At 40.6% G+C, this 72,089-nt stretch overlaps 5 protein-coding genes across 6 annotated transcripts in view; 1 reads left to right on the top strand and 4 right to left on the bottom strand.

Moving 5' to 3' along the window:
* The window catches only part of ube2nb (ubiquitin-conjugating enzyme E2Nb), a 3,213-nt gene extending 246 nt beyond the window's left edge, over positions 1 to 2,967 (bottom strand). The window contains exons 1-2 of the mRNA XM_034074875.2: positions 2,871 to 2,967; positions 625 to 871 (exon numbers count right to left, since the gene is read on the bottom strand). Coding sequence (XP_033930766.1) covers positions 625 to 871; positions 2,871 to 2,900 — 277 coding nt within the window. The 5' untranslated portion in view covers positions 2,901 to 2,967. The remainder of the gene's footprint in view (positions 1 to 624; positions 872 to 2,870) is intronic.
* A 14,805-nt stretch (positions 2,968 to 17,772) lies between these two features.
* mrpl42 (mitochondrial ribosomal protein L42) lies at positions 17,773 to 26,636 on the bottom strand. The gene is made up of 5 exons (XM_034074990.2): positions 26,514 to 26,636; positions 25,629 to 25,683; positions 25,293 to 25,377; positions 23,045 to 23,208; positions 17,773 to 17,896 (listed from the first exon to the last, which is right to left on the bottom strand). Exons 1-5 carry the CDS (start codon positions 26,590 to 26,592, stop codon positions 17,851 to 17,853), a joined length of 429 nt encoding a protein of 142 aa, XP_033930881.1. The 5' UTR covers positions 26,593 to 26,636; the 3' UTR covers positions 17,773 to 17,850.
* A 4,379-nt stretch (positions 26,637 to 31,015) lies between these two features.
* Positions 31,016 to 44,196, bottom strand: pwp1 (PWP1 homolog, endonuclein). Its single transcript, XM_034075199.2, has 15 exons — positions 44,008 to 44,196; positions 43,026 to 43,084; positions 42,739 to 42,914; positions 42,581 to 42,666; positions 41,699 to 41,795; positions 41,218 to 41,328; positions 38,889 to 39,019; positions 38,195 to 38,271; positions 37,729 to 37,825; positions 37,572 to 37,633; positions 36,889 to 37,000; positions 36,333 to 36,423; positions 34,842 to 34,963; positions 33,125 to 33,230; positions 31,016 to 31,636 (listed from the first exon to the last, which is right to left on the bottom strand). Exons 1-15 carry the CDS (start codon positions 44,071 to 44,073, stop codon positions 31,539 to 31,541), a joined length of 1,491 nt encoding a protein of 496 aa, XP_033931090.1. The 5' UTR covers positions 44,074 to 44,196; the 3' UTR covers positions 31,016 to 31,538.
* A 1,640-nt stretch (positions 44,197 to 45,836) lies between these two features.
* ano6 (anoctamin 6) lies at positions 45,837 to 70,064 on the bottom strand. Its single transcript, XM_034112564.1, has 20 exons — positions 69,771 to 70,064; positions 64,011 to 64,081; positions 62,759 to 62,887; positions 59,835 to 59,900; positions 57,363 to 57,650; positions 56,775 to 56,888; positions 56,129 to 56,244; positions 55,862 to 55,996; positions 55,677 to 55,782; positions 55,068 to 55,128; positions 54,696 to 54,841; positions 54,346 to 54,423; positions 53,917 to 54,145; positions 53,246 to 53,415; positions 53,071 to 53,168; positions 51,698 to 51,828; positions 50,406 to 50,611; positions 48,984 to 49,183; positions 47,911 to 48,016; positions 45,837 to 47,678 (listed from the first exon to the last, which is right to left on the bottom strand). The coding sequence occupies exons 1-20, from the start codon at positions 69,862 to 69,864 to the stop codon at positions 47,454 to 47,456; spliced, it is 2,769 nt and encodes a 922-aa protein (XP_033968455.1). The 5' UTR covers positions 69,865 to 70,064; the 3' UTR covers positions 45,837 to 47,453.
* Positions 70,065 to 70,872: 808 nt separating this feature from the next.
* The window catches only part of ints13 (integrator complex subunit 13), a 14,918-nt gene continuing 13,701 nt past the window's right edge, over positions 70,873 to 72,089 (top strand). For both annotated transcript variants that reach the window (XM_034075227.1, XM_034075225.1), the window contains exons 1-2: positions 70,873 to 71,213; positions 71,786 to 72,036. In XM_034075227.1, the coding sequence (XP_033931118.1) occupies positions 71,812 to 72,036 (225 nt within the window). In that variant the 5' untranslated portion in view covers positions 70,873 to 71,213; positions 71,786 to 71,811. The remainder of the gene's footprint in view (positions 71,214 to 71,785; positions 72,037 to 72,089) is intronic.

Below are 72,089 nucleotides of genomic sequence, written 5' to 3'. Positions count from 1 at the left end.
TGGCGCAAGTGGCAAAGGGAATTGGAGAGGAGACGCAATAAAGGAAAGCCAGGCGGGCTCTTGTAGAAGCAGTCAAATCAAATATAAAGATGGGCTAGGGACAAACATTAAAAGCAGATCGGTTTGTCTGCGAATCAGATCGTGCCATTATATTCTTTAATAACTTAAAGGCAAGTTTAGCGACGCTGTTCTGCTCTAGTCAGGTTAACATGACCGTGACGTTGTTTACCTCAACTTGATTTAGCGGTTGAAATCACTTCTGTTTCCTCAGGCTTTATTCGTCACGGATACAGTGTGAAGAACAGCTGCTCCTTAGCCCTCCCATATCATGAGGGAAATTACATTTATTCTGATTGTGGCGATAAAAACGGTATCTTCGATTACACGTCAGGTTTGATGTCAATGGAACAGGACTGCAAATCGGTTACACATTTGATATTACATGTGTTACATTGAAATACTACAAAGGACATTGAGTCTCTTTGCAGCTCCATAATCAACAGACAGCTAAAAATAACTGTTTATTAAGAACTCACAATTTATTTTACAACCCTTCTGTGTATAAGGTTTTCACATTAAAGCAAAGGAAAGATAACATTAGTTTCCCTATGATAAGTTTCTTACCTTTCAAAATGTCTAAACATATTCTTCCCAGTTTGTCAACATTGGGGTGGTAGATTTTGGTCATGAATCGCACTTTGGGAGCTGCCATGGGATACTCTTCTGGAAGAAATAGTTCAAGTTTAAATGTGCCTCCTTCAAAAGGAGAGTCTTGAGGCCCAGCGATGATCACATGGAAGTAGCGTGCGTTCCCTTCATCTGGCGTGGCCGTGATCCCGGGAACCGGCTCTGCCATCAACCGCTGCGTCTCCTGAGCAGAACGGAAATAACACAATACGTTTGTTGACATTTACGAGTATAAAAACATTGCTGTGGGTGTGGGTTGTCCAGGTGATAACGAACGGCGGGACACACTTTCACCTTGCTTAGCCACACACACTTGTACAAGCCTTGCCCACATTCAGACAAAGCCACATACCATAAACTGCTGTTGAACACGGAAACTCAGAAGATGTTTGACAGTACGATGACAAAACCCATTAATTAGGGATTATAGTAACATGGTTTTTATTGTAGATTAATCTGCTTTTTTCTTGCTTTACAAAATGCCAGAAAATATTTAAAAAATGTAATTCCTCAGAACTACAAGTAAGGTCTTTATACTGCTTGTTTTGTCTGCCTACTATCCAAAACATATGGTGTTACCTAACACTACACAAAGCTTACTAAACCAGCAGGAATTTACAGTTGTACCATTGGATTTGTTTGTAACACTTAACTGACAGCCAATTCATTATTTCGATAGGCTTCGTTTAATTTTCTAAATAATAGACGTGTTATTTCAGCCCCCAGTTATTTTAGGATGTAACAAATGATACACGTTTGTATGGTGGCGTAATTCTGAGTTTTACTGCAATACAGTAGGCCAACGACACTATGGGGACAAAAAAGGAAGTGAAGCATTTTTTACATTTCTGCATTAAAAAAAAAGCAGGTGCCCCAAACCAATATCTGCAGTCAACAGGAAGTAGACTGGTTAAATCTCGTCTCAAATAGCGTACATGCCTTCGTTGGGATTTGAAAAACAATAAATAGATGCTGGAAGTCAGAGGTGGGAGAAGTACTCAGATCTTGTACTTGAGTAAAAGTACCAGCGTGTAGGAATACTCTGTTACAAGTAAAAGTACAAAAGTATTAGCATCAAAATATACTTAAAGTAGCCATTATGCAGATTGGTCCATTTCAGAATAATATATATGATATGTTTTATAATGATTGATCATTAAAGTGTTATCAAAGCTGGTAAAGGTGCAGCTAGTTTGAATGGCTTTGTAGACTGCAGGGTAGCTTGTGAATTTACTCCAGTTGGAACTAAAGTCTGATTTAACACTTGATTATATTTCACATCATTCATCTGTAAAGTAACTAAAGGTATTAAAAATATAGTGGAGTAAATGTGAACCTCTCAATTGTAGTGGAGTAGAAGTACAAAGTAGGAAAAACATTGAAATACTCAAGTAAAGTACAAGTACTTAAATATAGTACTTGAGTAAATGTACTTAGTTACTTTACACCACTGAGTACAATGGTACATCGGGTCGTTAATAGCGTATATTCCTTCACTAGGATTCGAAAACAAACTCTCCATAATGGAAGCTTGTGTTGTGTTTTCACTTCGCTGAAGGTTGTTGTAAAGGCTGTGAATAACCTGCTGAAGCCGATAAATATGATGTTGGACGAAGTGGCGGAACAGGCTGCTTGAGGCCTGATGGATGAAACCGCAACGCAAAGGGCCCTTACATTTCTCCCTATTTTTTCATTTCATTGCATACAAAATAAACAAAATTAACATTGTTGCTTTGAGTCAAGCATTTTCATGTTCTGAAACCACAATGGCAACGTTTTCACATCCAGACATGTGTACCAATCACCCAACAGCTACAACTGCTAGCATGGCTAACATTAGCGAATCCATTCATATGGCGACTAGGATAAAATGTCATAATTTGTTGATTCATACCATACATTAGCAACCCTGTGTTGTACAAACTACACGTAAAGCACGACAATAAATGTAGTGGAGAACATAAAACACAGCTAGAGAAGAAGGGAGTGAACGGAAGTGGAAAAGCAAAACAGAAAAAATACCGAGTTAGCTTGATATGAGCTAACTATGCTAGTAATGCTAACGCCAGAATTACACGTTATTTGGTAGTAAATGTAATTTCATACTCTCACAAAATACACTTATCAATACCCCACGACCGAGTGTGTTAGTGTATAAATACAATGTGTGGTGTAAAGTGTACCTTTATAATCCTACGAGGCAAACCGGCCATCTTGTGTTAGCTATTATATTTTTAGCCGTGGACTCGCGCTTCTCTTCAGGTCGGATTGACTTAACTGCGGGGCGGGGGGCGGGGCTAATAACTCAGACTTCCGGTGGCTTCAGATGACGTCATTAAATATTATGTTCAAGATTGTTTTGCACATTTTTTAGTGGTTTAATACAAAATGTTACCCGCAGTATATGCTGTAAAATAGACAATAGACAGATTTTAAACTGATATTGACTATTCTTGACATTTCTGTAATTTTCCCCATTTTATTTTTGGGGAAAATGTCCCTTTCACCAGAAGACATGGAAATTACATTAGATTTAAACCCAATTTTGCACATTTTTACTTTTAATTTAATTGAATAACAACAATATGGAACCACTTTTAAAAAGAGTAAATATAATAAAGCCATTCAAAACCAAATGTGTCTATAATAAATAGTATACTTTGTAATATTAACATAATAACACTTGTCAAAGAGGAAAACAATTGCAATAAATTGCCCCCCAAAAGTATACAATTGCAGCTTTCCGTTAAATAGCATTAATCTTTATTTATTTATATATTTGCATGCTGTGTGGAAAACCATTTATTCAAACATGCAAGTTTTTTTAACGAAAGCATGTTTTTCTCTCCTTCAAACAAAACATATTTGGTTGACTCAATAAATACATACAAAATAAAGTATTTAGTTAAATGATATTATCTTCCTTCATATTATAGCAATCGTTTTTGTTATGCCCTTTTTATCTTTATTAGATTTGATCCATAACTTTACCTTCGGAGCATGAGGCCATTAATAGCTTATAATCAGGAATAGACCATTCTGTTTTATTGGAGCTACACCATCGTAGACAGTATTCAATATTAAGAACATTCAAAGAAATAAACTAAATAAATATATGAATGAAACACACAAATTGGAATCGGAGGATGAAACCCTCGTTATTATGTCACACGTGCACAGCACACACATCTCTGCATTTAACCCAAACTGGTACTAGGGGCAGCTATTGGAGCAAATGGGGGGACACATTAAACGACCATGTGAGAAATAATAGAATAAAATAATTCCAACTTAATAACATATTTGAGATATAGTTTATAATTCATAAGGACATTTTTGTTTTGAAAACAGCAAGCTATTAAGTACATGACCATGACAAAAAAAGAGATAGCATTAAAGTGCACCTATCATGCTATTTGAAGGCATATATTATTTTCAGATATATAAAAACATGTCTATGATGTGTTTTGCTCAAAATACAAACAGATCATGCATTTTAGAAATCCCTCATACCCCTCTATTCCAGCCCTGTTAGAGAAACGCGGATTTTGGGTTCTTAGCTTGAAAAAAAGAAAAAGAGGAGGCGGAGCTAATGCCTGATCAGAATTCTACCGGAGATAAAGTTAGGGTGTGTTCACACCTAATAGTCTGCTCTTGGTGCGCACCAGACCACAGTTTGTTACATTGTTTCATTTTTCAGAAGGTTCGGTTTGCGTTCACACGGGCAAAACTCAAACGGACTATAAACTTTAAACACAAGTCATGTGCTCGGAAATGCTGTTCAACCATTGGTCAGACATTAAGGGGGTACAAACGCAAATCCCGGCAATTTCTAGCGGAGCCTCCGCCATGGAGCATCGGCACTTTCGGCAGGTTATTCTCATGCTGCTGTTAGTCTGGAGATCAACAGACATATGATTATATAATCAGACAACGTCCGTTAAAAAACATTATTACATGGCTTTGTTGACTGTATACAGTTTGGCTGAAACTAACTGACAAGACAAGAGCGACAAGAAAACAGCTGTGCAGTAACGGGCAGAACCCTCCTTTTTACGCAGCGGTCCAGACATAGACATCAGACGGCGAGACATATTCAGTTGCCAGTTACTTTGGCATTAGGGCAGGGATATCTAGATACTTCCCAAGGTTTGACATAATGAATTGTGCTACTTTTAAAGCAAGCAACGATTTTTTGAAATCTGTAATCATGAAGCTCCTCAAAAACGCTATCGAAGCAGTTCCTGCCGTTGCTACGTTAGTTCAAACAGTAACAACGGACTATTTTTCTTAGCGGATGCATGTAAATACATACAACTATTTTTTAAATCAATAAAATCATTTTCTAAATCCACAAAAGCATTTCAATTAATATTGGGAGTCATGTCGTTACTTTGTTGAGAATGTGACCATGTAATAAGCGGGATAATGTGCAGTAGCGCGGTCATTATGAGGAAAAGAACACCTTCATGCCGATCTAGATCCCTCCGCTTCGCGTCGGGCTCCTGATCAGCCTGTCGGTGTTCTTTTCTGCTTATCCATGAGAGACGTTCTGCAGAGGAGGGAGTTTCACCGACGACAGGTGTTCTTACTTTTATGTAGCTGACGGAGAATTTTTACTTTACACGTCACTGTTCAACACTTCATTCTGCTTTACTCTTTAACTAAACAACCGCGGATGTCTTGAAAGACTCTTTCGCTAAAGATTTTTGAAGATCTGCGTTCTTGTGACACGTAAATACTGCGCTTCCTATGTTTTGGTGCGGACTGCGTTCATACCAGCGATGAACCGCTCCAGAGTTCGCAAGCAAGCGCTCCGAGACCACCTATTTTAGCGGACCAGAGTCCGGTTGTTTAGTTCACTTCAGAAGTCTCGGACTGCGTTCACACCGACCCAAATGAACCGCACCAAGCGGCTAAACGCACCAGGGTTCGATTCAACCGGACTATACAAGGCAGGTGTGAACGCACCCTTAAATCCTGCTGTGATAAAACGCCATCCTGTTCTAACCCACATCAAGGATTATTTCTGAAATAGTATGGAGCTCAAATGCTTTTTCTCTTGCGGGTTTATCACAAGGTGAGTTCTTTTTTTATTTCCTGCTTTTTAAACACATGTAGCTACAGGTTAGCTCTGAGTGTTAGCGAGGCTTGCTAATGTAAACACCGACCATATTACGTCCAAAACACGTCACCTTTAAATCATTATATTTAGAAAGATGGAAAAACATTTTTCCCTGGAAGATGTTAGTTATATAATTTTAGGGAATAGCTTCAAGTTTTCATCCCCATTAGGGTGACAGCATAAGAAGGATACATTTAGTTATTTTCTATTAAATAATTTGAAGATATTCTGGAGTCAACTTGGTCTGATCCCAAAACATATTACATGAATGACCATAGCCTATATGACGGAGTAAAGCATCAATCCTCAGATTTTGAAAGCCTAATTTTGCATCCCTGAACATGGGAATAAGAAGCATATGTACAATTGTTTTTTATATAACTTATTTAACGATATTCCGAGACATAACAATGAGAGAATACAAATGTTTTAAGATTAAATGTGGTATCATTTCTTACAGGCAAAGCCGATGATGAACAAAAACAATCAAGAACTACAAGGAAAAGCATCAAATCAAAAATAATTGTAAATAATTCATTAATCATCTCGTTGTTGCGGCTGTATTCTTTTGCATGAGGACATTTCGGAAAGAAATACACTTTTCTCTGATGCAAGCCGACAAAGCAATTCAGCTTTAAAGCTCATCCCTCTTCTCCTCCTGCTTATGGAAGACTTGTCCATCCGCCTGCTTCTTCCAGCTCAGTTGGATGTTGTCATCCAAGCCCTTGTCCCTCATTTCCTTCTTCATCTGAAACATTCATAGAGAAATTGCATCATTATGATATACATTTCCTGCTTCATTTGGTGGCAGGTAGCTAACGGCCCGTCCACACACAGGTATGAAAAAAATCTTTCAAAGCTTCGCCCATTCACTTGAATGGGGTGACGTAGAAGATTTTTAATCTTCGCCAAACTGCATTGTGGGGAGCGGAGCATGGCTTTGCAAGCATCGTGAGCATCAAAAGTTGAGCAATGTTCAACTTTTGATGCTCCCGATGCTTTCGAAGCTGGCATCAGCCAATCAAATCCCGTTTATGCAAATCCCGCCAGTACAAGCGCTAGCCAATCGAACCGCGTGCTAGCTGGGAGAGCCAGACCGCAGTTCATTTCTTCATATTGCAAACGAGAAATTACGGTAGCAAATCACCCGGTTCTTTACGACCAGACTATTTACCGGGATACAAACCGGAGGAACCAGGCATGGAGGGAGGTGGCAGAGACAGTGGGTGAAACTGGTAGGTTTTCGCTTGTTTGGGGATTTTATATCCAGTTTACTTCGTTTTAACATTGCTATTGCTTTGTATGTCGGGGGCGGGAGATTCATGTGATTGGTTGTTGGACGCCTTGGGCGCGTGAAATCGGCAAGCTTCAGACACGGCCAGCATCAAGATTTTTTTCATGCCTGTGTGTAGACGGGCTGTAAGTCTGCTATGAGAATCAATCGGCTTGTTTTATGTCTAGGCATAAAAGTGGAAAACATGACCTTCCTTACCTTCACCAACAACTCATCCAGAAAAGCGCGGTCGTTCAGATCCACATTGGACCTCACTTCTGGAAACACAAACACTATTCATCGGTCACAACATCTACGGTTTGTTCTTTGTCAGCAGACTCTTATCACTTGCTGTATTGAAGCTTTGAATTCGACTCACGTCTGTAGCAAATGAATTGTAGCTTCCACCCACAGCTCCCGTCCGCCCATTTTCCAGACTTGCGGAAATTTGCAGCCGCACAAGTCTTCATCGTGGTGTCAGGTTCATTATCTGCCCAGTTCCTAAAGGAGGAGTCACTTCTATCGGCCCACTTCCAGGATTCTCTGGAAAGGCCAATTCAATAATTGGTCCCTTCCTGATCCCTGATCTGCTGGTTCTCTGCCTCGTTTCTCACGCTGGCCAGGTCTTTGTGGTTTGCTCTGCAGTACCTCTGGGCCTCAGTCCATGTCAATGCCTGGGTGTATATATGTCACATTCAAACCTGAAACTGGACCACAGAGAAGTGCTGAGAGGCATCACAACATGAACATACAGCCTGCCATCAATGCCATTATATAAAATATGACATTGAAATCCCCCATTATATTTCACAAGCTTTTGATTTGATTTTAAAGGCATACAATAATCTCAAGTTAATATTCTTACCACTAACATCGAAGCAGACTGCCCTAAAGCGGTTGTTACAATCAGTATCATCCTAATTTCATTCTGTGGTGCTCCAGACCCCCACCGTCTGAACTCCGTCTCCCCCGGTTTGTAGAAGCTTGTGTCCGACAGTGACCAGCTCCAGCTGTCCATGTCATCGTACAGCCCTATCCAGGCCAGCTGAAAGCAATATTCACAGTGTTATAAATAATGTGATGTAGCTTTTAAAGCTGCTCAAGGAAATGTATGTTTAATTAAAGGTACATTTGTTTTGCCTTTATGAGTTCAGCCTTGATAAGTTGATTTATATAGCACTTTTCAACACACAGCATTTCAAAGGGCTTTACAAAATGAAAAACATTAAGAGCATTAAGAAATAGTGCAACGGAAACACATAATAAAATGATATTTAAAAACAGTCCTTAAGAAGCAAAGAGAATAAAACAAACATAACACAAGCTAATATAGAATAACACAGGTGCATTTTTATTTTGCCTGTCATTTATTTTCTTCTATGTATTTTTTGTAGTGTTGTCCAGCCACCTTAAAAGAGTGCTCCCTGCGCAGCGCGGGTAAACATATAAAGTGGAAGTGGGGGGTTGGAGCGGATGTATAGCTGTGGAGTCACACGGTTGCTTTACCGCTTAGTGCCGTTATAGTTTACAGAAACCTGTGAATTGTACCTTTGTTGAAACATGGATTAAAAAAAGTGGATTTTATTTTTCTCAACAAAACGGACTTCAGTTTATTTGTAATCTGCAAACGGCACCGGACACACGCGTAGGCCATGACACAACAACTAAACAAACTGTAGGTGCCATAACACTACTTAGCTCATGTTCATTATTAGGGCCTGAGCACGTAGTGCAAAGACCTATTGAAATCGTCAGTATTATTATTCTTCTGTTACCGGTTCTGCACTTTCGACCTGTTTTTGAGGGGGTTATGACACTATTCATGTAGCGACATTTGGCAACGCCGCCAGGGACCGGTGAAAATGTTAACATTCTGGATTCGATGGGAGAAACATTTTCAACTTGCTCTCTAGCGCCACCTGTGTAAATTCAGTGTTTCGAAAAATTTACAAAGTCGCAGCGTAAGTCTGACGGACCTGAAATTTTGCACACTTATCCGGGTGGAGCAGCTCTACATATTATCCTCTCATATCCCGAAGCTCCGCCTACTTTGATTTTTTTAAATTAGCATAATGTGAAAAAACATTGAAATATTAACTTAAATTCCAATTTCTTGATTTTCCAAACCAAACTTAGTGCACAGCATCAATGGAGGGGCAGACACATTACCGTACAAAATGAGCACGAGGTGTGGAGAAATGTGGCCGACATCAATCAAAACGTATTAGCAAAAGGGTGTGGCCTACACATAAATGCTCACAATTCATCCAAAATGTATCCAAATATCACAGATTTCGGTGGATAGGTTCAGTGTGTCTTGGGGAATAGGCACAACAAATAATGTTCATTTCGAACAATAGGGGGCGCCAAAAACACAACTAATTTATATCTCAAGAACCGATGGACTAAAAAAAAATATATTGTCATAGACATACTGGCAGGGTGAGTATAAACTGAGATTTAAAGGGTCGCAACCAATGAAAAATGTGGGCGTGTCCTATTCAGTTTTTTCTCGAAATCGAAGGGTTAAAAAATGTACCGAGCCATAAGTAGGGGAGAAAATGAGTTACGGCCTTTAAATTCGGAACGCATGTCACAGCCCACAACCTTTTCCAGACTGTAGAAAAAAATCAGACGTTTTAGCAAATATGTCTCAGTAGCGCCCCCTATTGTGCGGTAGTCAAATATAGTTTCTTCGAACTACCCGAAACTTGGCACAGAGATTCCTCATGGAAATAAGGACATATTTCAAAATGGCTTCCATTATCTCCGCCCCACATGAAGTCAGCCATTTTGAAATATGTCCATTTTAAGCGCATTTTCGCATACTTGTCCTAGGAAAATGATCGGAAAAATGTAAAACCAGGACAAGATCAGCCCATATCCAATGTGATGCTAAATTGCGAATGAATAGTCGACTGCTCAAACGGGGAGCTCGTAAGCTAACGGAACATGTACCAATTTTGACGATTTAAATGCCACAAAATCGCTAAAATGATTTTCGGACGCAAAACTTGGAACACACGTCACAACCCACGTCTTTTTCCAGACTGTACAAAAAAAATGTACATTTTTGTACACCAGCTCAGTCGCGCCCCCTATTGTGCGATAGTCACATATAGTTTCTCCAAACTACCCCAATATTGCCACAGACATTACTGATGGAATTGCGGACATATTTCAAAATAGCTTCCATTAGCCCCGCCCCCCAGAAAGTCGGCCATTTTGAAAAATCTGTGTTATTCATGCATTTTAAGCGCTTTTTCGCAAACACCTCCTCGGGAAAAGATCGGAAAATTCCAGTCCAGGACAAGTTAAGCCCATATCCAATATGATGTTAAATTGCGAATAAAATAGTTGCTAGCTCAATCGGGGCGAACGTAAGCTAACAGAGAATGTACCATTTTTGACGATTTACATGTCTCAAATGACTCCAAACTACTCGCATATAGTTTTCCAGATATTCACGAAACGCTGTATACACATTACTATTATGATGGCACACAAATTTACCAGCAACAGCTCTGCTTATTAATTTCCCACATTAACCATAAACACCCAATACATATAAAACTCCTAAACAATGTATGGTGAAATGTTTTCCATCTTTGTTTTTCTATCTACGACTACAAACAGTATTTCCACTACAAGCACAACAGTAACACATCTTTCTATGCAATACAATAGAACAGTATGTGTTCACAGCCAATCCATAATTTAATGAGTATTTCCTTTGTGCCAAGAGCTGATTTAGTATATTGCATCAACGACCTTTTCAATTAAATTGACAATTCTTTTGTGTAATTAATAGTGTGTGAAACCAGGCAGAGTGAGTGACATGGTGTTCATTTCCACTATGCCAAAGCAGTTTACAGTTGCTGACGGTGTAAGGTAATATATATTGTCCTAAGTAATTGTATGTAGCTGTGTTCAAAGGAGTACACGTTACAAGGCCGTGCGGGGGGAGCTGCCAGACCCAGATGTCCTCAAAGTCAGCGAGGTATACAAGGACCTCTCAGCAGACATCTCACCACGAAAAAAAAACGAGTGGCTCACTACTCAACTCAATCTTGTGCACAGAGCCTATAGAACACATAATTTAAACCAGCAGGATGTAAACAGAGGAGAACAGCCGGTCTGATTTAGTGCCATGTGATTATCCTGTAATGAGTAACATACACAGTGTTGATCGACTATATAAACAGTTCATTTATTGTCTCGATACATGTGTTGTGTAAGACATTTTAATCAATTTGATACGTCAATATGAAATGTACCTTTATTTTTAAAAACTTTACTGTGAATGACAAACCGGATGTCACATTTCCGGTATTTCCGGTTTAGGGAGAGACTTAATTCAGGTAGCTTGCCTTGGCTGTCTGTGTGCGCGGAGGTTTTGTCGTCAACAGACTCATTAAACTACCCACTTCTCGGTACATAGAAACCCTGCTCCACGGTCAAACGTGAGTAATATCGCAATTGGTGTGTTATACTGAAATGTGTTGACCTATACTTTATACTTTATTTATATATATGTATGCTTTTCATTGGAACACGCGGTGGGTGTGTGCAGTGCTAATGCTAATACCTAGCGCCACTTGTTTTGATGTACGTTTTTGTTGGTAACCTCGCTAGTTTGTATCTTTTAGTGTTGAGGTGGGCACCGTTAGATTCTGTGTCTCCTTGCGGTCATAAACAATGTGTTTGATGTGGAGCTAGGATAAGTAATAAGGGAGCTAGGAGTGATTTTCGGTGCAGTAATAGGTTATCATTTTTCGCTCGGGGCTAATTCAGAGGCTCACTGTTAGCATTGTGTGTTTTTTGTGAAAAAATAAATGAAAAAGATCAGTTAAATTAGTTTTTTTCCCGTTCTATGAATATAAAATATTCATAGTTTATTAAATATTAAGCTTCCTTAGACGTTGTTTCCTGAAAATGACGCGATTACGGGTCCGTGGGGCCTAAGACGATAACAGAGTATTATCAGAGTTTTATTTTTATTTTATTTATTTTTTCACAACAGTTGTATTTGGATGGAATGAATACCTATAGTGATAATACAAAGTAATAAAATGATTTTTACAGTGAAAACGTTCAAATGGAACTGATGGTTCCCAAATTACCCAGAGGTGAGGTGGACTTTATTTTTCTAAACCTCTCTTAAAAAGGTCAAATTTCACTTGTTTTGCATCAATCTTGATACAGGGTACTTATTATATGTTATAGTTTGGATTCCTAAAGCTTTTAGTCTACTAAACTCATCATTCAAGGGTGGTTTTCACTATAAGTAATGTTTTTTTTTTAGGCGGACATTAGAATTTACATGTTTTTACTATGTTCCATCTCAATTTACTTTAAAATAAAAACATCTCTATCGTACGGTGGCCCTGAAGTGCAAGAAACCACAGCATTTCACAAAACACAACAGAATTTCACAAAACACAACAGCATTTCACAAAACGCCACAGCATTTCACAAATCGCCACAGCATTTCAGAAAACACAACAGCATTTCACAAAACGCCGCAGCATTTCACAAAACACCACAGCATTTCACAAAACGCCACAGCATTTCACAAAACACCGCAGCATTTCACATTGGACGGAAAGGGTATTCCTTAGTGAGAACACTTATTGTTTGTGATATTGTTTGTGGACAGAGCCAGCCAGAGAAGCACTGCTGTGATTGGTTGTTTTTGCTGCCAATCAAGAAATGACTTCGTGATTGGACCAACACATCAGCCGTTAGCTGTTAGCACACACTCAGAGCTCACAGCTCCTCATATCTGTTCAGAAACTGGACAAAAGTTAAAGATATGCAAAACACAGACTGTCTATGTCACGGTGAATACAGTCGCTGCTTTATTTATGTCTGTATGATGTTGTTGTGAGTGTGGACGGAGCAGCTACAGGTTAGTTTAGCCTGATCGATCCGATTCCGATAGGATTTACATGGAGATCCGGCCCGCCCCCTCTCCAGCGTCTTTTTTGAATCACAGGAGTAAACACAGAATTAATGCTTTATTAATTCATGGTTTTTAAGGGGCTTATCTCCATGTAAATACTATGGTAGACTACCCAGTTACTAAATCAGCCTACTATCACCTAAAGAACATATCTAGGATTAAAAGACTAATGTCACAGCAGGATTTGGAAAAACTTGTCCATGCCGTTATCTTCAGTAGACTCGACTACTGCAATGGTGTCTTCACAGGTCTCACTAAAAAATCTATTAGAAAGCTGCAGCTGATTCAGAACGCCGCTGCTCGAGTCCTCACTAACACTAAGAAAGTGGATCACATCACTCCTGTTCTGAAGTCTTTACACTGGCTTCCTGTGTGTCAAAGAATAGATTTCAAAATACTGCTGCTGGTTTATAAAGCACTGAATGGTTTAGGCCCAAAATACATTACTGACCTCCTGCTAAACTATGAACCATCCAGATCTCTCAGGTCTTCAGGGACTGGTCAGCTTTCTGTCCCCAGAGTCAGAACTAAACATGGAGAAGCAGCGTTCAGTTATTATGCTCCAAATATCTGGAACAAACTCCCAGAAACCTGCAGGTCCGCTGCAACTCTGACTACTTTTAAATCCAGGCTGAAGACTTTTCTTTTTGTCGCTGCTTTTAATTGAACTATTCATATCTTAAACTGCACTGTAACTTTTATCCATGTACTTTTTCTTGTAATGTTTAATTGAACTATTTATATTTTAGACTGCACTGTAACTTTTATCCATGTATTTTTCCTTAATGTTTATTTGATTAGCTTTTCTTTTTTAATGCTTAATGTCTTTCATTTTTTTTTTTTTTGTAAAGCACTTTGAATTGCCTTGAGTTGAAAAGTGCTCTATAAATAAACTTGCCTTGCCTTGCCTTACCCAATATTCGCATCGCTCTAATCGCTTGAGTTTCACCGCGGCTGTCAGCTGTGTTTGCTCCTGTCATTCAAACAAGACGCGCTGGAGAGGGGGCGGGAAGTATCTCCATGTAAATCCTATAGGAGATACCAACTACAACAAAATGAACATATTTGACAGTGATTTAATTGTAATACACGTTTCAACAACGTCATACAGACATAAATAAAGCAGCGACTGTATTCGCCATCTGTGGTTTGTACATATTTAACTTTTGTCCAGTTTCTGAACAGATATGAGGAGCTGTGAGCTCTGAGTGTGTGCTAACGGCTGATGTGTTGGGAGGGACCGGTTGGGACATATTGCGCTGTCGGACGTTGACCAATCACGAAGCGTCATTTCTTCACTGGCAGCAAAAACAACCAATCACAGCAGTGCTGTCTGGCTGGCTCTGTCCAATCATAAACAAGAAGTGTTCTCCCTACGGAATACCCTTTCCGTCCAATGTGAAATGCTGTGGTGTTTTCTGAAATGCTGCGGCGTTTTGGGAAATGCTGTAGCGTTTTGTGAAATGCTGTTGTGTTTTCATTTTAAGTCATACGCTAATATTAACCAATACACAGCTTCAATTATTACTTTACTTACCTTGACCACATAACAGCTGTATTGAATGTTTGCTTTTTGATCAATAAACACAACAAAAAGCAAACTCCACTGGTATGTAACATACATGGCCTAATATCAAGAGGAGATGCGTTTATTGAGTAAACAAACAGTCAAGGGCAGAACGTCTGCACAACCCACTGCACCGCCCGCCACGGTTAACCTGTTAAGCCGGCGGGGACCCTGTTTTTTTTTTCCACGACACTGTGTCTCAGAGCATCTTAATATTTAAAAATCTATTAATGTGTTATACCAGATTAAAGAGAAGAATCTCAGCTAACTGACGATAAGAACTATTTTTACCGAAACAAAACAAAAGTCTCACAAGAAGCGTTAGCATTAGCCCTTAGCTAAAACGGGCAGATGCTACTTCCGGTGCTAACTAGCAAAAACGACCTTTAAAACTTAATGTTTTCTGCACAAACTACATATCATCTGAAAGCTGATACTCCACAGATTATTTTTGTTATAAGTATCATCACTGTAGGACACAAACTCACTGAGCTAGCAGCCAGAACAGAGAAGAAAAAAAACAGCAGTTTTCAAAACCATAACAATAATTATGTCTTACCGTTGCTGTTTTGTGATCAAAGCTCTTGTTCAAGGGAATAAAAACGCTGCTTAAGGTTAATCCAATGTCTCTTAGTCACTTTAGAATTGTTCCTGATAATCTATCATTACATTCATGGCAGCAGAGTAGGTATAAAGTTTTGCAGTCCCGAGCTAATGCTGTCTCACGTGCTGTTTACGCAAACCTCTCTCTACTTGACGTAAGTGTTTAGCGGGACTTACTAACTGTCACTCGATTCTATTGGCTCTAACGGTTCAGAAAAGGTGTCAATCACCCAAATCGACCAATGGGTTCCAAAGATATGATCCTGCGTAGTATAAACTACGCCCGCTCCATTACGCAGCCAGAAGGGAGAGCTTCACCACCGAGGCGAGCAGGTGCTAGAGATGCTAGCTGACGATAGCGGGGCTTTGATCATACCAAATGACTCTTCGTCGGATGATGAAGATCTCCTCCAGCCAGACCTGGATCCGGGCAGTAGTGACTCGGATGTTGAACTTCCACCACGGGAAAGGTATGTAATCTCTCTGTTTTTATATATTACTTATGTGTTTGGTGGAACTGCGTCACAGTGCTAGCTTAGCCAAGAAGCTACAGGAATGATTAGGCAAAATGCTAAATAGTTTTACTTGTCTTTTTGGAGTTACATTTTCTAAATGAATGGCCAGTGAACTTATTTATTTGGTGTAATATTTCATTTATAGTCCAATATTATCCTATAAGTATAAGCCAGTGAATTAATCTAATCTCTTTGTTTTTCCACATTTGTTAGATGCAGCAGGACAAAGCCACACTCCCAGAAGACTGTCAGGGAGCAGCTTGCTGCAGAATTGTTGGAGTTTGCTGAAGGCCCTGCATCTCCACCACCCCCTCCTCCACCACTCACATGCATGCCCGAGTATTATGGGGAAGATGCAGTCTGGGACACGAACGTTTGAGAAATTACGAACGGCTCATTTCGGAGGACACGCGCGCATCTGCTTGACGCCGGGACGACCAGCGACCCTCCCCTACAGGCGCTCGGACGCGAAGGCCCGCCCACAACTGCGTGAACGTCTGTGACCGCAGTTTTAATTTGTATTATTAACGTCACCTTTGTTTGCTTGTTGAGCACTTCCGGTAATTGTCACATGGGTGTGGTTTCATTCATAAGCCATCTGTTTGATGTCGAGTGCACATGACAGAGGGTGGGTGAGCTTGTGCTGTCATTTTTCTGTTGACCGTTTTGTCCATAGTTACCATGTTTTGATTTACTTAAATATCCTTAAAACTATATTGCTTCAACATGGACTTTCTTTTCCAAAACACGTCACAGTTTAAAGCCAAGTTTAGCCTCTCTGCGACTCAAATGTAACTGGGGATTGAGCCGCCACACAAACATTTTGGCATCTACAAACGGTATAAAGAAAGGTCTTCATGCCTTGTAAGGCATTTAGCAGTGATGAAGGATCCTCACTAGTCCTTGTTCTGTGTAAAAGTATACAATAATTTATTTAAAGGACATATGAGGCTCCAGCTGTCTGTGGATATTTCCAGGCTTACTGTCTTTCTAATACGAAATTCCCTCCTTTTGTAACAGTCCTTCCACTGCAGCTCAAATGTTCAAGCTTCAAGGCTTGTAGGCCTATTTGTCATACGTACATAGCTACAACGTAGTTATGTCGATGATTTTTTTTACAATCTTGTTCAGAAATACAAATATTGGACAAAAGATCAAAATGGTTGCAGTTCATTTACCGGTGACTACGAATGTGTGCATCAAGTTTCAAATCCAATAGTTTGTCACGATATTTCAATAATGAACTCATCATGGAGGCGCTAGAGGAAAAGTCAGACGATCAGTAAAAACATGTTTAAATGCATCCTCTAGGGACCTCTTAAATGTCAAGACAATTGCTTTCATCGTTCAAGATAAGTCAGTCCGAACCACCAATGTAAACCCAATGGTGGCACTGCAGTAAAAGTCAGAGGTTTACCAAAGTCGGTAGGGTTCATCCTCCTGGGATCACGAATGTCTGTACCAAATTTCCATCCAATGCGTCCAACAGTTGTTGAGATATTTCAGTCCGGACCATCTATAGAGCCATGTCTTTGGCGTGTTTTAATATTCAAGATTGAGAAATAGAAATTCTAAGACAAAAGTAAAAGTTGCTTTATATTTGTTTTAATAGTATAGTTTTATAAATGATGGCATGTGGCTGTCACGCATATACAAAAACTCAAAATCTTGCCATGTGTATTTGTATAATTATATCTTGTAAAATAATTATGTGTTTGCATAAAAGCAGCACAACAATAGAACAAGCCCGAGGTGAAACCTGGCACAACACATCTGTTGTCTTTCGATGAGATAAACACAGGGTTTGGAGGTTACCGAGGGTGATGGGGATTAGGATCAAATAGGGGCAGTTTCGAGTCACCTAAAACTTTAAAATCGACCCAAAACTCAGCCGAGTATAAATATGGCCACTTTCTGGTTAAAACTGCAATTTTTTAGCTATTGTCTGAATATGCTTATTAATGCAATGTATTGTGCAAATAGCCCAACATATGCAAGTAAGCATCCGGCACTGACTCCAAAACACGACAACACGTGTAATATTTAACAGTTTATTATACATCATTGTGACAACACAAACAACATTATTTGCAATTCTGAAACTCTGGCCTTCAACTATCTGTCCTTTGGGAGATCCTTCTTCCTGCGTCTCTGGTGGTACCTGTGAACAATGACAGAAGGAAATTAATGAAAATCTATGATATATTTTCTTTCAGCTCTTACATTTTGCATCACAATAAAAAAAAAAGAACAAGAAGCCAATTCACACTAAGGCAGGACATGGTCTGTTTGCCAGCTCATAGAGTTAACCTGAAAATGTCAAGTGCCCCAAAGCCTTATTTTAGAAATGTATAGTTCGGGTCCCAAGCACATGGAAACTGCCGGATGCTAACTTGGGCAATTTGCAAATGTACTGTAATTAGAATAAGCAGACAATAGCTGGAAAATGGTTTGGTCGATCTGGACAATTTTGGAGTGTTTTTTTTTGGGTGTTATTGAATCAATTTCTGACATTTTGAGGACCAAAAATTACAGTATTAAACAGAAGTAAGATAAGATAAGATAAGATGGACTTTTATTAATCCCCCGTGGGGAAATTGTTTCTCTGCATTTGACCCATCCTAGTGTTAGGAGCAGTGTGCTACCATTTTGAACGGCGCCCGTTCAAAGTGTGGGGAACGGTGCCTTGCTCAGGGACACCTCGGTAGCACTTGGTCGCGACTTCGCCACCACCGCCCCTGGCCATATCTGTGAGCTGATTTTGGGTTTTCCCTGGAAGTGTTTCCTTGTACGATGTGAGGGTCTAAAGGCCCTGACACACCAAGCAGTCACCAGAGGACTAGCTGACGCTGAAGTCGGCTGTTGCCATGTGTCGCACGGGAACACACCGCACCGACTTCAGTGCGTGAGTGGCAATAACTCTCCTTACCAGCAGGCGGCGGTAGTGTGTATTCGTCATTCAAAAGAGGCAACAACCGGAAGACAGAGAAGAAGAAGAAGAGTATCTTTTCTCCGTAATATCATACAGAGCTGGCCTCTCCTGGATCAAGGTGATGAGCAGGTCTTCGTTTGCATCATTCCAGATCGCCATGATGAGATGAAAATGAATAGCAGTCTGTGTGTGCCTTCTTAAATCGTTTGTTTACGTCCCTCACTTCCGCTTCGCTTCTCATGCACTGATTTGCTAGCTGAACAGCCAATCAGAGTGATTATTTGGTCCGACTGCCAGACCCGATGCATGGCCGATTCAACATGTTGAATCGGCCATGCATCGGGTCTGGCAGTCCAAATAAGGCGTGTCACGGTCGACGGTGCGGGACACACCAACCTGACTACGGCGCCGCGAATGCCCGACAGCCTCTGACGGCCTCTGACTCCCAAAATCGGGTTGGTGTGTCAGGGCCTTAAGGACAGAGGGTCTAAGGACAGAGGGTGTCGTATTGTCATACTGATATTCTGTACACACTGAAGTCCACTGAGACAAATGTAACATTTGTGATATTGGGCTATATAAATAAACATTGATTGATGCATTTTGGGTCGATTTTTAAGTTTTAGGGGACTCAAAACGGCCTTTTTAAAAAATCCTAATCCTCATCATCCTCAGTAACCTCCAAAACTGTGTTGTTGGTTGATCTCATCCAAAGAGAACAGATGTGTTGTGCCAGGTTTCGCCTCAGGCTTGTTCTATTGTGGAGCTGCTTTATGCAAACAATGCTTTGACTAGATCAGTGTCCGCGGACCACTGGACCGCGAGTACATTGGTAACATTTCACATTTGAAATAAATAAAAACATTTAAACGTTACGCACTCTCGCTGGAATATCTCCGCAATGGAGCGAGCTTAACTTTCACATTGATGTAGCGCAACACCTTCGTCACACACGTTGCCACTTGTTTGTACCATTTCCAGGCGATTTGTAATCTGTTCTAAAAAACTGTTTTTTATTTTATTTCAAGAAGCATATAGAACAAACAATGGATGTCTTTTATGAACATTTATCCATGCTGAAAGTAGCTTTGAGAGATAGAGATTATAATATATGCGTCCAATGAAGCTTTGCATGCAGTCTGTTGATGATCAGAGGCTGCAGAAACGTAGGCAGACCACGCAGGCCAGCCCGACGGTCACCAAGGTTCATGTTTTAATAGCATTTTTACAAAAAAAGCCCCGACGAGCCTAACGTGAAAAATGGCTTAGACCTCAGAGAGTTAGACTTGGGCCTGCGACCACAGATTTACTGTATTTTTATATTTTGAAAATCCACAGCGGAGGTTTGTGTCGTAATACATGCGGTGTATTTTGCATTTCTCTCAGTACGCCAACGATCTGTTGGACGTAAACACCGTTATAAATGTAGTCTACATTTCATAAGAGGTGTAAAACCTGTGAGCATTTGAAATCGCATTTGAACGAAAGGCTTATATAATCTGTAGTTGTCTTGTTGATTTAATGTGTGAACGAGGCGATGTAGAGAGGTCACGTTAAGCTGTTGTTATTATTAGGCTATACTTTGTTATGTACTGTTGGAGTGGTCATGTCAGTAGTAGGTGCTGAGCTTGATCCACTACAATTTGCATATCAGGCAGGGAGAGGCGTAGAGGATTCAAAGCTTTTTATACTGCACACCCTCCACAAACGCCTTGAAAAGCCACAAGCCCACGCTAGGCTTTTGTTTGCTGACTTTTCATCAGCATTTAAAGGTCCCATGTCATGCTTTTCCAGTTATCACCCGTCCCCTTGTGTGTTATGAAGGTTTTTCTGCATGTAAACGGTGTGCAGAGTCAAAACCCTCAAAGTACACCCTGTAGCGAGTAAAACACAGAAAATAAACAGAAAATACCTCCCCAAAACGCCTCGTTGATACGTCACTGTCCATTTGATTCTTCCGGGGACATCATGATGTCATGTCGTCCCTGGAACGAAATGGACCAATCCGTGGAGCCGTTACGTTACGTCCGCGGAGCCGTTACGTTAAGCCCCCGCTGATTGGTCCAAATTGACCAATCCACGGACTTCCTCACACACTCAGTGCAGGCAGCTCTGCTGATCTCTCCTCCCGGGCTGCAGGCTGATAACAGACAGTTGGGATCGCGGCGAAATTCTCTCTGCAGACCCATTCTCACAGCGTTTATCAACCTTTTTCTTACTCGATATCAAGCCACACTTATTGTTGTTACTTCGGCTGTGACTTTGTGTGTGCTCAGGGTGAGTTTGGCTGTGTATCGCTAAACAAGGAAATCACACCTCCACGGAGCTTAGCGCGATTCACAACGTCCCGACTGGTCTCGACCAATCGGAGCACACTGGCCTCACAGGGAGGGGGGGGGCAAGAGCTGCAACGAGCCGTTTAGTGGAGAGAGTGAATACTGCTGAATACACGGTGGTGGCGAAGTCCATAGGGACTTGGACTTGGCAACTGGAAGGTCACCAGTTCAAGTCCCGGCAAGACAAAGTGCTACCGAGGTGAGGTGTCCCTGAGCAAGGCACCGTTCCCTACACTGCTCCCCGGGCGCCGTTCAAAATGGCAGCACACTGCTCCTAACACAAGGATGGGTCAAAAGCAGAGAAACCATTTCCCCACGAGGGATTAATATAAAAATCCATCTCTTAATCTTAATCTACACATACTTTACAGAGATGCGAAACCAATGTGAGTTTGGAAAATTGCACAATATAAATCTATTCTAGTAGACCTCAACAATGGAATTCAGTGGAAATGGCCATGACATGGGACCTTTCACACAATGCAGCCACATCTCCTGGCGGAGAGCCTCTCATGTCTTTTTAAACTGCCCGATCAACTTGTTTTATGGATTTTAAACTTTCTAACTAATGGAGAGCAGAAGGTGTCAATGGACACCTCTCTGACTCCGTCATCACTTCCACGGGCTCGCCCCAAGGATGCGTTCTTTCGCCCCTACTTTTTATAATGTACCGTACTTTTCGGACTATAAGCCGCGACTTTTTCCCCCATTTTGTTGTACAGCTAACGGCCACTAGGGAACCTCCCAAATCTATGGATTTTACAGGTACAATTAACCAGCTTTAACACTACGGGCTCTATGACCGGTCCACGCCCGCCACCTTTAAGCGGCGGGCTCCAGCAGGAAAAGCTGGAGGCCGGAAAAGAGTGAGACAGGTCGCGCGCCAAATTGAAAGTGGAACCGAGAGACAGAACGAGAGCAAGACAGACGGACAGTTTAGCTGCTGCGGCTTATACGCAGGTGCGCTTTATAGTCCGAAAAGTACGGTACACTGATAACTGCAGGAGCATGCAAGCCAACAGCGACCTGGTTAAACTCTCTGACGACCCCGCCCTCTTGTCCCTCCTTAGCGGCTCAGAATCAGGAGTGTGCTCTTGCTGGTTTTATTTCCTGGTGTGACGACAGTTTCTTTCTGGATTTAAATGTCTCTAAAACCCAGGAATTGATAATTGATTTTAGACGTCACAAGGACGTTCCTAAGGAGTGCAATTTCGATGACCACCTCAAATTTGATGTGAATACTGAGTGTGTTGTGAAGCGGGGTCAACAGAGAAGGCACCTTCTTCGCAAACTGAACTCTTTCTCTGTCAGGCCTTTCATTCTTTGTCGTTTCATTGAGAGCCTTATTTGTTTTTCTTTTATCTGCTGGCTCCATAGCCTCACACTGAAACAGAGGGACTTAAACTCCTTCTGTACCAACAAATTCTGGAAAGCAGAGCATTCTGGCCTCTCCAGGTCGTGTTCTTGCACCGGAACTTCGTCTGTTGCCATCAGGGCGTAGACGTGCTCTACCTGCTCTAAAGACTAATCGCTTTGCAAAATCATTCATCCCTTCTGCACTCAAACTTTTAAATTCTTGAAAGGCTTTTAACTTGATTATTTATTTATTATTGTGATGCTTTGAACTATTTATCGTGTGAATTGGAATGAACCACATCTGTGCTCCCGGGTGTTTTTTTCCTGTATGTTCCTGCCTGTGTTCATGACATAACCAATTGCCCCTTGCAGGATTAATAAAGTTGTTGACTGATTAGATATATTTGATAAATACACGTGGCAAGATTTTGAATCTTTGTAACTGTCAGAATTCAACATTGTCAATAACCCCCCAAAAAACCACTAAATAATTGCCATTCTTTTGGTATTGTCTCCTAGTTAATGAAACTAAGCCAATTGTGCAAGTTAGCATCCAGCAGTTTCGATGTGCTGGGGATCCGTACTAAACCTTTCTAACACATTCATTTGGGGTACCCAACACTGCTGGCAAGTAGACTATAAGTAAAGATGAAAAGCACAATGTGTGTGTAATGTATGTACTTACTGTCCAACTGGGTACCACCGGTGTTTGGTGGTGAAAAACATCTTGCTCAGCTCCTCTATGGTCGGGCCCTTTTTGTCCCTCAGCACCTCCTTGCTGAGGTGGGCCTTTAACATCTGGTCATGTGACTCAATCGGGTTGTTCAGGGGGTCCGTTCGCTCGATAGGCTGCGGGGAAAAAGTAATTATCAACAAAGTTCCCTCTAACTAATTTAGTCGGTGTCACGTGACTTGAATTTTGAATTGAGCCGTCCCTTATAGATACCGTCACTTTATTAGTGATGGGAATTACGGTTCTTTTTAGTGAGCCGAATCATTTGAGCCGGCTCTTTTTCGGCTCCTAAACTCTTCATGTTACCACAGTTTACCACGGAGCCTCTGTTTCGCCACTGCGAGGCTCCGGCGCTAGCAGCTTACGCGCGTGCTCCACTAGCACCCCCACGCCAAGGCTCGCCGGCAGTACACTTCCCGTCACAGGAACACGCTTTGCTGGCGGCGAAAAGAATCCCACCAGACTCCTTTGCCCCTCCAACAGAGAGATGTCCTGGTCCTTTTTCCTTTTCCTCATTTCAAGCGATAAAAACTCTCGATCTTCTCACAAATTATTATTTTTAAAAGTAGGGGTTATATCGGCGATACTCCGTATTTGACTGATTATCGGTATCGGCCTTTTTTTTTATCAAATTGCCGATAAAACTTTGGCTCTGATGCGGCCGTTTCTCTGGCTGCAGTCACCACTCTGTGCACACGAGCAATGTCCCGCCCACAGCGCTATCTGATAGGCTATTACTGAAGATTTCCAGGCGGGACCTTCTCAGATTACAGGCAGGTGCGAAAGAACGCAGACACCGACTGAACGCAGACACCGACTGAAGCAAGAGCCATGTGTTAAACCGAAGTTCAATAAACATCCCTATCCCCTATGCTGAAGTTTCAAAAACACCGCAATTCTATCAGTTTCCCAGTTACACAGGGACGCGGGAAGTCAGTCAGCGTGCAGCGTCTCGCAGCGGAGTAACTGTGGTGCGGGGGGGGCTGCGAGTGGAGCCTCACAGTTTTTCAGGTTGATATGTGAAGCTCGTTAGCTAGCCAACATGTATCGAGCAAATGTTTAGCAAAAATATTAGAAGTGAGGCTACTAGACTAACGTTAGGTCTACTGCAATAGCCTCACTTTTAATAGTTTGCAAAACACTGTTGCACCCACTCTGGGAATGCCCAGCGGTAAAAAAACTTTGGTCAGAAGTAATATCCCTAATGTCTGAATCTTTAAAAGTTAATTTCCCTACATGTCCCATTGCATGCCTACTGGGTCTCAAGCCAGACGGCAATGTTGCAAGGACTGCCGATCGGCTCTGGACATCGGGCTGTTTAGCCACAAAAAGACTCGTCCTACTAAACTGGAAGGAACGCAAGCCTGCTTTACCAGGGACTCGTGGCCGAGGGAGCATCTGGACCTGCTGAACACGGAGCGTGCAGCTTCTCTGCTGGGGATTTTGAGGGGAGACGGGAGGATTGCGGTTCACTATCCGCAGCTCTTCTATCTGACCCTGTCAATATGGCATCTCCGGTGTAATGTATAAGGTATTGTGTATGTCACAATCAGCTGTCTTAGGAAGTCATCCTTGCACCCCCCCCCCCCCCTCCCCCGTTACGTTTTGTTTAGTTGTTACATGTTTTGTTGCATGTTCTGTTATCTGGAGCAATGTCTGTTTATTTTATAACTGAAAAATAAAAATATATAAAAAAATTAAATAAAATAGTTTGCAAAACCTTAGCTAGCACTAGTAGCACTTATTGGGATTGTATGCTAGATAGACAGGCATTGTTTTGATATAATAAATTAAGCATTATTGTTAGTTAAGCATGTCAGCCTGCTGCCCCACTTCTTGTCTCTCTCTAACTCATAGCAGATGGCTGCACTAAAGAAAAGGGCACAGAGAGGAAACCAGTTGAAAGATGTTTAAAAGTTCATTAAACATAATATATGCTTAAATGCATTTCAAAGAAGTTGAGTTGGAGTTAGTGTTATTCTACATTTTGACAAAAAGATCTTCAGATTTTACTGCAAATGTATATCGGTTCCAAATATCGGTATCGGCCTTGAAAAAGCCATATCGGTCGATCCCTAATAAAAAGCCTTTGAATCTACAACCACTTTTTCTCCAAGTGTCTTCTCGGACAGCACATGAGCAGCAAGGGGGCAAAACATGAGACAGTTTGACACATTGAGGCTCTGGATCCCTCTCTTACCTGGGTGAGCTCATAGGGAACGTCAACATTGGGATGGTAGCACACGATGGTTTTCCCATCTGAGGTCACACCAATATCCACATTGCTAAATCAAAGAAAATTAGAGGTTATTATCCTGATCACAAGTACATTTATTTATTAAGTATCTTTATTCCAGAACATTTTAATGCGCTTTCTTCCTTTCTTTGGTTTAACTGAATACTTTGCCGATGATAAAACCAACAGACGAAGTATACATCCTTCACAGTTCATACATTACAGTACGAGACAAGCAGCGTATCTAAAGGTGCACTTTTAACACATATTTTTTAAATAAGTAATTCAATAAGTTCTTACTGGTTATCATCAAGTGAGGGACCACTGGACTTCTGTCGCATTGGCACCAAACATGCTGCAACAGAAAACAAAAAACAGGTGAGACACACATATAGTGGTTTAAAGTAACTAAGTACATTTACTCGTTACCGTACTTAAGTACAATTTTGAGGTACTTGTACTTCACAGACTTTACCAGCTTTGAGAACACTTTAATGATCAATCATTAAAAAACATCATATATATTATTCTGAAATGGACCAATCTGCACAACGACTACTTTTACTGTCGCTACTTTCACTATATTTTGATGAGAATACTTTTCTACTTTTACTTGAGGAACATTTTGAATGAAGGACTTTTACTGAAACAGAAGTATTCCTACATTCTGGTACTTCTACTTTTACTCAAGTACAAGATCTGAGTACTTCATCCCTCTCTGCTAATATATAAAACGCTTTCATCCCTGCACTATGCACACTATAGTCTTTGATGTCAGGGTTTGATGTCCTTATAGGACACAAAACGTCGCAAGTATGACACATATCAAGATAAGATATACTTTATTGAACCGCAAGTGTGTTAAAACAAGGCATTGCACAGTTCTGAAAAATAAAGAGTAGAGAATAAACAAACATAACATATAAACATCTCACATTCATGCCAGAGCAAGCATGCATTAAGGAATACTATTATTCACAGTTATTCGGTATATTTTATACATGTTTACAGGTAAAACACAGTTAGCCAAATGTTAGTGTTTACCTTCTGAACACAGTCTCAAGGTTAGCCTATGTTAGCATTGCTAGCTACACCATTGAGCTAACGGTTATAAACGGTTACAAAAACACCACCTTTAACTTCAGTACTTTCATACATTTTTAAATGGATAAAAAAAGAACTTACTTTGTGCATGTCTTAATGTGGTGCCGTTAGAAAGTCGAGTTAAGAGACTGTGTAGTTTGCATAAATAACCCGACGCCATGCTCAGTTATCAACGGCTGTGCATCACTGAAATAGTTCCGGCTTAGACTCAGTCACTTTGGTTCCACTTGTCAAACGAAGTGAGGAAGCAGTCATTAAAAATCCATTACAATTGTATACTGTATATACGTGCACATTAAATGTACTACAAGGACATGTTATTGATATTAATTGTAGTATAAATGTACTTGTATAATTGTACATCTGAATTTTCATTTGAATATGCTCTAAAAATAAAACAGTTGAAATAACAAATAAACAGCAATGTTCAGATCAATTACTTATTTATTGTTTAAATAAAGGTGAATGTATTATTGTGTTAAGAACACTCTATAAGCATAACACGTTACATCTGTTAATAATGGCTGACTTTTCAAACTGAAATGGTCTCGACGTCCTCTACAGTGGACATACTGTAACATTTAAAAATTAAATAACATAAACAAATATATAAAATCCTAGTTTTATCTTATGTTGCAGGGTCTTCAGGATTCATTTTAGGCAGATGTGGTTTCTGATTTGTAAAATATTATAATTCCCTCTCCAAAGGCCCATCTTATATATTTGAAATAGTATGCTTTTCCATAACATCTTCCATTTTCACAGTGAGATTAAAAAGATTCCAAAAATTGTTGTTTTTGAAATTGACTCAATTTCATGTTACTGTCAGGGAATAATTTGCCCTACATGTTTACCGTTCGCCCTCTGACGCTGCGGACCAACATTGAGCAGCCTTTATCTCCCTTAAGGAGGGGCTGAGGGAATAATTTCGCCCTACATGTTTACCGTTCGCCCTCTGACGCTGCGGACCAACATTGAGCAGCCTTTATCTCCCTTAAGGAGGGGCTGAGGGAATAATTTCGCCCTACATGTTTACCTTTCGCCCTCTGACGCTGCGGACCAACATTGAGCAGCCTTTATCTCCCTTAAGGAGGGGCTGAGGGAATAATTTCGCCCTACATGTTTACCTTTCGCCCTCTGACGCTGCGGACCAACATTGAGCAGCCTTCATCTCCCTTAAAGGGGACCTATCATGCAAAATGCACCTTTGTACGTCTTTTATACATGAATATGTGTCCCCGGTGTTCCAGGGAACTCACCAAGTGTCAGAAAACACAACCCTCTCTATTTTCCTCCTTCGCCAAATCTCTAAAAAAGGGGCTGCAACGGATCTGAAAAAAACGGATCCACATTCCAATACTTTTCTACGTCACAAAGAAGTGCTCCGCTTATTGGTCAACTCTCCACCTATCAGGGGAATGAGCCACGGCCACGTGCATTGCCAAACCTCTCATTCGCATCGGCAGGCTAAATAATCAACACCCCAGTCACATCTGTGTTTTTGCCTGCTCTTGCCAGGATGTCTAAGCCAGTTAAACGTTGTGCTGTTGTTGGCTGCAAGACTCGGGACAGGGGACTGCATGCAATGCCATCAGTGGAAAAAGAAATGAATCTGTGGCTAGACTTCATTTACAAGGGACATGTGCCAGAAGACCACGGAAGATTTCTGTTTGTGTGTTCCAAACATTTTACCACGGACATGTTTATTAACTTCTCTCAAGTCCAACAGGGATATGCCTCCAAACTAATGCTAAACCCGGGATCAATACCAACCATCCGGGACCAGGCCAGTGAGGACACATCCAATTTTGAAGCTGTACGTTTTTATTTAGCGGTGTTTTTCCTGATAAAGCTATCTCTAGCTTGTAGCATGTAGCTTCGCCGCATCAATGTCGCCTCAAACCCAAATAGTAATCGGTTAGGTGTTTATATATTTTTGTAGCATTTTATTTTGTACGCTCCGCAGTCTTTGCTTTGTCATTTGAATTATCAGGCATTTGCTAACATGTTCAGACATACTGCCGTAATGGCGATCTGTGTGAAGGCTGTACAGCCACGCCCTAGGCGATAACACAAGTATTTATTCTCCTATTTATTAGTATTTTGTATTCTCTACAATCATATTGAGTAAGTTATAATAACAAACGTAATCTTCTGTAGGCAAGTGCCGTTTTTTCCAGCGTTATATGTAAACGCTTTTGTGATTGTAGTCTGTAAGAACGATCAGATATCATCGATCTGTAAACTAAGCTACGCTACGCTAATGAGACATGCCGTGTTTTGCAGCGTTATATGTAAAAGCTTTTGTGTGTTTACTTGTTTGCGCACATGAATATAAATGGGGGTGTGTTAGGATACAACACTGTGTATGTATGCGAGGGGGGGGACACACCACGAGTAAAACTGAGCTAAAGCCCCGTCGGTCTGTTGTTGTTGACAAGGCCTTACCTCTAGCAACAGGCTAATTAGTGGCTAGCACTCATTACAGTCAGTCTACTGAGCTCAGCCCCTCTCCAACACATCACCTGCATTGAGTCAGAAACACAGCATGCACGTTACGGTTCAAAACTAACTCAGATTGGAAAAGGCTAAGCAAAGAGCTTTGCTAAATAGAGAGCTTTGCTAAGAAGTTTCAGTTTTTTACATGCATATACTAATCTAAACCACATTTTTTGTTGTGCTTTTTTTACCATTGCACAGCCCTACGTGGCCAACTTGATGGACCTCATCTTCGAGCAAGTCTTTGTGGACCCTGCACCATTATGAGCGACCTGACAGGGAGGAGGTCATCGCCGGGTATGCTACACGGTTCAATTTGGCTGCTGTCTGAACCCAACATCGACATTTCACGGATCAGGAAACTCCCTGCGTATCCTGAGGACAACGCAGGCCGGAATCACCACTCTGATCCTGCGTCCAAGGAAGCCCCATCACCAGCTCACAAAGCTTCTGTAAAAATATTTAGTGTCATTTATACAAAATACAAGTAGGCTACATTTAGTTTTTTTGTATGGGTTTTTTTAACCGTTGATTTTAACAATAAAGTTCCAAGTTGATATCAAAATGTGTCGTGATTATTCATGTTTGGATGGGTAAAGAATATTCTGATTTCAAAAGCATAAGGTTGTGTGTGTGGACCTTTTTGTCGTACACATGGGTGTGTTATGCCATTGCTGTGTAGTATATAATAGTACAATGACGTCGTGGCGCAATTTGCACAAAGAAGTCAATAACTGAGCTTTTAAAAACACATGAAACTACACACATTGCTGACAACTGAGGTGTTGTTGGAGTTATACTTTTTATCATCCTAAGTTATTCAACTTTCCAACGGTTGTTGCAGGATGTTGGAAGAAAAGGACTGTAAACTATTAAACGCAATGAGGCCATTGTATATATGCTGAAAATATGAATGTCTCCCTTTATAAATATATATATATATCGCTGTTTTTGCGTTACAAACTGTACACATTGCATTCTTGCTAATTAGCCAAAATATGAACGGAATAAGGAGCAAGCATCGTAACAGAGTAAAATAAATAGGGACAACAGCTTGTCAGCTAACCATTCAGAAACGTCCTGCTGCAACCGAGATTTTTGCACCTCCACCTAAACCTCCGCTGCTTCAGGGTCAGTTTCTGGATCAAATTGATAGTATGCTTGAACACATGAATTGCTCTGAGATGACATGTTTATTCGACACTGGTAATCACAGCAAGCACGGTAACGTGACTCTCGCCGGCTCATGCCTGCTCTTCTGCAGGGGGGCGTGGTCAGCTGCTGCTCAGAATTTTCAAAGACTGGCTTGGAATAAAGCGAAAATGAGCGAAACGAGGCATGTCTAAAAAATGATCTGTTTGGTATTTTGAAAAATAAAATGTATAAATATACCTTATATAGGTATGGTCATACACTATATCATTTAAATATAGCATGATAGGTCTCCTTTAAGGAGGGGCTGAGGGAATAATGTCACCCTACATGTTTACCTTTCGCCCTCTGACGCTGCGGACCAACATTGAGCATCCGTTATCCCCCTTAAGGAGGGGCTGCCCTAGCATTTTGTTGTTGTTGCCAGTTTATGACCGGGCAACTCTCGGTCAGAGATAGTTATTGTTGTGGAACACATCCTTCTCGGGGTGTAGATGACCCCGAGGCATAAGCGACAACAAATGTGATTCAGTGTCCTCAGCTGTTTAGTCTATTGAAGAATGTTGATTATAATTTATTACACTCTGAACTAGTTAAAACCTGGAGCTACAGGAGGGCTCTTCAGAATTGATTGTGGCATTTCAACCGTGTGGTCAACTCGTGGCCCGTGACATGTCGTGTGAATTCTCCGGCCGAAGCTCCAAATAAACCGTCAGTTTGCCATCAAAGCTCCAGCTCTCCATCGTGTCTCTCCTCACTCCAATTGCTTCAGAAGTTTCCCCCACAGTTACCACTTAGAAAAGCTCTCTCCACTTAATTAATTTGATCGATATATCAATGTATTATGCATTTAAGACGTAATTAACATAAAGCCTGTTCATCATCTGTAACTCTGCAAGGAAGGGTTACATACAACAAAAAAACGGTTTACACATTTTAAACTGTATTTATTTATTGAATATACAGCATGTTAATAAGTCCACTATGTTTCAACACTGGTGCCAGATGCTATTAAACATTTTATTTGACTATTGAACATTACCAGAAAACCCAGGTCTGCACGTGTGAAAATAGTTTTTGTAGCATAGAACAACAAAAGGAAAACTGAAATAGACCTCAAAGGAATATAAACAATTCAAATATCTGAATCACTGCGTCCACATTAAACATCTTAGATATATTCACTCGTGAATATAACGCTTTTTTTATTAACACATCTATGAGTGTGCAAAGCAGCTGTTGTTATGTGTGTAGCGAGACAAGCTGAACACGTTTCTTCAGGTGTTTTCCGTCTAGTTCACATTCTCTCCACCTTCCAAATTCTTCAGGAATGCAGCTTCGTTTGTTCCGATCCTTTCCCCCTCTGTCTGCACCCTGAGGACACAGCGACAGCAGGGCAGCCGGGTGTGCTCTCAGCTCTATTCATGTGTTCAGGTTGCCGACTCATCCGGAGCGTCACTCGGAGACTTCCATCTCTCCCGAGGCTGCAGCGCTGGAAGCCTGGGACCCCGTGTTCGCCACCATGCGCTCTCGACCGCCAAACACCTCGGTCACTAAGGACAAACAATCACAATAACACACAGGCATTAGTGATTTGACAACTCGACGAATAAGCAGTGATCGTAAACGGTATATTATAAAATGGACAAGTCAAATCAAGCAATCTGATTGGTTCATAGCCGTGATATACTGAGCGTATACCACGGGTAGAATTGTAAGTTACTTTTCACAACAAGTCAGTATCCCTCCGCGTCTGAGGAAAACAGTATACCGTTGGGCTGAAAAGCAAACTGCTTCGCGTCGGGCCGAACCACGCCCCTTAGCTGTGATATAATGAGCGTATACCGCGGCCTGTCGTGAGCTATTGCTTAGATCTACAGTAAATACACATATATTTAACTCTATGCATTACATTAATGCACAACAATATGTTGTATTACTGCCGATTTCTATTCCATATTTTATTCCATTGCAATGTAAATACTGTTATATTTTTCTAGTTCTCGACCTGTGTTTTTAATTCTTGTTTTTATGCACCACAACATCAAGTCAAATTTCTCGTGGTGTAAACCTACCTGGTAATAAACCTGTTTCTGATTTGGCAAAAACAAGTACAAAGAAACAGTAACAGATATGAAGCTCAGCGCAAGTTCAACCAGGAAGACCTTCTTTACTCATTCATTTACTATGCTACGTTTCTACTCTCTCTCCTCTCGATAAGTGATCGGGGGCGTCACTCCCCAGCTTAACCAATCACTTCGCTCTATTCCCAAGAGCCTATCATAGCGCTCCACTAACCCTTTTAAATCTGCTCTCCCCCCTCTGTCAGCTGTCATTTCAGGAGACTCAACGCAACCCTCCTCCAGCCCTTTTCACCGTCCTGTCCCTCCGGATCCAGGTCAAGCTAAGCCCCTCCCCTTCCGACCGAACCCAGCTATCCATTCACCACCACCAGTGTCTAGACCCCGGGGGGTTTCATCAGATCGGTTGTCCCCTCCCGAATGATACTTCCTGCACAACGGGGCCTAATCGCCAAAACTCCATTACATTCATTTGTGTATTCCTGGCAATACATATGTATTCTTACATCAAAACCGTCTGATTGAAAAACGATTGTCCAACGTTGAGGGATATTTTTGACTTTTTGAAGTGGGTTGTATATCTATAGTCAATGTATTGCAGTTAAGTGTACGCAGAATGTCAAATATTTTCACTGCTTTACCTTGCAGTTTTTCAATTATGAAACTTAAAGGGGGTTTCATACTTGAATTTTGTGCCCTTACTTTGACATTTTGGCCTTTGCAGACCATTTACATGCACACAAACCTACACTACAGGAGAGAGAAAAGTTATCTATGCTGTGTTCAAAGCAGCCAGACAAAAACAGTAATATTAACTCCCACATGGTAACGGTTCATATTCACTGTTCGGAACATGGTTGTGGTGATAGATGATGACACCCTCCCTATGGTGTTATGAACTGTCGTATACTTCCTGAAAGGGTGTGATGTAAAAAATTATAAAAAACAAAGAAACTATACCTGCTGCAACATCGCTGATATCCCAAACCCTCAAGCCTTCCTTCTGCCCTCCGAAGGCGTAGACGAAGGGGTGATCAGGGCAACACGACGAACAGAACAGCACACCCTGTTGGGAAGGAAGTCATTATAATTTATTTTAAAACCTCAACATTCTCCACGGCAGGATATAGTCTCTGTTGGGCTACAAGGGATGCGAGAAGCAAGTTTATCCAGTATAAAAGTGTGCATAGATATTATGTTACACCCCTGAAATGGTTTTTAACTCAGGAGAATAAATGTTGGAAATGTAATAGAGAAGTGGGCACATTTCGTCATGCTCGATGGGATTGCCCAAGGGTGCTGCGTTTTCGGAAGGTGGTGTTGAAAAACCTTGAAGGGTGGCTCAGAAAACCTCTACCAGAATTGCCACAGCTCTGTTTGCTAGGGGACACGTCTCTTGTGCCACCAGGCAGGCCGTTTCTTCCTACAGGCGGACTATGCAGATGCGCCGCCGCCTAGTGGCCGCGGGGGGCCCCCCCAAGTGGCCGCGGGGGGCCCCCAAGCTGAACATTCAGGTTCAGCCTCAATATATTTGGGGAGAATTTAAATTAGCCGTCTTTATGTGTAGACAGCCAAGCCCCCGCCTGTGTTCGGCGAAGGCAAGGCAAGTTTATTTATATAGCACCTTTCAACACAAGGCAATTCAAAGTGATTTACAAAAAAGCATTATATGCATACATATCTAATGTAGGATATACCGACTGGAAGAGCCCACATACGGGTGCATTGTCCTAGGGAGGGTACAGGGTACAGGAAGTATATCTGTATATGTGTAGATCAGCGGTTCTCAAACTGTGGTCCATTGCAGGTGGTCCGTAAAAAAACGTTTGCACTTTTATATATGTCATATATAAAAGTAGTGTTCCAAAGCAGATATTTGTTATTGTTAATTATTAACACTTAAATTACACCACTAGTTACCCATGGTTACGTGTGCAACACCACAAACATGGATCGGTGGCTAGCATCAGGTTCTCTGAAGAGAAAAGAGGTTAATGAAGACAATGAGTGAGTCGGAGGCATCTCCAAGATGGAGTCCGCAGAATGAAACAAAGAAAGGGAAGACTAAGAGAAAGTGCAATGGGAACTACTTAAGTGGGATTTACCCACACGGGCACTGAAGATGAGCCTTTGCCAGCATGCGCTCTGTGCCAACAATTAATTAACCTCTTGTCTCTTCAGAGAACCTGATGCGAGCCACCGATCCATGTTTGTGGTGTTGCACGCGCACACGTAACCATGGGTAACCAGTGGTGAAATGAATTGTTGTCCATAATTAACAATAACAAATATCTTTAGTTTTAACACTACGTTTATATTATGTACTTATTTTTACGGTTTGCATGTGAGGTGGTCCGCGGAAATCCTTGATAACAAAAAGTCTGAGAACCCCTGGTGGAGATGTATATATACGTGGATATGATATTTGTTGTAAATGTGTATCGACATGCTTCACGTTGATGTATGAGTGTGTGCGCATATGTATATAGGCGTGTGTGTGTGTGTGTGTGTGTGTGTGTAAGAAGAATTGGGGTGCCGTAGGTTTTGTTAATGTCTGTTCTGCATTTATGTATAAAATGGGAAAATGTAACACAAATCTTAATGACAAATGAAACCCTCAAAGTTCACATAAGCCTGTGGGAGAAACATCGTGAGGTCTGAATAGGAGAGCTCTTACCATTTTCATATCCCTCGAGTGCACCAGGTTGGGTTTGTTGCCCAAAATGTCCCAAATCTTAACGTGTTTGTCGGCTGACGAGGTGACCAGGCACCCTTTGATCTGGCTGCTGAGGTCCAGACCTGCACACACGTTACATGATCATTGTACAGTCAGTCAACGTGCCTTTAGAACACGGGCCTTTGACCTGAAGAAAACCTATGTATTAAACATCTTACTGACAATCTCTCTAGACTTACAAATCACCCAAATCCCCCTGTGTGTGTCCTCCTGAGTCCTACATGTTATGGTATTTCATTTTTACTGTATTTTTATTTCACGTTGTATCAAATAGTCGCAACCGAGTGTGAAGCGGCTGGGATGAGGATCAGCACCTCCAAATCTGAGGCCATGGTTCTCAGCAGGAAACCGATGGACTGTCCACTCCAAGTAGGGAATGAGTCCTTACCCCAAGTGAAGGGGTTCAAGTATCTCGGGGTCTTGTTCTCGAGTGAGGGAACAATGGAGCGTGAGATGGTCCGGAGAATCGGAGCAGCGGGAGCGGTACTGCAGTCGCTTTACCGCACCGTTGTGACGAAAAGGGAGCTGAGCCAGAAGGCAAAGCTCTCTGTCTACCGGGTCATGTCCGTTCCTACCCTCACCTATGGTCATGAAGGATGGGTCATGACCGAAAGAACGAGATCGCGCGGATACAAGCGGCCGAGATGGGTTTCCTCCGCCGGGTGGCTGGTGTCTCCCTTAGGGATAAGGTGAGAAGTTCGGTCATCAGGGAGGGACTCGGAGTTGAGCCGCTCCTCCTTCGCGTCGAAAGGAGCCAGTTGAGGTGGTTCGGGTACCTAGTAAGGATGCCACCTGGGCGCCTCCCTAGGGAGGTGTTCCAGGCACGTCCAGCTGGGAGGAGACCGAGGGGTAGACCTAGGACCAGGTGGAGGGATTATATCTCTTCGCTGGCCTGGGAGCGCCTTGGGACCCCCCAGTCAGAGCTGGTTGATGAGGGGAAAGAAAGTTTGGGGCTCTCTGCTGGAACTGATACCCCGCGACCCGACCACGGATAAGCGGGAGAAGATGGATGGATGGATGTATCAAATAGCCTTTTATCATTTTCTTGTCATTTTAACTATCTTCTACAGTGTGATCTATGCTTCTAACTGTAAAGCCCACTGAGACAAACCTTTGCTGTGATATTGGGCTGTCTAAATAAACTCGGATTTGATGTGAAGATAAGCCTGCAGGCTACAATGGGTTTCACTCGGTGTGTTCGTCAAAATGTTTGCATGTTGTAAAAATAAAGTAACCCCATGTTTCTCTGGTGTCTTCCAACAATGCCAACACATCATTTCACCCTTCCTTAGCGACTCACCGCCGACAGTCTCGCCGCACAGTGCAGAACAACACATAGTGTGTACTGATTTAACTATGTTTAACTGCACGGACACAACACGTGTAGAAACAAAGCTACGTTTTTTCTATTGAAGGTGAACTTCTACCTACCCGACACTTCTGCATCGTGAGCCTTCAGTGTGAACAGGGGTTTGTCCGAGCGTGCGTCCAGACAGTAGATAAACCCATCCTCCGTGCTGGCCTGAACACAAACACACACGTAAACACCAGGTGTGTTACAGCACACCACGACTATTTAAGGTTACGGTTAGCTCGTTTATATATAGCACATCTCAGACACAAAGGCAATTCAAAGGGGCTTCACATGGGCGCCAACACATAATCATTTAGAACTAAATAAATGGAGAAAGTAGTTAAAAATAGACATTGTAAATGCACATAATGCTGCAAGAAGTGCCGTTAAAACAGTTAAATGATCTGGAGAAGCAGCATTAAAGGTTTACAGAGCAGAATCTCTGACATGTATTGGGGTCGCAGTCCATTTAGAGCTTTATACGTTAAAAGTTGAAGTCTAAGCTTTGAGTAGCGAGTGCAGAGCTCTGAGAACTGGGCCGTTGTGTTCGTTTCTTCTCAAAACCCTTCCTGGTAGAGTTGTATAAGCAGGAACACGGATGGGGTATTCCCAGTGCAGATTTCGAGCACCTACCAGGAAGTTGTACGGGGAGAAGTGGTTCCAGGCCAGCCGCTCCACCTGCCCGCTGAACCTCCAGGTCCGGTTGCTGTTGTCTGGACTCCGGCAGTCGTACAGAACAGCCGTCCTGAACAGAGAACATCTTTGTAACTCCTCGTGAAGGTGAATCTGTTCATCTCCTATCTCCTCATTCTACAAACGAATGATAATATGTCGCATTTCCACTGCAGGGTTTTAGCGCAGCTCGGATCGCTATATCTTGCTTCTCCACTAGGGGCAGTAGCGGCTCACTGGTACTTTTTTTAGAACCACCTCAGTCGAGGTTCCAAGCGAGCTGAAAATATGCTTCGCTAGTGACGACCGCTGACTGGTCAGAGAGAAGCGTCACAATTCTTGCGCGAGTATTTCAAAGTATTTCAAATTTCAACAAGGTATTTTGAATATCAACAAGGTACGAGGTACAGACTTTCCAGCAGTGTAGAGAAAAACAAAAAAAACGGAAGAGTGCTTATCGAGCCGCCAAGGACCACAACGGCCGGAGTGGTCCCAGTAGGAAAACATGCCTACACTGCGTGGTTACTATAGTTACTACCCTCGTTACTAACGGTAATGGAAACGCAGCTTAAAGTGAGCCGAACCGAGCCATGGCGAGCGGCGCTGAAACCTGTAGTGGAAACGCGGCTGTCGATCACACTCACTTATCATAAGAGCCTGATATCAGAGTCTGGGCCTCGAACGGGTGGAATGATAACGTCTGAACCTGAAGGACGGAGAAGAGAGTGGAAATTATTGTGATGTAATGACAGATAATCACTCCGAGTTATATTCGGTATAAGTATTTCCCATCTTGAATACCTTATCCGTGTGCCTGCGCAGAGTCGTGGCCGGTTTGCCTTGAGTGAGATCCCACAGCACCACGGTGTCGTCAGCCGACCCACTGGCCAGCACAGTTCTACCGGAGAGAAGGGTTGTTTCACAGGTGAGTTTACATATACACTGTCCCGTATATTAAACCGTGTATAAAGACTCTAATTACGTGTATATTTAATAAGCATAAGGTGCCATTTTTGTTATTAGGTTGTTCGAGTCATCTTCACTGTACATTTATATATTCAGTCTAATATTTAATATTCCATTCACAGGAAGTGAAATAGAGGGATATGACTAGAATGGCTGATCCGTTTGGTATTTTGAGCAAAACACTTCATGTTTTTTATATATTTGTATATATCTGAGTCCTATGCTATTGCCTAAAAATAGCATGATAGGTGAGCTTTAAGGACACGGACTAAAACACAAATACTATATTCACAATACTGACCTGAGCAGTTTGTTCCAGGACAAATCCAGCACTGCGTCTGTGTGGCCCTCCAAGGGCTCGGCTGCTGCGGCCCCCCCCTGGCAGCAAGGAGAACAATGTGTTACTGACATCCAGCCAAGCAGGGAGAACAATGTCTACTACTAATGGGGTCAAACATTTAAGAAATAAATAGTCAAAAAAATCCTAAAAAAATATAAAAATAATTCAATTTTGAAACTATTTTCATTGTAAAAAACAACATTTTTTAAATAAACATGCCTGTAAATATAAAACTGTTGTGCAATACCTCTTCACATGTGCAATATACACTTACGTTTAATTAATAATAATAATAATAATAATAAAAAGCAGAGAATAATGCGAGAGCGGGGAGAAAGACGTCCACGACTGATGGGGTAATAAATAGTCTACATATCCTAAAAAAACAAATCATTCAATTTCTAATAGTTTTCATTATAAAAAACAAAATGTCTGCAGTACCTCTCTACGTGTGCACTATACACTTATGGGAAATTAATGCTGTAACGGCATAGATGTCCCCGCTGCGGGACAAATAAAGGATTTCTGAACAAACCGCCCTTTTCTAATAATTCCAGTCAAAAGGATGAGGCCGTTATTCAAGGTCTCACAGTTTTGACCGACGGCTCCCACTTCCACCGTACTAGCTAGTAAGGACAGGGTAACATGTAAACACCTTCTTGCCCTTCTTTTTCTTCTTGGCCGCCTTCTTGGTCCCCAGGGAGAAGGCGGGCTCCAAGCAGTCGACAACATCCAGGTCCCACACATCGATCTGGGGGGTCATGTTCCCCACAGCGGCGTAGTTACCTGACACCCAGAGCACAGCGAGGCAAGGTCACAAACACAGCGGGACGTGCACTTATTATACAAAATCCACTTCTTCATGTCTCTCCTACATCAACATGTGTCCCCTCTTCTCCATGTCTCGTCTACATCAACATGTGTCCCCTCTTCTTCATGTCTCTTCTACATCAACATGTGTCCCCTCTTCTTCATGTCTCTTCTACTTCAACATGTGTCCCCTCTTCTTCATGTCTCTTCTACTTCAACATGTGTCCCCTCTTCTTCATGTCTCTTCTACATCAACATATGTCCCCTCTTCTCCATGTCTCTTCTACATCAACACGTGTCCCCTCTTCTTCATGTCTCTTCTACATCAACATGTGTCCCCTCTTCTTCATGTCTCTTCTACATCAACATATGTCCCCTCTTCTCCATGTCTCTTCTACATCAACACGTGTCCCCTCTTCTTCATGTCTCTTCTACATCAACATGTGTCCCCTCTTCTTCATGTCTCTTCTACATCAACATGTGTCCCCTCTTCTTCATGTCTCTTCTACATCAACATTAGGGGTGCAACAACTAATCGACATAATCGATTAAAATCGATTACCAAATTAGTTGCCAACTAATTCAGTCGTCGATTCGTTGGTGACGTCATCACGTGCGTTTTACGCGCCGTTAAGCTACAACGTTATCGGTACTGGAGACATTTAAAAAATATATGTCATGTATTATTGATACAAAAACATTATATCGCAGTCTTAGTGTGGCCAGCTCGTTTATAATATGTAAAAAGACAAACAAATGCGTCTATGATGTATTTTCGATCAGACGAGATCTCTCTCCCTGGTCTGTGTGGGAGGGGGCGGGGCAGTTTACACACACGCGGCTGCTATATGCAGCAACACACTGCGGAGACGACGGAGAGAACGCCGCTCCGAGGTGTGGTTAAACTTTACCCTTTTCGATGCTCGTTGCCAAAAGTGCAATAAGAGTTTAGATGTAAGGGCGGCAACACGAGCAATTTGTCTAAACATTTATCAAAAGTGCTCCACATCCATGCACCGGGTTCGACTGTCTTTCTAGCAGCTCTGTAGCCCCGTCCACGAGCAACGTTTCCACGTCAGGTGTTATGTTTGCTAGCAGAAACACACGGAGTTAACTACATTATATAAACATGGGGTAATGATTAGAGGTAACTGAATTAGTTAGTTTGTTAAAGTTTCAGCTATTCTGTTTACAGTTCTGTCATCACATTATTTATTATTTGCAAAAACACTGTTGTTTCTTTTGATGTGAAATATTATTTATTTAATTTAAATGAAAAGCAATGTTCATTTTGTAAACAATTTGTTTAGTTAATTTAATAATATGTATTTTTTAATCAAGTATTCATCTTTATTGTCTTCATTGTTAGTTTCCACATGCCTAAAACAACCTCAAGCTAAATCTAAAAGTTGATGGCTAAATAAGAGCGTTTTAGAAATTGTGCAAGGCATAATAGTCCGAATAGTCGATTAATCGTTTCATTAATCGACTATCAAATTAGTCGTTTGTTGCAGCCCTAATCAACATGTGTCCCCTCTTCTTCATATCTCTTCTACATCAACATGTGTCCCCTCTTCTCCATGTCTCTTCTACATCAACATGTGTCCCCTCTTCTTCATGTCTCCTCTACATCAACATGTGTCCCCTCTTCCTCATGTCTCTTCTACATCAACATGTGTCCCCTCTTCTTCATGTCTCTTCTTCATCAACATGTGTCCCCTCTTCTTCCTGTCTCTTCTACATCAACATGTGCCCCCTCTTCTTCATGTCTCTTCTACATCAACATGTGTCCCCTCTTCCTCATGTCTCTTCTACATCAACATGTGTCCCCTCTTCTTCAGTGTGTTGGCTTGTGTAACCATTAGCCAATCAGCAACCAAGGTAACCCCCCCCCCCTGAATCTCCTCCTAGAGCACCTTTGAGGGGCTCCTTATTTTCATCTAAAGTAACAGACAGAGAATCAGCACTTTGGCAACAGGGCTGAAACAGAGGGGATTATGGGTAATGCTGCAATGATCTGTTTGGTGTTTCAGCCAATCAGAGACAGGCTCTGTATATATCTGACACCTGTGATATATTGATGAAAAACAGTATAATAGCTTTAAATAGATCAAATGATATACTTTATTCTGGCTGTTGTATTCACATGGAATAAAACTGAATCTAGTTCTTACCGGCACCTTCTCCGGGGCTGGGGTCAAAGTTGAGCCACTCGATGCACAGAGGGTACGCTGGCAGCAGAATATCGTGATGGACATACAGAGAGTCCTCATCCGAGTTATAAACTGTAAAGAAATCACTTGTTAAATATATATTTCAGAAGTCTACAATATAAAACGCTTCAGACAAATGCCTATACTTATTCTAAAATGAACATTAGCATATGATATGAGAATCAGAACCAGGTGTATTGCCAAGTAGGTTCACACATACGAGGAACTGCCTTGGGATATACGGTGCAGACGTAAACACGAGAGAGGTAGCTTGAATACAAATGTGGAAAATATTCAGAGGGTTCTGCAGAGCTGGCAATACTTCATGTCAGGATCAGATATGTGGCTCGTGTTCTTAGCGAGAGCAACGGTTTCTACAAAATAAAGTATCTTCCTGTGTCTTCAGAATATTCCATGTCATGTCACATATGAAGACTTTCACCATGGATCTCTAAATTGCAGACGTCCTTCTCCGCCCGGCCGGTCATGATCAGATTGTCACTGGGTTTGATTTGGAAGTCTTCCCGCTCGTACTGGTCCTAAAAAGACATCAAAGATGAACGTAAACATCTCAGGTCTGAATTCATGGTTTCTCACTTTAGCCAAATGCCCCACGTGCATTCAGGGGTAGTGCCGATTCCAAAAACTGACTTGATAAATGAAGGGCAATTATTTCCCCAACATCAGAAAAACACATCAAATCATCCGTTTCCAAACTCTCACACAACTCATGCAGCGTCACCCACGTCTCATTTCCCCAGTGCTATGCTCTCGACTTCCTAAAACACAAGCACTGTGGCTTAAACTGTTTGGTCTCACACTCTTACAGGCCTTGTACCGATCTGTGTGAGTGTGTGTGTGTGTGTGTGTGTGTGTGTGTGTGTGTGTGTGTGTGTGTGTGTGTGTGTGTGTGTGTGTGTGGCCTGGTATTACTATACTTGTGGGGACCTAAATCTGTCTACACAGTCACGTGTGGGGACTTGCCTCCCTTAGGGTGAAGACTTGGTTAGGGTAAGGGTTATGGTTAGGCGTGTGTGTGTGTGTGTGTGTGTGTGTGTGTGTGTGTGTGTGTGTGTGTGTGTGTGTGTGTGTGTGTGTGTGTGTGTGTGTGTTCTTCATGAATTCAAGAAAACATCTGGCAATTAATTGATATACTAATTATCATGTCATAAGTCAAGTATAATGCATTAAATACAATCCTGTACTGGAATACTTGTGTGTGCTTAGGTGGAAGAGTTTCATAGCTATACGTTCGTCGGGCTACAGGTACTACTAGAAATAGGACAATAAGGAATCAGTTTGCAGGTGAGTTAAAGCCTCTTACTGTGTCTTTGATGGTGATGTAGGGATCCTCCTCGTTACAGCTGTACACCGTCAGCCCAGCCAGACTGTCTCCCAGATTAGAGGTCGCTAAATTGAAGAGAACACGGGGTAAATATACAGAATGATCAGAAATGAGTCTGTAAACACCTGCACACTCACCTGCATCCTCTTCATCGTATCTGTCCAGGCCGTACTCTGCCAGCTCGTCATCATCGACCTTTCCATCCTCGTTCTTCTTCTTTGGGACGGCAGCAACGTCCTCCGCCGTATTACCATCGAGATTATCTTCACAAATGCCTTCATCGTCGTCTTCCTCTTCCTCGGCTGCTAGTTCCCTGATTCAGCAGACAGACAAAGAAACCTTTTCAGCTTGTACTAGAATATAAAAGTCATATGTTGGAAACATAGATTCCTGCAGTGAGGTGAATTTTGTTATTCAAACATACCCAATCTCATCCCTTGCTTCACTAATGATGCGGGCAAGTTCTTCTTGGCTCAACTCAACCTGAAATGGAATTAAAAAATAGTGTTTATACGCTCATTCGTCTCTGGTTAGATGCAATAAAAAGAAAACAGATAGGGTGTATTCAAAATAGTGTTTTCTTTTGGCATGTGTGGTTACAGTTCTAAACAGTTCTAAATACATAGCATATTAAAGCATATTAAATTACATAAGTTAAACAAAAAAAACGTGAGTTGGAAAAAGCTTTGATTTAATAAGCAAGGTCTCCAGTTTGTTCTTTGCTCTTTAGTAATAATACATATCTTAATACATCTATAGATATTGCGTGATAGCCACCATAGAAAACATGAGACAACAACAAACACACGTCAAACTGTCACTCAATTCAATTAAAATAGCTTTATTGGCACGCCCATAATGACCGACAGTATTGCCAAAGCTTTGTACAATAACGATATAATTAATATGCATTTGGAATGTGTTCATAACTATTTTGAACATTGAAAATTCATTTATTAAACAAAAACACAACAGAAAAAGTTAAAAGTGAGTTATTGATAAGTGTGCAGGATAATGCTGATAGTATATAATATTCCTATACTACATTATTAATAAAATACAAATAGGCCTACAAATACATGAAATGCAGCTTTCTTTCATTTCCCCTAGTAAGATTTTCAGTTTTTCAAATAATTGAGGATGCCTGTTATAGAAATTAGTGAAGAATTTGGAGCATTGTTTGATAAACGCAAGGAAACCATTACTCTTTTAATTTACGTTATTTCCTGGCATCGTTAACTACTGTCACTACACAACTTGTCTTATATTAAATTACACGGCAGATTTTATCTTGAATAAAGTGAGTAATTATGTAGTAAATCGTAAAGTTCGGTTTTTTAGACGCATAGTTTGAGTGCCATGTTGACAAATTAGCATAGCTAGCTAACGGTTGCTATGTTACTTACTTTGTCCGGGGTTTCCTTGGAGACGCCCCTCGCTACCCATCCGACACAGGTAATCTGCGCACTCATTTTGGAGAAAAAATGTGGTTTATCGTTCAAAAACAATAAAATATAGTAAAACGTGTCAAAACTGTTTCACTCCATGCACACAGGGGGCGTACATGTGAGTTAGAAAGGGTCCTGCGAGCATGTGGATGGCGTCAAAAGAGCGTTAACAAATCTGCCTGATCAAAAATGTAACGTTTTCATATTTTTTTTTATTCACATTAGTGGTAGACCTATGGGGTAGACATAAAGTAAATACAACAATTACATCAAATGAATAGATTTTAGACGAATACAGTTTCAGATATATCAGATAAAATATATCTTTCTTAAAGTAGCATATGATATGATGAATTGGAAATGGGGGACCCTGATGTAAACAAGACGAAAGTCTTTCTCTGGTATGCATCCCCTTAACAATTGTATTTGTTGAGCTGTACTGTACTGAACCCAATATACAAGCTGTTAATAAACTTTTCAATCAATCAATCAATCAATCAATCAATCAATCAATCAATCAATCAAGCAAACACAAACGACATCCTCCTTTTTTTAAATAATTATTTTCTTTTCAATTATTTTTAATTTGTATTAAAAATAAATATTTGTATTTGATAAATGTATTGATATTTTGTCATGTTTATTTGTTTTAGTGTTTTATTTGTTATTTTTTAAATAACATTTATTTTTGTATCCAATATATTTTTCAAGTTTTTTATTGAATTTTAATTTGTATCACTTTTTTTTGGTAAAACGTTTTTTAATGTTTAAAAAAAATGTATTCTAGATTTCCTAATATATTTATTTTCAGGTTTGATTTAATAATTGTATTGTATTACAAATCATTTTTTCTTTTTGATTATTGTAATTATTTTTCAATTAATAAACAATTGGAACGAAGGCACACAGACTTCACCTGTGGACCTGGTTTTTGAGGTACATGATACATACAATACTTTTAAAAAACACAACCAGTGAAAACCTGTATGTGTGTTTTTTATACTCACAATTCATTAACAGAAATTGCTGAAACAGCTGTTTTGTACTTTTACAGGCATATTTCCTACTGAAGCAGCTAATGACGTACTGCTGCTCTCGGCTCAACTCATCCTGAAGTAAAATAAAAAACTGCAACAAGTTCACGATCTACGACCATTCAAGCTCTATTTAGAGCAGGGGTGTCAAACTCAAGGCCCGGGGGCCAAATCCGGACCGCGACTTCATTTTATGCGGCCCCACAAGAGCTTGCAAAGAACGGTTACAGGCTGATTTACAGAAGCACACAAACTACATGTCCCACAATGCATCTCTCATTTGACTTTTTTCTCAGAATTAGACTTTTATTTCAAGATTTAATTTTTTTCTTTTTAAATCATTTTGTGACATGCTCACTGAAGAGACTTGCAATTATTTTCCCTAAACTTCTGCTTTCAGACGTAGTTAATTATGAAGTTATTACCCTGTCCGATAATAATCCAATGCAGAGGCAATAACATTATTTTATATATATATAACATATTTATTTATGCATTTTTATATAGTCTTGAAGTTACAACCGGCCCTTTAAGTGCAACCATAATGCTGATGTGGCCCGTGGTGAAATTGAGTTTGACACCCCTGATTTAGAGTAAGAGAGAGTGTGTATTATGCACTGCCAGTAAAAAGAGAATATAACAGCAGCTGGACATTTTGTTTCAGCTCACCTTTGCTTCGTTTTAATACGGGTACATTGTGAATACAGAGGTGAAAGGTAAAAAGGTCAATAAAACACAAGAAGGACACTTTTTTTATAAAACTGTTTTATGGTAGGATAAAACCAATACAGGACAGAAATGCATCATCATGTATTGCTGGGATATGATATTGTGTACATGGTGGTTAGGGTTAACCCTAACGCTTTATATATCACAGGATATGACTTGCAGATAAAACATTGTGCCGGGCAGGAACTCTGGAAGTACAAAGTGGTATGTGAGGCACATGTGGCTACAGGTGAGTCCATGTCTATTATAACACCTTTATCTCATCACTCATGTAACATTGTGAGATATCACCTCGTCTCCATTAACAACCAACATTGCATAGCATAGTGGTTATATATATATATATATATATATAATAATACTGATATTTCCCGACAGCATTAAACTAAAAGGATCACTCTGTCGTGGCACTTGTTGCGTGTGATAAAGACTTGAGCATCAATGGACGGACTGAAACACACAGTACTGATATAGTCAAGCGAAAGATGTAAATAGTTGAAACATTTACATTCAAACAACAACACCAACTGTAAGTCCATACGCTTTCTGAGGCTTCTAAACTATACTGTATTTGACCGTTTAAGCCGACACTGACGAGTCCTACAAGTGCTATCACCAGCTTGGTGTCGTGGAGGATGACCTGGGTCAGGTGCTTCGTTTGATCTGCTCTTTCACCCTGTACGGGGCGTCGGGAATCACGTAGGACAGGACGAACTTCGTGAGGTAAACATCTTAACAGTCACTGGGCTCACAATAACTAATAATATAAACACAATAATAATAATAATCTCCATTTCCACCATGTTTTCTGTGTTATTTAGTGTGAAGCTACAACGTTTGAGACACTGTTTTGATTCCCCTTAATCTCTTTGCTGTGGCATCAAAACAAGGTTGCAAAAAAAAAAAAAAAAAAAATCGAAACAGATTAAAAAGTAATACTGGATTCAGATCTGAACAAACAGTATTAAACACTTAAAGCTAGTGAGTTAAAAAAGTGTTAAAAAAGTTTATCCACACTTTGTGCACTTAGCGTCAGTCTAAGGAAGGTTTTGGTGATTTGTGAGGACAGTGGTTTCTCCTTTCTTTCTTCACTAGCTCCAGACGACTTCTTTCCTCCTGGTTACGACACAATAATGGATGGATTACTGGACCAACGTGTCTGTGGCCCCCGCTGGACATCACATACAAAATGTCCAATTTAAATTACCGACCTGGAAGACACTCAAAATGACCACAAATAGACTTTAAAAAAAACACAGAAAGCGCAAATGCAATGACGAACAAACAAAGAGACACAAAAAAAATTCAAAGCGACTAACAACTAAAAAAAGGGGCATATTAGCACATAAAAAAAATTAGACCACAAAGAGACAACGCACAGAAAGACGCATAACGACTACAAATAAAAACAACAACAAGTGCAATTCTGAGTTTGTGCTCTTCTGTAGGAAAGCTGAAGGGGCCTTTTTCATATCTGTGCCAAGGAGGTCATTGTCTCTCAGATTCCTTTCCCATCACAAATGTCCATTCATTGTCCTAATTTGTAATAGTCGCTATAAAACCCCAGATGCGAAGTGCTAATAGAAACGGTGTATTCACTCATGTATGTTCAGTACGGTTTGATCTCTTCCTCCAGACGGTTCACTGTGAAAGATCGAGCTCCATCTCCTCCCCGGTCAAGTTCACCTTCGCAAACTTGACCGTGCCGTCGTCCACGGGTTTCAACCGTCTGGTCACCAGCTTGAGGTTGGTCTCGTGGAGGATGACCTGGGTCAGGTACTTCTCTCGTCTGATCTGCTCTTTCACCCTGTACGTGACGTCGGGAATCACGTAGGACAGGACGAACTTCGTGAGGTAAACAATGTGCTGCGAGGGGGAAAACACCATTTAAAAATAAATAAATACAATTACTAGAACTACATAAGACAAAGAAAAATTAGACAACATTAATTACTTACAAAATGCAGAATACATATGTGAGCTAAAAATAACCCTTCCCACACACACACACACACACACACACACATATATACACACACACACACACACACACACGATGATGTTTTCTAGTTACAGAGACATCTCCTGTTGTGCTCACCTCCATGACGATTATGAAAGCCAGTTTGGCAGCGATCACATGCCAGTAGTAGACATTGTACTCATACTGCATGGCATGCCCGGGGGGGTACCGGAAATCTCGATATCTGAAAAAGAAAAGTTCAAATTAAAACATTACTTCACACTCAACTGTTCCTGAGTCATGTATTCAACTTGTCATCATTATTTCAAGAGTCCAGAAGCTTTAATCACACCAGTACATGCAATCAATTTAGCTATTTACATAAATTAACTTAAGAGACATTTTGTGGCTCTGCTCAAATCTTGCTTTTAATTTCAAGAATGTGTGTCTTTACAATCCAAACACACACACACACACACACACACACACACACACACACACACACACACACACACACACACACACACACACACACACACGATCCAATATTTGTACCTTTACTGGTTTGTTTATGAATGTGTTTTTCAAGAGACGAACCAACAGGGAAACAATGTAAAAGCAAAAGTATGGCTCTAAGACAGGGGTGTCAAACTCAAGGCCCGGGGGCCAAATCCGGCCCGTGACTTCATTTTATGTGGCCCCACAAGAGCCTGCAAAGAATATAATATGTTTACTATACGGTAACATGCTACTTTACAGAATCACGTTGCCCATAAACTACATGTCCCACAATGCATCTCAAGTTTGACTTTTCTTCTCAGAATCTGACTTTTTTTTCAAAATGTCAGTTATTTTATTTTGACTTTTTTTCCAGAATTTGGCTTTTCTTTTTAAATCATTTTGTGACATTCTCACTCTTATTACCCTATCCGATAATAATCCAATGCAGACGGCAATAATGTAATATAATACACTCTTTTAAATATATTAAATATTTATATATGTATTTTTTGTATGTATATAAAACCGGCCCTTTGAGTGCGACCACGCTGATGTGGCCCGAGATGAAATTGAGTTTGACACCTCTGCTCTAAGACAAAGACGATCAGTGTTTGTTTTGATTCTGTAACTGTTGTTCCCATCGATGTCCAAACGGTCTCGTCTATGTGCGATGTGTCTTCGATACAAATATTGAAAACAAACATGTGTACCTGCAGGTGGAGATGCTGTACGTTGTCTTCATCATGGGCAAGCTGTCATTAGAGAAGTCGCTGATGTTGAATACAGACAGCGACCTTTCGATGTAGCCCTGCATGGTGTGATTGGAGTGGTCTCCATAGGGGAACACAGAGAAGGACCAGTAGTAGACCAGCCGGGGAATCATGTCCGAGCTGAAAGCAATGATCATGGCCTGTTGAGACAGTAGGACACAAGGTACATGTCACGAGAGCATCAAGGCAAGGCAAGTGTATTTATAGCATCTTTCCACACAAGGCAATTCAAAGTGCTTTACAACAATATCGGACATTAAGAGCATCAAGAAACATATTAATAAAACATGAATTAAAGTGACAGTGTGAGATACACACATCTGAAATGTTTAGCTCTGACTCTCAATCTCTTTTTTAACTTATCCTTTAGTTATTTCAAGTGTCTCACGCTAAACGAACCGCCCTTCGGACAATTCTAATCGGCAACCCAATATCCCGAAAACTCAACTAATTACTTTTCATTATTACTTGTTAGACGCTTTTATCCAAAGCGATTTAAATTCTCAATACTGTGGGCAATCCCCACAGAAGCCATTTGGGGTGAAGTGTCTTCAGGGACACAACGACATGCTGACTGCAGTGGGGTTTGAACCTGTGCCCCCCTGATCCGAACACCAACGCTCTATCCACTGCGCCACATTCCTCCCACGGATCCCGGCCATATTTGTGTAGCATATCAAATACATTTCCTCCCAGACATTCATGTGGCTTGCTCGTTTTGGACCCCGTCTGTACCCCCAATAAACGGCAAATTAATCAATTGCTATTGTTGGGATTGTGCTCAATGCGTTGACCAATAACTCAACAGTTCCTCACATTTGTTGCGACGGCCAATCTGGCGACGCCCTGGAGAATGTTTCTTTTAAAGCAAGACTCTTTTTATTTTCGGATAGAAAAACACCGAAGACTTTATAAATGTTTCCAGGTGAGAATAAAACATTAAGGATGTCTACGGTATAAAAACATTGGATTCAAAATCAAACGTGACTGTATTCAGTCTGAGTCATGTATTCAACTTGCTGTTGAGGCTTTTTTCTTCTTCTCCTAGATTATTGTGCAATTTACACAAATACATTTAGGACACAAATTGTGGAAACTGGATGTGTTTTTTCAAATTAATTATGTGTACAGTTTACCTAGGAAGTATTTCATCCCTTGAATATTATCATTTGAAATGAAATGTCCTCTCAAAAGATCAATGCTCTGTGTAGAAAAGACAGCTATAGCCAAAATTCAAAGAACACAACAAAATGGCTGCACACACAGTTGGGCCAACGTTTGTACCATTACTGGTTTGTTTTGTTTATGAATGTGTGTTTTTTGCAATGCACCAGATTAACCAACAACTCAACCGTTTCTCACATTCGTAGCGACAGCCAGTATGGCGACGCCCTGGAGAATGGGCTGCCAGGCGCCGATGTCCTGAGCTTTTTCTGGAACGATGCGTCGAAACTGAGTGGTGATCTTCCAGGCATCGACCCGGATCTCAAACAGGTTGTTGACCAGAGCCAGGACGGGAGCCAGAGGGAAGGAGGCCACGAACAGAGTCACAAAGCCGAACTGGATCACTGACGGGGACAAGAGGCGGGTAGGTATGAATGAATATTACCCAGCATTCAGATTAGATTAGATTAGAATCTTTAATGACCACACAGCCAGGCTGGTAGAATTCGTGTACAGTGCAGAGTATTACAGCTTGTTCCATACAGTTCAACATACAATAAACAGACAATAAAAAGTACAACACACAGCACAGGGCAAAGACATATCATAATTTAAAATTCAAGGTGTGGTGGATTATTATTGTTCATTGGGGTTATTTAGAGTCCATTTAGTGTCCGTATTGCAGAGGGGAAGAAGCTGTTTTGGTGCACCATGTTTGTACTACTTATTGTTTGGGAAATCCCTATCTTCTCTTATTTGTCGTACATTGCCTTGTTTTTTATGCTGCTGCAACAAACATCAATAAAGTTATACAAAATATCTATCTATCTAAAATGTCTTAGAAACGTACCAGCTAGATCCAAACCTAATTACATACATATTTAGATCTTACCACCTGGTCGTTATAAATGTTCCCTAATTTACAATTTTTTGCAAACGTGTTTTTTGTAGTATAGCTCGCAACACTTAACATTTATAAATAGATAACCACTCTGGTATGTGAGAACCCGTTTGTGTAGTGCAACCTGTTTTGTGATTTAGAGATACACAAGTCTCCGTGTAGTTAAAGGTGGGGTAGGTAAGAATGGAGAAAGCAGCTCGAGTGCGCTAGAATTTGAAAGTACGCAGCCGAAAAAAATCTGCCCCTTCCTTCAGACTTCCTCACAGAGCCCCGCCTCCAACACACATGAACGCGCACATGACCAATGAGGGCACGAGATAAGTCTGTGCCCAGATGGCAGGCTGACAGGCAGGTAGGCCATCCAGTTACTTTAGCCGGGCCGGCTCAGATGATTGGTCGTGCTTTTTACAGCGCCACGGCTTCCAGAGATGACATTTTTTAATGTATTTATTGCTATCGGGATGTTGAGAGCATTCCATGAAATATAACATGTGTATTAGTGAATTACCTACCCCACCTTTAACCCTTGCATTTTAATGAGGCTATGTTGGAACTTCCTTGTCTGCTGCTGTAAATGTGTACGACTTACCCATCTCCAGATATTCATAGAAAAGTCCATGCTTTGAAAATGGCTGCAGCCGGTAGTCCTGCTCCCAGCAAGGAATCACTTTCTCCGAGGCGACACGAGTGCAGTAGCGGAAAATAAGGTTTTTAACCCACCTGTGGAGGGGTGGAGGAGATCAGATGTATTTACAGCGGTTCGGTTCGGACAGGGAAAGGCAGTGTTTATTAGATTTGAGCCCAATGGCTTTATCACAACCGTTATTTATTGGTTTATTCCACACATGGCAGTTATTTAAAATCAAAACATGTACATTTATACTGTTTTTTTTTTTTATAGTGCATGGTGGAAAGGAGCAGGGAGAAGAACGTCTTATTTTACCTGCCCCTTCTTAAAAAACAATAACAAAACAAAATGAAATAACCAGTCAAATAAAAGCAATATTCTTTCAGTCACAGATGAATACTGAAACACAAAACCAGAACACAATCAAAAGTAAAATTCATACTGTCTAAATATGCTATCTTAAAGGTCCCATCATGTCATGGCCATTTCCACTGATCATAATTCCATTGTTGAGGTCGACTAGAACAGATTTACATTGTTCAATGTTCCAAACTCCCATTGGTTTCTCACAGCATCTCTGTATAGTATGTGTATTCACTCTCTGTCCTACACGCCTTGTTGGAGCTCCTGCCCCCCCTCCCTATGAGCCCACTGTGCTCTGATTGGTCAGCTCGCCCACTCTGTTCTGATGAGTCCACCACCGTTACAGCGGAACATCAGTGATTATGTGTTACCATGGCGTTTGTTAGCAACCAGGAAATGACACCAGTAAGGACGAACAGATGAGAATGCTGCGTGGGGTCTGGGTGCCGTGTTGGCGGGACGCTGCTGCGAGGAGCGGACAGTGTGAGCTGGCTTACTGGTGTGGTTTCCTGGGTGCTGCGTGGGGTCGGCGAGACAGCGAGACACCGTGGAACTCAGCCCGAAACCAGCTCGAGCACACACACACACCCGCAGCCTGGCTGGGAGTTTGTGTGTGTGCTCAGACACAGACTGATTTGGACCAATCCACGGACTTAACCTAACGGCTCGGCGGATTGGTCCATTTGGGTCGTCGTTACGTCACAGTGACCAGGAAGACAAAAATGGAAAAAGAGAAACGTCCAACGAGGCGTTCTGGGGCAGCAGACAGGTCTTCTCTGTGTAGAGCTTTACTCGCTACAGGGTGTACTTTGAGGGTTTGTGACTTTGCAGACCGATCACATGCAGAAAAAGCTACATAACACACAAGGGGACGGGTGATAACCGGAGAAGCATGACATGGGACCTTTAATAAATGTTCTTAAACATAAAAAATATATATTTCTTTTGATTTTAAAATTGGTGCTTCTTACGGTAGCAAGACCTCTTGGATGTTGTTCCAGATGGCTTTTCCACCCATGATGATGGCGAGCTGAGTCGTCAATTCAATCAGACAACCGCCTGGATCACACTGCGGGAGGAAGAGCGGGAGTCAGGAATAACAAGTGAGTAAGTAAGACGTGGTATAGCTCGATGGACAAACTGTACCTCCTCGTTTCGATATTTTCCCAAAAGATAAACGGGATCTCCGGGAAAGCCGACCACTTTCCCTTTGACGAAGGCGATGTAGAAGCAGGACGAGTAATAGTTGACGAACTGGAAGAGGAACATCTTCAGAGTCAGGCTGTTCTCGTAGTCCGTCTTGGTGCGAGGAAGCTCTGTTTTTGTGTAGGGTAGAAAAAAAAGGATTATTATTATAATAGTAATATTACATGGTGTTTATATAGCCCTTTTCCTGGTGCTCAAAGACGCTTTTCAAGCAAGTGGAGAAAAAATTAATTTAAATAAAATAACAAATACAAAAAAATATTAAATTATATTAAATATAAAATAAATAAAATAAATAAATAAATAAAATAAATAAAATAAATAAAATAAATAAAATAAATAAAATAAATAAAATAAATAAAATAAATAAAATAAAATAAATAGAATAAAAATAAATAAAATAAATAAATAGAATCAATAAATAAAATAAATAGAATAAATAATAAAATAAATAAAATAAATAAAATAAATAAAATAAATAAAATAAATAAAATAAATAAAATAAATAAAATAAATAAAATAAAATAAATAAATAAAATAAATTAAAAAAATAAAATCCACATAAAATCAAAAATAAATATTAAAAATAAAATGTCAATAAGATAAATCACCAAAGTCAGTGATCCAGATGGCGACGCGCTCATACAGGATGTTGAGGATCATGATTACAACGAAGCTGATGAGCGAGGCGGTGACGGCGGTGGCCATCTGAGGCGTCACGTACTCCTTCAGCGGCTCCAGCTCCTTCAGGTCCTCAGCTCGCAGCTTGGCGGAGAAGGCGAAGAAAGCAGCCAGGCGGTACACGATGATGGCCACGATGGACGCCAGGATCAACAGAATCTAAAGGGCAAGAAAGAAATCAGGAATATTCACATCTAAAATTGACATAGGTAATGCTTTGTATTGCTGGTGTGTAATGTCTGAGTTGTGTCATTCCTATTTCAAAGTAGATCTGTGGAAAGAACTATGACTTCATTCTAAGTGAAGTAGAGATTACAGACAGTTTTAGTTCAAATACAAATGACTTTAACGGACATTACCCAAAAGAAGACTGTCCCAATTCCTACTGACACCCGAAGACATCGTCCACAGGCTGTATAGGGCACTTTTTCATTTACCTAAAACACACACACACACACACACACACACACACACACACACACACACACACACACACACACACACACACACACACACACACACACACACACACACACACCACACACACACCCACACACACACACACACACACCCACACACACACCACACACACACACACACACACACAGTGAAATAATGCACAATGACTTAAAACTCAAATCCCTATCTTCGTTTTTGTTCTTAGCTGCTTTCAAATAATAAAATAAAGAGTACTGAGTGTGTGACTTACCCCTGTGACGGGGTTTTTCCTCTCATTAGTACACTTGGCTTCATATTCTGGCCGAGGCGGCTCGTCCTGCTCCAGAAACTCCACCGTGTCCCACATGTACTCCAGCTCCGCCTGGTAGCGCTTCCAAAACTCCAGGAACAGCGTGACTGCAGCGAGGAAATGAACAGGACATAATACACACGGGGAAATTAATGGAAAGAAGGAAATAGCTACGTCCACAAAGCATTGTCTGTCTTCCTGTGTCTGCTTTAATTGCGCCCAAAATAAACCTTTTGAATGGCCATGAAAACAGCTTCTCTCTCAGTAAGGGATAATAGCTTGATTTGAAACAAGCGGGCACTTGTCATGTTTTTGAAATTGTATACAACTTACCCCAGATTGACATGAAAACTGCAAACACCAAGGTCCCAAAGTTATCAAATATGCAGAGTTGCTAGGAGACCACAGGAAAAAAGAGAAACAAGGGCATCAGAAGTGTCGATCCTGCTTACATGCAAAAACTCCCAACTGTCCTGGGTGTAATAAAAGCCCAAACAATTACTTGTGCAAAGTCTGCAACACTTCCTCGAACACAACATGCATCCTTAATGGCTATTTTCTAATGTATTTAGGCTAAACCTGGCCTAGAAATGTCAAGATCTTTCTTCAAAGCATGACTTTCATGTTCAAGAATACACTCTGTATCTCCTGTATCTCACTCAAAGCACTTTACTCAGTCGCCGGTATACATTTATAGATTATTAAACCCATATTATCAGATCTATTTTACACGCATATTACGCTGTTATTACACCAATATACCAACAACTAAATCACACACATACAACACGGTTAGTGCACCCATATAGCATATAAAACCAATATTGCACCAGTTATATTACACCCATGCTACATATTGATACAGCCTGTCTAATGACTGGCGAAACAGAAACCATTTAAGGGTTAATAAAACAGATTATTTTAGTGTTAAATAAAACTCACTTTTGAAGCCTCGCAGGTGCTGTTTAACCTCCAGTACACGCACTCTCTGTCACACTGTGGACACATCACCATCTGTCCTCCAATGGCAGGGTCACACACCTCTTGGCTGCAGTCAGGACAGACATTATTACACAGGGACATCTCCAACACATCACACGTAATGTAATATCTCCTAGGAAATGTACCTCCAGGTGCTGGTATCTTGAGTCTTGTATCCATAAATGAAACATACCAGACCCACGACAGCAGCCAGAGCCAGCATTATTGTGTAGAAACCCAACCAGGCAAAGTAAATGCCGATCTTCTCCCCGTAATACTTCCTGTGAAAGCAAACAATGGTTTCATCTCCTGTGGCTCTTTTACTCACTCAGGGGAAAACAGTGCAAGACATAAAGCACACGTCTGGCGTATTGAATTATGAAAGCACTTTAAGTTCATTGCTGACGGTTCACCTGATGAGGTTCAGTGGCTGCATCTTGTAGAAGCTTTTGGGATGAGCCCATTCTCTGTAGAGCAGATATCTCTCGCTGGTGCTGCCCTCCTCTTCGGACTTCACATCGAACCTGGACTGAAAAACACAACGGGGAAATAAGACCAACAAATACATTTTGTACAGCAAAAAAGCATAAAACAGTGACACGTACATGACGGCGTATTCGGCCCATTTTAGGTAATAAAAATTCAAAAGATTGAATGGGATATTTTCAAAGATTAACATCAATGAGAACACGAAATGATATATTTGTAAATCTTTATTTTTTTGTTCTCAAATGAGATTAAATCAGCACATTTAGGAGAACCCAAACAAATCACCGAGAAAAACCTGTTTAATATTCTTAGATATAAGATTATGTCTTTTTATTTAATTAAAGTCACAAATCGACGAGAAAATATCTAAACGGTCCTGGGAAAAGTGTATAAATAAAAGTGTTTTACAGTCATAGAACCATATCCCTTTACTTTGCAAAGTAGCGTCGGCAACATCATCACAGCAACGGTTGTGTGGGTGTGTGTGTGTGTGTGTGTGTGTGTGTGTGTGTGTGTGTGTGTGTGTGTGTGTGTGTGTGTGTGTGAATATGAGAGTACCATGTGACTTACATCATGGAGGGGATAGGCTGCTTTGTACACTCCACTGTCCAGCAGTTTGGTGATGCCGAACTTCTTTGTATTGCCTCGTATCTCGTAGGGGGCTCGACTCAGGATGTAATACGCCTGGAAGAAGAACATATGACTTTAATCTGTAAAGTGTAAACAGGTGTTAATACTGTAACTGTACAGAATCAGAGTTCCTTTATTTGCCCTGCAACGAGGACATTTACGGTATCACAAGTATAGTGCGCATTAATTAAAAATAGTATACTTACATATTATATAAAAAAGTAGGCACAAAAAAAACCAATAAGAAAACGAGGATGATGACGACACAAGATCTTAAAAAATCCAAATCCAAATATTTAAAAATAATAGTTGATCCAGTTTTTTTTTGCAGGTTCTGGTTCTGAACCACTCCAGGGTCCTTAACCTCCGGATCGAGGTGTATCAAACGGTGGTCTAAATGTTTGGTATTGATTTCTTTTTGTACTATTTTCACGTTGGCTCTCTGGATACAGCTGAATGAAAGTGGGATAAACTAAAATGTGAATATGTGTGTGTAATGAAACTGAAACTGAAATAAAAACCACTTGCCATCCTGCTCCTCATGGCGGCGGTGAAGAAAAGGTCTTTGTCCCTCACGAGGAAGTACTCCAGACGGTCCTTCTCAAAGGGCGCGGTGAAGAACTCCGTCTCCTTCGTGATCATCTGCTCGTCGGGGTAGAAGTGTTTGGTGATGCAGGAGAAGTATCGCCAGGGCGATGGTCTGGAGGACAGGTCGTTGGGCTGGATGGGCAGCTTGATGTGCAGGACCTCGGCGTAGGTGCACAACACGTCCCACGGCATGTGCACTTTCACAAAGAGCAGCTTGTCATTTATCACCTGCAGGACACGAGGAAGAAGGAGTCTTTAAAGGTCACCTATTATGCAAAATCCTCTTCTTCATGTCTCTTCTTCATCAACATGTGTCCCCTCTTCTTCATGTCTCTCCTACATCAACATGTGTCCCCTCTTCATGTCTCTTCTACATCAACATGTGTCCCCTCTTCTTCATGTCTCTTCTTCATGTCTCTTCTACATCAACATGTGTCCCCTCTTCTTCATGTCTCTTCTACATCAACATGTGTCCCCTCTTCTTCATGTCTCTTCTACATCAACATGTGTCCCCTCTTCTTCATGTCTCTTCTTCATGTCTCTTCTACATCAACATGTGTCCCCTCTACTTCATGTCTCTTCTACATCAACATGTGTCCCCTCTTCTTCATGTCTCTTCTACATCAACATGTGTCCCCTCTTCTCCATGTCTCTTCTACATCAACATGTGTCCCCTCTTCTCCATGTCTCTTCTACATCAACATGTGTCCCCTCTTCTTCATGTCTCTTCTACATCAACATGTGTCCCCTCTTCTTCATGTCTCTTCTACATCAACATGTGTCCCCTCTTCTCCATGTCTCTTCTACATCAACATGTGTCCCCTCTTCTTCATGTCTCTTCTACATCAACATGTGTCCCCTCTTCTCCATGTCTCTTCTACATCAACATGTGTCCCCTCTTCTCCATGTCTCTTCTACATCAACATGTGTCCCCTCTTCTTCATGTCTCTTCTACATCAACATGTGTCCCCTCTTCTTCATGTCTCTTCTACATCAAGATGTGTCCCCTCTTCTTCATGTCTCTTCTACATCAACATGTGTCCCCTCTTCTCCATGTCTCTTCTACATCAACATGTGTCCCCTCTTCTTCATGTCTCTTCTACATCAACATGTGTCCCCTCTTCTTCATGTCTCTTCTACATCAACATGTGTCCCCTCTTCTTCATGTCTCCTCTACATCAACATGTGTCTCCTCTTCTCCATGTCTCTTCTACATCAACATGTGTCCCCTCTTCTTCATGTCTCCTCTACATCAACATGTGTCTCCTCTTCTCCATGTCTCTTCTACATCAACATGTGTCCCCTCTTCTTCATGTCTCCTCTACATCAACATGTGTCTCATCTTCTCCATGTCTCTTCTACATCAACATGTGTCCCCTCTTCTTCATGTCTCTTCTACATCAACATGTGTCCCCTCTGTGGAAAGAGACTCTGAAAGTTTCAGGAACAAAGATTCTCTCTCTTTTTGATCCATTTCTATAAAAACCTGTCTGAAAATGAGCTGATCAGATTTTGGCCACTTTATGATGTCATAGCGATGTTTCTCCTCCTGTATCTCACACTTTAAAGTTCCCCTATTATACTGTTTTTCATCAATATATCACAGGTCTCAGATATATCCAGAGCCTGTCTCTGATTGGCTGAAACACCAAACAGATCATTGCAGCATTACCCATAATCCCCTCTGTTTCAGCCCTGTTTCCAAAGTGCTGATTCTCTGTCTGTTACTTTAGATGAAGATAAGGAGCCCCTCCCCACGCCCCTCTGAGAGAGATTTGGTTACAAAGAACTCAATGGTGCTCTAGAGGAGATTCAGGTGATAAGGGGGGGGGGGGGGGGGTACCTTGGTTGCTGATTGGCTAACAAGCCAAAAAAATCGTTATGACATCATAAAGTGGCCAAAATCTGATCTGCTCATTTTCAGACAGGTTTTTATAGAAATGGATCAAAAAGAGAGAGAATCTTCAGGTGGGGGGTGGGGGGTGGGGGGTGGGGGGTTACCTTTAAGAGATCTTGGGTGTTAAATTAGATTAGATTCAACTTTATTGTCTTTACAATAGTAGCAAGCAGGACACCAAGAAGCAGTCTTTAAAGTAGTCTCACGATCTGTCTGTTTCCTGTTTTATTTAGGTAATTCTGTGTTCGTCTGCTTTTACTTCCTGTCTCTATGTTTTCCCTCCGGATTGATTGTATTCAAGATCAAGTTGTTAGTTGTTGTCAATTCCTTGTATGTTATAAATGGGCGTTTTCTGTCTTCTGTGTTGTTACTTTTGTTTTGACTTGCCCTGCTTTGCCTGTTTACTTTGAATTAGAGGTATTTTTGTTGTTCAAAACCTCTGTCCTGCGTTTGCGTCCATCCTCAACCAGGATAAGTATGAGATGCAGGGAGAGAAACCATCTTGATCTACTCACAGATTGTGTCGCCTCCAGCTCTATTCCCATCTTCATCAGGCTGGCCTCAAAGTACTCCCGCCGCCTCTGCAGAGAAAGATAAATCAGATGTCATGCTTCTCGTCCTCTCGTTTGTTTATTGACTTATTCTGTCCATACATGTACTTTCAAAACACAACAGAACACAGACTATTTGATTCCACATAGTATTAGCAAAACCAAACAGAGAAACATAACTTACCCTGTGCCTTAAACCAAAAGCAGTTTGGGTATAACAGCCCCAATAAGTATTATTATATCTCCGTCTTTCAATCAGCTTTATTATACTCTAAATCTGTTGGTGTTTTTCTTTTAGTAATAGTAATTAATGTGAGTATTTATCACCCGCTTAACATAATTATTATTTATACATTTATTTATTTGTATTTAATTTGAATTCAGTATATTCAAATTAAATAAAAATAAATAAATGTATGGTACCGCTGCAGACTCTCTGCACACACACACGCACGCACGCACGCACGCACGCACGCACGCACGCACGCACGCACGCACGCACGCACGCACGCACACACACACACACACACACACACACACACACACACACACACACACACACACACACACACACACACACACACACACACCACACACACACACACACACACACACACACACACACCACACACACACACACACACACACACACACACACACACACACATACCGCTGCAGACTTTCTGCACGAAGGAGCCGCGGCTACACATTAGATACCGTTTTGGATGTAGGCCTATAGGTATTTATCAGAATCAGAATCAGAAACAGGTTTGTTGCCAGGTAGGTTCACACATACGAGGAATTTGACTTGATGTCATGTTCATAAAATATAAAACAATAAATCTAATATAAAACTAGTATCTACACAGCTATCGTTGTATTTCGTGTAAAGCATGTGCTGCCACATTATCTCCTTGATATACAAATTCATTAAACATTTTAAGTCTTAAGATGTCGTTAAATTAGATTTATTTAAAGAAACCTGAACAATGTGTGGCTTATTTATTTGGACATGTTCCAATTCCGTGACATAGGCAAATATGTACACTGCACACAGTGGCATGAAAGGCAAGTCATAGCATGTCAGTAAATACTACAGTGAACCACATCCTGCTTCACAGCTTTTCTATAAGCAAAAACACAAAAAAGTACTGAATTAGAGTTAAATATAGAAATAAAATAGATGGAAACTAATAGAAAAGCTCAGTTACAAGTTGTCCATCATCCGAGGAAATACAATTCTAAGGAAAACCTCTGAGAGACTGTTGACAAAATACCTTCACTGTTAGTTCAGCCAACCCTGTTATCATTACACGGGAAGTACCAGTGCATGGAAATGTAAACACAATATTTTAAGCAAAGTATTTTACATTATCAGAAGTGAGCCGCGCCCTCCTAGCAGTAAGAAGAGTCAGGAAACAAAGATTTAGCAACTTCTGTTTGACCCACGTTGGGAAACACAAAGGAAAGGGAGTGCCGGCAGTCGACTGCGGTCATTTTTGGGATAATTGAGGAATAGCTTCTGTCCCTGTGGATCTGTGGGGAAGACGCTATTAGTTAAAACTCATCTCATCTTTCTAGACCTCCCTTCTCCATCATGTATATTTCCTATCAGTATAGATAGAGATATGTTCTGGTCATATGTACGGTATACAGGCAGCTGCACTGTACAATGAAAGTCTTACGTATAGAAACTATACATGCAAACAAACATATAAGACAAAACTAGCAAAAGTAAGTGTAAAAATATAAGCTGACATACATTAGAAAAGCCCCGTCTCGGAATAAAAGTGCTAGCATTAAAAATAAATAGGATATATAAACAGCAGGGTAGAATATGGTGTATATTAATATATAAATATGCAGTATTTTCACCTATTAAAAAGGCCTCACTTTTTGGTCAAAATGTCAAAACCACGGTTGCAACAGTGCTGATAACAGCGGTCTGCATAGGCATCATCCCTCACCGTCAAAGCCGTTGTGAAAGACACTGGCAGACACAAACAACACAGCTGGGTATGTCATAACGTGTCTGTGTATTTAATTTGTGCAATCCCTGCACAGATCCCTGAAATCTAGTGTGTACAAGTATTGAAGCCACACATAACCCAGAACACCTGATACTCTCTGCTAATCTGAGGGTTTAAGGTGTCTGGACACGGATGCTAACGAGGTTCAGGTTTGAAAGAGAAGATGGAATGGAAAGGGTTTGGTTGTGTAAGTGACAGAGAAACACTGTTCATTTCCATAACTTCCCTACGGGAAACTAGCCAGCGCTGCGATGAATAACTCGCATTGAAACTTTGTGCTGAGTAAAAGAGAAGTACAGGGGAAAGGTTCTCTAAAAACTATTTAATCTACTCCGGAAAATTAAAGCATTATTTAAGTTCCTGTTCCTTCAGTTAATATTTAGTAAGTGCTTAAATACACCGGCATCCTGCGGCGAATAAAAACTCCTTTTACAAATAGGCGTATTCATCCATATAAAAACGTTGTTTGACTTTTACCAAGTGTGTATGACTACCTAGCTACTAGTTTCAAGGTGTCTACTCATAAAACAGAAGATTTGATAGCGAATCTTACTTTAGACGAAGGATCAGAATTATATTTATTGTCATTATAGGAGGAGCATACGGTTATTAAAGAGTCTGATATTTTCAGGCTATGGAATTTCTCTCTTTCCTACACTTCCCGTCTTTGTACGCTTTCTAAATAATGCATAGAAAATAGCTTTGGAAATGCAACAAAATGAAACAAAACACATATTTTACACATGATTACTTTATACCTGTCGTTGATTTATTACTTTGTAAGCTTTATGTGAGCACCAGATACAAATCCGAAGCACCCAGTTTAAAAATAATAACAAATAAAAACCACACGCTCACCTTGCGCCGCTGGAATGTGTGCCTCTTCTCAAAGTCCTTCTTATCCTCATCTTCGTAGACGAGGATGTAGTCGATCCTCCGCACCCCGTCGTTGAAGAACAAGGAGTCGGGTTTGCCATTAAACTCTGCCTGAGGACAAAAGCAAGGCTCGTCAGGTAAGTCGACATCCTGAAACTCGTACTCCTCTTCCTCCATGGTGCCGTACATGTTGCACAGAGATAAGGAAGGTCTGCGTTGTCGTGAGTGTCTGAGTGACCTTCACTTTATAACGTGTGATGTGGGCCATGCAGGAAAAGCGGGAGTGTCAACAAACACAATGAAACCCGCCCTTCCTCTCCACATTGACTTGTGACACCGCTAGGTATTAATAACGCTCATGCACGGCATATTAAATACTTGATGTGTGTGTGTATGAATTTACTGTTTACTTGTGGTCCAGTAATCGAAATAATTATGCACTGAAAAAACTGAAATGTTGACTTTAATTAAATGTATTATGTCCACAGATGTCACATAACTGTATTAGGTTAGTTGAAAGCAATAATATTAATAAAACATATTCAACTTAATTATTGCTTTCATCTAATGTCAGTTTTCTCAGTGTGCCTTGAGCCTAAGTAAACAGTGTTAAGAATAATGATTTAAAATACAGGTTTGTCTTTAAATTACATGCGTAAGATATATATCGGGCATGTACAGTAGGCTATCTACGGAAGCCCTGAGTGGCCAATTGAGAAAATAAAAATGTCTTAGTTTAATCTTGTTTTTTCTCTTAAATTAAAACTTTATTTTCCTATGTTTTCTTTATTGTTGCATATGTGAAACAGGTAGGGGAAAAAAACAAGGATAATTGTTCAAATGTATTATTTTAACATCTGTGATAACAAGTGAAAAAAGCGATTTTTCTTTTAGGAGTTTGTTGACGTTATAATCATTTTGGCCATAGAGAAATTGAAGTGCGTAAAAGTAGCCATGTTTGCTTCAAGGTGAGTTCAATGTTTCCAACACGAGGCACATGTATTCTGTGTAAGTACGTTAAGAAACCTTACTATCATGTCTTTGTTTTGGATAGTAATGTATTCTATGTAGTACTATTTAAAACATAATGGATCTCTTCAGCCTCTTGGAAAAAATCGTAAGGCATCCGGGTCAGTATAACAGCTTATTTAGAAGAGTCAATCCACACCCTCTCTACAAAGAGTGCTTTTGATTGATGTGCTGCTACTGGAGCTGACAACATGTGTAGACTCACCAGTAGTGCTTTGTTGACTGTGGCTCCTTCTTCAATACTGTGATAAGTTGGTAAAAACTCCTCGGGGTAAACTGTGAAAATAGAAACAACACAAACATGGGAATACAGACATTATAATAAACAAAGACAACCAACTGAATATTTACTTGACAAGTACATTAGCAGGATGATATTGACATGGTGTTATCACATTTCATAATCTCCATGTGTGTATGGAAAAAGAAAAAGTAGCACCCATTGCAAATGCTTATGTACGTTACATTTAGAGTAGCTTGTTTGTGGTTTCATTTACAATCATTACAATTGTGTTCAAAGGTCTTATATTACTTTTACTGTTGAACTTGTATTGTACTCAAATATAAGGACTGCTATTTTGTCATTAATTTGGCTGCAGATTACTTTCTTTTTTAATTTCTAAAAGTTGAACATGTTCACCTTGCTGGTTTCACACCTGTGAAACTTGCCTGAGGCTATTTAAGTAGACTAAATTGCGAAATGTTATTTTGGTGGGAACATTTTCTACAAATGGTATTATTATGTATTAAAGTGTAGACTGATAAAACATTGATATTTAAGTAATTAATACCTTACCTAAACGTACATAATCATACCGTATGACTGGCTTGTTAGGACAGAGCAAACAGATCCAAGGTTTAACTAAACCAGTTTAAAACCACAATTTATGGGCTTTTTTTCACACTGCATATCCCTAAGGGCTATCCTTAACCCTGGGCTAAGAGTTGACCCTGCAGCCTACTTTCAAGTATTCAAATGAACAACAGCTGATATATCCAGCATACATTGAGTTTTAATATTAAGCAAGACTTTGTCCAGAGACCTTTGTGCTACAGGTGGTCCAACCCAAACACTAACATCTTAAGTAAGGGATGAAATAAACTTAAATGTTCCTGAAAGACATTATTTGGCTATTCTTTATTTTGTCAACATTATAATATAGTAATGTAGCCAATGCTAGCTACATTGTCCTGTGTCTGTGTACTGTCAAAGCTAACGCGCTAAACTAAGATGATTTCACACATTAGTGTGTTAGCATTTTCACAGTGTTAGCAGCTACCGTTAGCATTTAGCTCAAAAAAGCACGGCTGTATGCGTTTGCCTTGTAACCAGCCGCGACACTGGTATTGCTTTTTTTAACTTTAAGAGTCTGTGTGTGTTTGTGTGTGAATGTGTGTGTGACAGGGTTGCCAACTCTCACGCATCTGGCGTGTGACCCACGCTTTCACTCTCAATCTCACGCTCTCACGCTGCCCAAACTATTCTCACGCCAAAAACAAGATGAACCGGCGATCGTTTTTGGTTGGTTATTTATTACAATGTTGAGTTGACAGCTGCTCAATCTGTCGATCCGCCCCCACCATTCTTAACAACGTTCACAGACAGCAGAGCAGTGGGAGCCGGTTGGTCAATCCCCGACCCGTATTGCGCATGCGCAGATCTAAGATCCAGTAGAAATGATAAAAAAAAGTTAAAGTCTGCTGCTTATTGTTCTACTAGGCTAAAATACAGTCAACGAGTATATGAGAGTGAGAGTGTGTTAATTAATATATTTGGCAGTTTGGAGTAAGTCTGTAGATTGGTTTGTGTGTATGTGTTTCATGTATAGGCCTCTCACGATAATTAATTTTGTTGGATACATTTTCCCGGAAATTATTGCGATAAACGATAATATTGTCGGCACCGTTGTATGACCATTTTAGACCACTGACATAATGATAATATATAATAATTATTCAAATACATAAATGGCAATTTATCGAGTTCATTTTTATTTATCGTACGATAAGTCAATTAATTGGCCTATGCAGTATGCACACAATAAAACAGTGTAAACAAACATGTTTGACTTTCATTAGTGAATGAAACTGTGTGCCCTTTATAGTCTGTGTCCAATATTGTGTATTTGTATATATTGATTATCCTATATATATGCTAAGGCCCCGCTACTGACACGATAGCAGTCATTTAGTGCGCTGTGCATAAATGAAATTAAACCCATGATATCAAAATCTCACTCCAGCCAGGTACCCAAAGTTGGCAACCCTGGTGACCATGGAAAGCGTACTTCTGGAGAAACTGGGAACTATCACAGAAGCCACTTTGAGTCGTTTCCCAGGTGTTTGTGTATAGGCTATTTCTAGCTTTTTTGTCAGTGAAGGAGCTACTGACATTACAATGTCTACAAATCCCTGCTCTTTCAAACATTAACACACATGGAATCACAATGATAATATATTCATGTTCTGCTTCAGAGGTGCTTACTGAAGCAGCAACGCCCGTTACTCATTTCTAAAACAGTTTCAACCTCCTGTTACGAGCCGATTTCCCCAAAACTCATGCTGTTGTTGCTACTAGCAACTAGCAACACACCCACAATGTCATATCACTCACTGGAAAAAGAAAATACTTCAATGAGGTCAACACGACGTGGAATGCAGGGTTTTCCCATATTCATTCAGTGTGTGCCCTCCGGAATCAGACCACATGACAACTAAACAAAAACGATATCATCAACTACTGTAGACATTATTATATCCCTCATAAATATAAAAGTTGTCTTATTTTGCGATGACATTACATGTAACATGGAATCTCCTATAATCGTCACATATAAAGTGCAGCGCTATGAGAAAACTAACTGAAGGCAGATGTTGTTTTCCAAACACTGGCCATAGTAACACACTGGGAATCCTCACTGTGGAATTACTTTTCATCACTTTCCTTTGACGCTGTTCACTACCAGCCGAGCAGTCTGAAGTCTAAGAAAGCTCAAAAAAGCCTGTCAGTGTTTGGATATAATACATGCCGCTGGTGAAATAGTAACAAATAATCCTTAATGACTGTGCCTCAGGCCACTCCTGTTTGGATACAGAGCAATTAGTAACTTGCAGGAGTACTTTCTGATATGTGACTCCTCTTACAGAAAAGAAAAGCCCTAGTAGGAGCTGGTTTATTGTATGTCTACCTTTTTTAACTGATGTATTATAAGCCTCAATCCTCCCTCTGGCTGTGTTCTTAATTGTTTACGTTGTTTGCTGTAGAGTGGAGGTCAAACTGTAGATTATGTTTTCTGGTCCCACTTTAAAATCAATAAAATGTGCAGCAGCTGTTGATCAACAAAACCCACGAGTTATGGGAAGCCTCTGCGACCTAAAGTGAGTCGGAAAGTATGATTCGCTTGAGTGCCCACAAGCTGTCTGCAATACACATCTGCTTTCAGCGCACAACCCAGCACCCACTTCCTCTCCAGAGAACATGACAACACCCGAAACATTTAAGTCAGAACAAACAAACAAACGAACGTTTTTGTTAAACACAAAACAGCTCTGCCACAGTTTTTGATTTTGTGCAACGTGATTTTTAAAATAAGCCAGCTTCGTGTGCTTCTTCTCACCATCTGACAGGAAATACTTTCTTCATCACACACACTCGGGCATTACATGACATCAGCAGAGTGCAATGTCTTCACTGAGGAAAGGAATCAGCTCTCAAATCAGACTTAAGTAATAGCAGATAGTTCCTTTAAGTGGGCGTTTTGAATGGAAAATGTTACGATTCATTTTCATTGAAACATGCCTCCTAGCTCTCTTCCTCATTTACATCTAACCACAGAAACACTGACTGTGGTGCGATCTGGGTTAAATGCACCATGTGTTGGGTACAAGTTAACCGTGTTGTAATGCAGTTATTACAGCATAAAAGGCAGAGACCGTGTGTCTGTACATAATGTATAACAAGTGAACAAGCTATATTCAAGATGACATACTCTGCCCTTCTTCAGGTTCATATCAGTATGTAGTGTCTCTACTTTAAAGAGTCCTCTCCTGCTGATGTTCAGGTGTATATCAGTGTGTAGTGTCCTCTACTTTTAAAGAGTCCTCTCCTGCTGATGTTCAGGTGTATATCAGTATGTAGTGTCTCTACTTTAAAGAGTCCTCTCCTGCTGATGTTCAGGTGTATATCAGTATGTAGTGTCTCTACTTTAAAGAGTCCTCTCCTGCTGATGTTCAGGTGTATATCAGTATGTAGTGTCTCTACTTTAAAGAGTCCTCTCCTGCTGATGTTCAGGTGTATATCAGTATGTAGTGTCTCTACTTAAAGAGTCCTCTCCTGCTGGTGTTCAGGTGTATATCAGTATGTAGTGTCTCTACTTTAAAGAGTCCTCTCCTGCTGATGTTCAGGTGTATATCAGTATGTAGTGTCTCTACTTTAAAGAGTCCCCCTCCTGCTGATGTTCAGGTGTATATCAGTATGTAGTGTCTCTACTTTAAAGAGTCCTCTCCTGCTGATGTTCAGGTGTATATCAGTATGTAGTGTCTCTACTTTAAAGAGTCCTCTCCTGCTGATGTTCAGGTGTATATCAGCATGTAGTGTCTCTACTTTAAAGAGTCCTCTCCTGCTGATGTCCAGGTGTATATCAGTATGTAGTGTCTCTACTTTAAAGAGTCCTCTCCTGCTGATGTTCAGGTGTATATCAGTATGTAGTGTCCCACAAAAAGCAGAATAGGGCTCCTTTCAACAAAGTGCACGTTGTGTAATGTTCCGGGTCTTCTACATATTTCTGACAAGTTAACCCAAAGGATCATTTTTCTCTCATAGTGAATTCCATTATACCAAACAATATATAATTATTGACAAGGCCAGACTCAGTGTAGCTCACAGATCGAGTGAAGAGTGGGAGCTGACAGCCGTATCTTTCCAACGCTATATTTACGGTACTCCAAAGTTAATTTGCTGTTACAGTTTTGAGCATCAGGAATGTGAACAATGTAAGAAACAAAAGAGTGTGAATGGCTTGAGTTTATGTAGCCTTTCAAAGAGCCACGTCTATAAGACACAGGGACTCTAGCTGGGTTTGAGAGTTGCTTTTTAACTGACGATTGCCCAACATCTGTTATCTACTGTAAATGTATTTGCGATTGTGGTGTGTGGGTCTCTGGCCTTCCAAAAAATGTGTTAACCACACCCCCACCGTTGTTCTGCTGCACATGAATGATCTGAATGTTGATCACACTTCTGTATTACCTCGTATCCTTTAAAGATAACAACACAACAGGTTTGATTTCATGATGGGTAAACAATAAACAAGATTTCATATGGGTAAACAATAATGAACTCAAGTAAAAATTCAAAAGTATTACCATCAAAATGTACCAGTACCAAAAGTGAAAGTAGTCGTTGTGCAGATTGGTCCACTTCAGAATAATATATATGATATGTTTATAATGATTGATCATGAAAGTGTTCTCAAAGCTGGTGAAGGAGCAGCTAGTCTGAATGGCTTTGTAGACTGCAGGGTAGCTGGTGGATTCACTCCAGGTGGAACTAAAGTCTGATTTAACACTTGATTATATGTCACATTAATCCACATCTGTAAAGTAACTAAAGGTATTAAATACATGTACTGGAGTAGAAGTACGTGATTTATCTCTGAGTTGTAGTGGATTTGTAGTAGAAAGTAGCATACAATATACTCATGTAAAGTCCCTCAAAGGTTTACTTAAGACTTGAGTAAATCTACTTAGTTACTTTACACGACTGCCAACGGTATTAAATAAATGTAGTGGAGTAAAAGTACAATAGTAACCTCTGAATTGTGGAGTAGAAGAACAAAGTAGCAACAATATAGAAGTACAAGAACCTCAAAATTGCACTAAAGTACAGTAATAAAGTAAATGCACTTTACACCACATGCACAACAAAACAACACCTTGTAAAAATCAAACATCGCTGCTTTCTTACCCATGTCCTCGTCTATCATGCCCAGCTCCATATCACCCTCCATCTCCTCTGTGTCACACAAAGAATCCATCTCGAAGTTGTCGGTATTGCTCATAGTTCTGGTTCTGGTTCTCCAGTCATGTCACCGAGAGCAGAACAACTTTACTTCACCCCTCAGTCTGTGGTGTGTTTTCACAATGGCTTCTTCGCTGCGCAGCCCCTTCATCCGCACATTCTTGCTTTATTTCCAAATATCTCCGCCACATTCATTTTTTTCTCAAGTTCAGACTTGAGAGAATGGAAATGAAACGGGTGGGGTCGAAGGAGGAGGAGAAAAAGGAGGAGGTGTTTGGTTCAAGACTGAAGCACTTTTGACAGTTCAGTTCCGCCCACTTCATTCCTTTTAGTTTAGCATGCCAATTAACACATGTGGAAAGTTCACATACACTTCCACATGTGCTAATTGGCATGCTATGCTAAATAAGTTGTGTTCACATTGTGTACACAACATGTACCTGTAGGCCAACGTTACTTTACATTGTTGTTATTTACATATCTCTCCTACGGAAGGGGATTAGGGCCTTATGTGATTATTTTTCTGATTAGATTTTTGTTCTGAGATTTAAATCAGAAAGAATTCTGAGAAAAAAATATGTTCATTTTTTATATAATATTTATTTAACAAAAAGATGATATATTTGTTCTGAAAATCTCAGAATTCTGACTTTAATCTCAGGTCAAAATACATATTTTAACCATATTTTTAAGATAAACCATTCTTCTTTTGTTTGCGGTGTTCAGGTAACACCAACGTGGGAATTTACCGTTCTCTTTAACCCTTTTTCTTTTACCTATAGGCCTACAACTTCATTTATCTACAACAAACAAGACATTATCACACACAAGCAGTAAAAGGAACTTTGTACAAGCCACAGTGAATAGATTTCTCTCAGGATTCAAAATAAAATAGTCGGTGATTTCTTCATTGATTCAGATAATGCTCATAATTCCCAACATTTCATAGTGGTGAAGACACCTTTTTTTTTTTTTTTTTAAAGGAACCTTGAATGCGGCTGAGGGGGAAGGAAAAGAGTGACGGACTCTTTATGCCGCCATGGTTTCCGCCAATAACAAACCTGCTAGCTTGAAGCGGCTTAAAATGCATTGTCTCTGCTGTGTCATTCTGAACATTTAGGTCATCATAGACTTAATATAAAACATACATTTTATTATTTCACCATGATGGGTGAGTGTTTGTGTCGCTGGCGATAAACGCGAATCAGTAAATAAAAGATTGCGGCTAGTTTTAGCTAAAGGACGACATGCTATTTTAGCACTTGTCGTGTTAGCTTGAAGCTATTGATGAATAATATCTCATTTTAATGGTCATACTTTGACCTAAAGAGAGAAGTCACGGTCTCTATTTGGATCAGATTATTTCCTAACCGGGAAGATTTTCTCCAGGTGAGTTTGCCATATTTATATGTATAACCTAATCACCAGAGAATACCAAGAAACGTTAAAAAAATCGTCGTTTTTAATTTCCCTAAACAACCTGCCACTTAAAATAATAATTATATAATAGAAAAATAGTTTTCTTTATTTTTTTTAAAGGTTAAATCGTTTTTTAAATATTTTCATTTCATAATTGTTATATTTTTGACCTTCTCTTACAATGTATTTCCTTGTGTTGTTTATGTTTGCACCACCATACCTCGAAAGCAAAATCTGAGTCCAATGTTTAACTTATACATTTAAGAATATACATTTGTGATAGTAAGTGTTTCAAATGGACAGGAAATCATAATGAAAAGTAATATATGCATTTACACATGCATGATCAGAAGTAGTACATGTATACATGAGATGTTTTCCATTTGTAATGCAGTAATCTAACTTAAATGTGATCCCTGTCATTCAGACTTTCAGAATACTTTACAATACAGGCATTGTTTTAGTTGTTCTACTCTTGGCTTGTTATTTGAATAATTCTGCATTTAAATCCAGCGGTGTGTCCTTCTGTTATCCCTTTTCAGATCAGTCCACACGTTAGATTTGCAAAATGAAGATCTTCTCCGTGGCTCATAAGACGGTGTTCGTGGTGGATCACTGTCCATACATGGCGGAGTCCAGCCGGCAGCAGGTGGAGTGCGACGTGCTGACGAAGAGCCGAGGGCAGGGGGTTATTCCTCTGGCCCCGGTGTCCAAATCCCTGTGGACCTGCGCTGTGGAGTGCAGCATGGAGTACTGCCGGATCCTCTACGACGTTTACCCCCTGCACAAACTGGTTAGTTCCTTATTTCGTTTTTTTATCCAAGGCTGAAATATCTTTTACTGTTT

The sequence above is a fragment of the Pseudochaenichthys georgianus genome, chromosome 23 (assembly GCF_902827115.2).
Source record: "Pseudochaenichthys georgianus chromosome 23, fPseGeo1.2, whole genome shotgun sequence".
Taxonomy (NCBI): domain Eukaryota; kingdom Metazoa; phylum Chordata; class Actinopteri; order Perciformes; family Channichthyidae; genus Pseudochaenichthys; species Pseudochaenichthys georgianus.
Note: the sequence above shows the minus strand (reverse complement) of the source record. Positions and strands in the feature narration are given on the sequence as shown.

Excerpts from the sequence above, each read along its gene's own strand:
- mrpl42 (XM_034074990.2), bottom strand. The coding sequence starts at position 26,592 with ATGGCGTCGGGTTATTTATGCAAACTACACAGTCTCTTAACTCGACTT. Across the intron at positions 25,684-26,513 it reads CACATTAAGACATGCACAAA|CATGTTTGGTGCCAATGCGA; the intron begins GTAAGTTCTTTT and ends TTTCTGTTGCAG. Across the intron at positions 17,897-23,044 it reads CGGTGGTACCCAGTTGGACA|GTACCACCAGAGACGCAGGA; the intron begins GTAAGTACATAC and ends CATTGTTCACAG.
- pwp1 (XM_034075199.2), bottom strand. The coding sequence starts at position 44,073 with ATGAGTGCGCAGATTACCTGTGTCGGATGGGTAGCGAGGGGCGTCTCC. Across the intron at positions 34,964-36,332 it reads TCACGATGCAGAAGTGTCGG|GTCTGGACCTCAGCAGCCAG; the intron begins GTAGGTAGAAGT and ends ACGTGTGTGCAG. Across the intron at positions 33,231-34,841 it reads ACTCGAGGGATATGAAAATG|GGTGTGCTGTTCTGTTCGTC; the intron begins GTAAGAGCTCTC and ends CCTTCCCAACAG.
- ano6 (XM_034112564.1), bottom strand. The coding sequence starts at position 69,864 with ATGAGCAATACCGACAACTTCGAGATGGATTCTTTGTGTGACACAGAG. Across the intron at positions 56,889-57,362 it reads CCGCCATGAGGAGCAGGATG|GCGTATTACATCCTGAGTCG; the intron begins GCAAGTGGTTTT and ends TTCTTCTTCCAG. Across the intron at positions 51,829-53,070 it reads ATCCAAGAGGTCTTGCTACC|GTGGGTTAAAAACCTTATTT; the intron begins GTAAGAAGCACC and ends ACCCCTCCACAG.